Source organism: Stegostoma tigrinum, chromosome 1 (genome assembly GCF_030684315.1).
Source record: "Stegostoma tigrinum isolate sSteTig4 chromosome 1, sSteTig4.hap1, whole genome shotgun sequence".
Lineage (NCBI taxonomy): Eukaryota > Metazoa > Chordata > Chondrichthyes > Orectolobiformes > Stegostomatidae > Stegostoma > Stegostoma tigrinum.
Window position 1 is genome coordinate 20,866,690 of NC_081354.1, and position 72,089 is coordinate 20,938,778.

The following is a 72,089-nucleotide window of genomic DNA, read 5'->3' on the forward strand; positions in this document are numbered from 1 at the left end:
CTTGGTCAGCCAAGATAGTGAGTGGGAAAGAGATGTTTGATAGCTTGTGGGGAGGAAGGATTTGGAAGAAATTAGTGACCATGACACTGCTACCATTCAGGGACTTCTAATTCCTGTTGAAGTCATGCTCAGATTTGTTTTTGGACATGTCTTCCCTCCTAAACTGGCCATGAGGAAGCCAATTTACATACCCTTACTGTGGGTCACGCAGACTGAGGCTGCAGAATTCCAAACCAGTAAATTTCAATGTTTCACAAGATATCTCATTCAATCACCGAAAAGAAAAGCTTCTAGATTGACAGTTCAGTGGGATGTATTATTGTCTCCGCCTACTCGAAAGAAAAAGATCTTTTCTTCAGTTGATTCATCTAAATAGCATTTCCATTTTAGACATCTGTGAAAGAAGAACATACAAATCATCTAAAACATTTATTCCTGTTTGCAAACTGCAACTCAAAATCAAAATGGAAGCTAGAATTAAGGAGGTAGTTCTGTTAACGTGAAGTCTAACCATTATAAAAGTCATGGAAATCGTGAAATTGAATCATGGTGCAAACTATTTTACAGAAATAATAATCATTGTCTAAGGGTCCAGTGTGGCAGGAGTCAAATGAAACCTCATTTTGAGGTGCAAATGAGTATTTACCATGTTGGAGCAGGCAATCAATGAGTACCCGGGACACAAGCCTGTAGCTGGACTTAGCATCTGACTTACAAAAGAGGCAAGTCTAACACCTATTTCAAGGCACTTTGCTGAGGTGGTGACTAATTTAAAAAGGAAAGCATTCCTCATGTTGTGGCCTGTAGCTCCAGATGCAGCCAGACAAACTGTAACCAAACTCAGAGCTGCTAAAGGGACTGACTGGAGCCAACATCAAAAAAAGTGAGTTTCAAGTTTTATATTTGCTTCATTTTAGAATGGGGAGGAGCAAGTGTACTTCTCCAAGTTCTATACTGTAACTGTGGATCCCTGCTGGCCTCCAGTCATGCTTTATCCCAATGCTTCTCTGTTGCCCAAAGCCTTTGATTGATGTTCAGGCTAATCCATCTTATAGAGATCCAAAAATGAATAAGCTAACCTTAGAATAGTGGCTGATGCCCACAGCTCATTGATATTATCCCACTAAGACTGACAAGCTAGTATACCATGGCCATGGCCATGCAGACTGAAAAGTAATGTGCGATGAGCACAGTACCAGATTTACACCCCAATTTTAGCACAATCCAATTTCTAGGCCTGTAGCTTTCACGTTAGATGGAATTTTGTTGGCCATGATAGCCACAGAGGACAAGGAATGTTTAAATTAAGTGCCATTGCAGTGACACCCACCCACGCTTCCCTGCTGGTATGTTGCCAATGATGGGTGAGTGTTAAGTGACCCTGGCCTGAGATTTTTAAGTCTTCAGGTCATATGTTATGACACAGAGATAATATCATGATTATTTCTCCTGTAGGTGTAGGGACATACTGACCGTCAGTGGCACAGTGGCTCTGTGCTGCTGCATTGCAGCGCCAGGGGTCTGAGTTCAATTCCACCCTTGGGCGACTGTATGAAGTTTGCACATTTTCTCACTTGTGTCATGTGGATTTCCTCCCGCAATCCAAAGATGTGTGGGTTAGTTGGATTGGCCTTGCTAAGTTGCCCCTAGATTTCAGCAATGTGTAGGTAGGTATATTAGCCATGAGGAATACAGGGTGACAGAGTTAGGATAAAGGGTGGGATGCTCTTTGGAGGGTTGGTGTAGGCTTGATGGGCCGTATAGCCTCTATGAGATATGACACAAAATCCTCTTACTCTAAAGATGGAAAAAGTTCCAAACAGGGATAGGTACATATGTATGTGAACATAGAACATAGAACATAGAACAATACAGCACAGTACAGGCCCTTTGGTCCATGATGTTGTGCCGAACATTTATCCTCAACCTAAGGTCTATCTAACCTCTACCCCTACCTTATACTATCATCCATATGCCTATCTAATAGCCGCTTAAATGCCCCTAACGAGGCCGACTCTACTACCCTCTCCGGCAAGGCATTCCATGCCCCGATCACTCTCTGAGTAAAGAACCTACCTCTGACGCCTCTCCTATATCTACTTCCACTCACTTTAAAACTGTGCCCCCTTGTAATAGCTACCTCCACCCTCGGAAAAAGTCCCTGGGTGTCCACTCTATCTGCACCTCTGATCATTTTGATAGAACATGTTTGATTTATTTATTTATTGTCACATGTGTCTTGTTCCAAAATACAGTGAAAAGTGTATAGCGTTGCCAAGCTCCATCTTAAAACATGGAAAAATAAACCAAAACATAGACTGTAAAGGCAGAAAAATGAAGAAAAAAAGAAAGTGTCCAACTTTACAGCCCTTGTTCAGTGCTCCAGTGTGGGCCATGGGTCTGGTGGCCAGGCACGAGTCCATTGTGGCACGCTGCTGCTAATGTAATGAAGGTTGCCACTCTTCAGCACCATCTCACCTTCACTAATGTAAGCGGTGCCATCTTGGTTACACACTTGATTATAAAACTGGGAATTTAGTTTTGAAAAAAAAAGCTGAAATAAAGGAAACAAAGGAATGAGGAAGGTCCAGATATTAAAGCCTTTTACTTAAGACTTATCTCCAGACAGGCACCAGGCCAAGCCACAGCTTGAGTCTCTGGAGAAGCTGACTGCATGCTGTCGTTGATGCTACTGCCTCCGATCTCCTCCTGCCACTGCCGCCGCCTCTGATCCTGGAGCTGGCGGTGCCGAAACTGGGCCCTGGAGCATACTCTTCAGATCCACCACCAGATCCCAGACTTGCTCGGGCAGGGCTCAGAGGCAGCTTCTGAATGAGGGATCCAGGAACATACCAGGGCAAGGTCCATCACCAATATCCTGTCGTAGCAAACTTGAAACAAAAAGGGAAGAAATAAAAGCAAAAACAAAAGTGAAAAAGAAAGAAAACTATCTGGGAGCAAACATACTAAGGAGCTTGAATGCAGTGCTGTTACTCTGCTGCCACCTTGGAAAAATTATGATGATATGTTGTCAATTTGATCATTATAAAACTATTAACACAAATTTTACAAGACTAACATTTCAAACTGCAATATAATACTTTGGAGGTCTGACAACTCACCCTGATGTAGTGGCTATATTCCCATCTGGAGATTTATGCATTGTCTTTTGTTGTGCACAGTTGACAGCTTGGTTGTTTTGTATATTGTTCCTGTCAATCAACATCACTCTCTAATCATCATCACCGGATTTTCTTTCTCATTTCCTCTGTGTTTGAACGGTGGGACATTCTGTTCTTTTACAATACAGCACCATGAAGGATCAGCAAGGGATTAAAAAGCCTTTAGCGTGCAACAAAATGTGACATGTGCTTTCTGGAACCTTCTCCGAATCTTATCCCAAAACAGCAGCTAACAGGAAATTCCATCTTTCTGCATTGTCCAGAACTTTTGAAGCTTTCTCTTTGCAGCTGTAATCTTCAGGGCACCATCAGTAATGACTTTATGTGATCTGGACTGGTTTGCATATTTTAGACACAATTGGTGGTTTCCAAGAATTTGTATTTAAAATTCATACTTTGCCCAATATATGGTTTTGGTTGTTCTCTTCCAACTTTGAAGAAAAATCTCAAGTGTCTCAGGATGGCTCAACAATTGACTGCTGAGTAAGGTCTTTTGCATTTAATTTCTGAAGATTGTAATCCCTTCTTCTTCAGTGTTTCATGAAACCTTGGCAATGAGAGTCTTTCTTTCGCATTCTGCAATTAATGATAATTGATTTGATAGCACATACCTTATATTCTGCTGGACTGTTTGAGCACGAATAATAGAGTGATAATATGATATGGGTCACTTTTTAATGAGTACACATTTTCAAATGGCTTTGTCAGTGAATTGTAATCTTTCGTCAGACAGGATCTGTCCCAGGATAATGGCTAAATTGAAATTTGCCTTTTATTTAGTTCACTCTAAGCATCATTGGTATGCTTGTGTCTGTGAACTTGCTTAACATTTTCCTTCAGTGCATCACAGATTCCCCACAGTGTGGAAGCAGCCCCTTTGGTCCATTAAAGTCCACACTGACTGCCTGAAGAGCATCCCATCCGGACACGCCCCATACCATGGCTATCCCATTGAGCTCTGCACCCCTGGACACTACGGGCAATTTAGCATTGCCAATCCATCTAAACCTGCACATCTTTGTGACCGTCGGAGGAAACTGGAGCACACAACAGAAACTCACATACTCACAGGGAGAGCATGCAAACTGCACACAGACATTGGCCCGAGGCTGGAAGCAAACCCAGGTCCCTGGCACTGTGAGGCAGCAGTGCTAACCACTGAGTCACTGTGCCACCCTTTGTTGTCACTGTTGTAGTGTTGTATGGTCATGTTGCTCACCAGTATTTTGCTCTGGGCTCTGGCTTGGCCTTTGGAACCAAATTTCCTGCACACATTTGCCTAATGTCCTTTAATGTCAGATGCTTTACAGGTATTGAGAAAAGCTAGAAAGCTTTTGAGCCTGTGTGACAAATTTCACCTGCGTCTTAGGTGCCAATCCTGGATGCTCTGATGTTTTCACCATAAACCTCTTTCCTCCATTTAAGACAATCCTTATAATTGGCATCCTTAACCAAATTGTGGTTACCAGACTTAACATCTTTTGTGTCAAGTTTTGATATGGTAATGCTCCTGTAAATCACTTGAGATGTTTTATTATGTGAATGGCACAATATAAATATATATTACTGCAGTCCATTTATGATCTGGAGTGGCAATATAATGTTAAATTCTTGGGAAAAAATAATCTATCTAATTTAATTAAAATTAGAAATGCTCTGCTTTTGGCTACTGATTGCTGTAGGTGACAGGTCTGACACATCGCTGACAGGTGAAGTATCTGCCAGAGCAGCCAATCCTACTATGTATTTGCATTATTTCCCTGCAGACTCTGGCCTTGGAGGAATCTGTATATCCTGTGGCGCACAAATACTGTTCTTAGCTTTAAGATGCTGAACATGGAGGAAGCTAGAGTACAGCATGTTGTAATTCATGTCGGATCCCTATCTAATTGCTTTGACAGACTCAAATTTCTTTACTAGACCAATTCCAGGGAGATGTTTGTAGAGACAACTGTGTGATTGCCCTGGAATATCTGTCCCTCGCTCACTACTTGCTGTCAAGATCATTTTTTAGTTAAGCAGTCAGAGGACAATTACTCAGGGGTATACAGGAGCAGTTGCTGCTTCTAATAGCCCACATGACTGTCAAGTTGATGGATCCTTTGGAGAGATTTATGTTGCGCTTCTATTGGAAAAAGAATCCTGCTAAAATTTGACCTTCACTTCATTAAGGGCACCAAACATTCATATTGTCAAGAACGACCTCCAAAGTAAGGAATCTGATTTAGCCTTCATAGTACTAATAACAATATTTATTTATGGATAAAAAAAATTTGCAATTTATTGTCAGAAAGTGCCAGGTGAAGAGAGGAAATGAACAAGGAAGATATTTCATTTGAAAAGCCAAGGTTTTCTTTCAGCAATACTTGCTAGATTAACCGATAAATTGAGGAAATTATTCGATTCATAAATCATCTAAAGTGTTAGAGCTTATACTTCTGCGGCTGCACATTATTGGTTTATGTCCCAGGGATTTCATCATAAAATCTAGGCTGATATTTCAATGCAGTGTTGACGGCATACCACTCCAGTTGGAGTGTCATGGCTGAAACTGAATTGAGGACAGTTCTTCACTATTCAGGTAAATATAAAACACCCCTGTGACAAACTTGAAGAACACTGGAGTTGTCCCCAGCATCCTGATCAATATCTATCCATCACCGAAACAACCTACTTGGTCATTATCACATGTGTGTTTGAGTGTAAACTGCTCTGTTTCCTACATTATAATAGTCACGTTCGAATAGTTCCTCATTGGCCATTAAGACAAATTGAGAACATGAAAGGTGCTTGATAAATTCAACTTTCTTTATTTTCCTTTCTCCTGGAGCATAAAAAGTGGGATTAAGGTTTGAATTTTTGAAAGAACAAAGCCTCTATTTTATGGCAAAAGTGATGGCAGCTACCAAAAATCAGAAGCCCTGCTCTTGAGGGTAGCTACCATTTTTACAGAAATAAAAATTGGGGTGGGTTGGGTTGTCCACATGGATGTTGCACAGTGGCAACTTTCCATGTAAATCAATAACTTCCTCCACTCATGATTTTTGTGATCCAGTTTTATGAAACATGTCCTGTGGTAGGAACAAGAATGAACTTTGTGGATTTGGTTGAATAGCCAGGGTAGCAATTTGGAGAGGTAAAGTAAACCTTTGAAAATTGTCAAATTTTGCAGAGGTAATATGCCATTACAGAGAAATCTGGAGCCCTTTGGGATTCATAAGAGTAAGTGTAAGTGTGCGTTAAAAAAGCACATAAACTCATTGGTACCTTGTAGCTCATTTGAACTGTTACAAAAGACTGTCCAAAGTATCAAATTGAAATAGACTACTGTCAAAACGAGCTGCCAAGCTGTCGAGGCATTTTAAACTCCTGGCCTTTTAATATTTGAAAACACATTCTGGAATATTAAAAATAAAAATCATTGCTTGCTATTTCAGTCTGTCTGTTGCAATATGCCTCAGAAATACTGTTAAGGATTAATGCTGAGTAATGACTCATTTTACATTATCATAATAGGAAGCCTGCCATTTCAGTTTGAGTAAGAGCTCCAAGTGCTTATATAATCGTTGAAGTGGAACTGTGAATTCAAATACATACTTTAGTTTGCATGGGATTTTGCAGGTGCAGAAATATAAATGTATTGAACTTATTAACGTAAATGAACTTGTTTTTTTTAACCCTCACAGCTAAATTTACTCTAACAGTGTACTCAGTAGTGTGTCATATCTAAATTGTTGCTTAACAAACTGCAGTTTAATAAATTATCTGAAATTCCTTGCAAATAGTCAACTCCCCATGTTGAGGTAACTGTGATCATGAACTGCCAAAATCTTACATAGCATGGTGGCTCAGTGATTAACACTGCTGCCTCACTGTTTGATTTCAGCCTTGGTGATTGTCTGTGCAAAATTTGCATATTTCCCCCAAGTATGTATGTGTTTCCTCTGGGTGCTCCAATTCTCTCCCACAGCCTGTGGATTTGTAGGCTAGGTGGGTTAGCTGTGGGGATAGGGTGGTTCTGGGTGGGGTGCTCTTCAGAGAGTTAATGTGGACTCAATCCACTGAATGGCTGCTTCTGCGCTGTAGGGATTATTATATTGCTAGGGAAGTCCAACAGTCCATCCTGTATTGGTAATTGTTGGCCTTGGTAATCGTTGTAATGAGCCACTACCTCATTGCTCAAAGCGCTAGCACCATGACTCAGCCACTTCACTGAATCATGAGCCTAGACCAACTTAACTGTCCAACAAATCTGGGTGGATGTGTATGAGCAGAGGCAAGACTGAAAAACTCAGTTTCGTGAAAATATAAAGTTTATTTTTTTGCTGGGATAGGCAATGCCAAAGTTTATTACCTATCCCAAATTACCCTTGAGCACAAGATAAAAGAACATAAAGACATTATCAGAGAAACAAAAATAAGCTATATCCTACCCTGACCTCTATTTTGAATAAGATCGTGGTTGATCTTTGATGTTGATTCCACTTTCAGCCTTAATGCTCACTTAGAGACAAAAATCTATAGAGCTCAGCTTTGAATATTGCCAATGACTGAAAATTAACTAGTTTCAAGATTTCCGAAGAGTCACAAGCCTTCTCATGAAAGTTCCCATTATCTCACTCCCCTTGTTCTGAGATAATGCTCCTTAGTTCTAAGCAATTCCACAGAAGAAACAGCCTATTAGCACCTAATCTGCCAAACTCTCTCAAAATTTTATACTTCAATGAGCTCACCCTTGACAATGCAGTGGGCAGCCAATTCTTTTCAAGTCTATTGGTACATCCACAGTTAGGTAGTGAGTTGCAGGCTTTTGACCCTAAGCAGTGAATGAGCCACAATATATTTCAAAGTCAGGATGGTGAGTGACTTGGAAGGGAATTAACAGCTGGTAGTATTCGTGCGATCCAACTACCCTTGGTCTTTTAATAGGTAGGGGGCGTACGTTTAGAAGGTACTGTTGAAGTGAGCTGTAGTAAGTAATGCGGTGTATCTCGTAGAATGCACTCACTGCTGCAACTGTACACTGGTTGTAGAGAGAGTGAATGCTTAGTCTGGTGAATGGGGTCAAGCAGGCTACTTTGATCCAGATTATGTTGAGCTTCTCGAGAGGCTATGGGGATTCAGGAGATATGTTATTGTTCACAGAGTACCAAGATCATACTAATTCCTAAGATGATGCTTGGCCTGCTGTTCATCCAGCTTCACACTTTGTTATCGCAGATTCTCCAGCATCTGCAGTTCCTATTATCTCTAATTGTAGGTCGTGATGGAATAAAGCTCAACTGTTGTTAATGCTCCTGGGACTCATGGTTATACATCCTTGAGCTGCTACAGTGGAAATTTGGAAAATTGTACAGACCTAAAACCCAAACATAAGCTCATATAAAATTGTCAAACTGAACAGAGTTGCAAATAGGTGGAGCACAGCACTGTGCAAGTCTTTTGATATTTGCTGGTGTTTAATAATAAACAATTTGACAGAGCAAATTGTCCACTCCAGAAGACATGTACAATGTGGATAATGAGATATGAGATATGTAACACTACGGTTCTGACAGATCACTAAAAGATTTTTAATGGAGTGGGCCAGAAATCACCTCCCCAGGAGACCCGAATAAACTGAAGGTTGCGCTGAGAATATTTGCCACCATAGAGTTCAATATGCCATCTCCCCATCAGATGATTGGTCACTAAAAAGAGTATTTGCTATTTATCTGGAATAGATCAATGGTATTCATTATCCACGGGAGTGCAGGAATTTTTGAGGCATGAACATTTTTGGATGTGAACTTGGTCAGTGAGCCTGATACGTCTGGTATGTCTAAACAATGAATGCAATATTGCCATTTATACCCAGTCAAAAGACAGCCTGGAACAATCAATAGCCATATGCTCTTTGTGGTACAATTGAAGTATATCAGCCCATAATAATGTAGGCAGCCAAGCATGCCTGCATTTCAGAATGACAATATCCACAATTCTGAGTGGTGGAATAACTCAATGGATTCAGCCATGTTCTACGTGCAGTCCAGCTAACCATCCCCGCTGGACTTTCATAGCTCCTGGAACATGGGATCTGCTGTTCACCCTGCTCGTAGTTTATCACATATTTTCATTGCTGGAAGTTGATGAAGTTGTATAACCTTGGGTATTATGTCAAGGAGGTCAAACAACCAGTTACCAAGAACATGTTCAGCCTTTGCTGCATTATGACCTGGCTTCAGCCTGCCTCAGCAGGTTATCATTTCGCGCATATTAAATCATAATCTTGTCCTTGTATTCTCACTATCAAGCGCTAAAGACATAGCGTTGTGCTAATCAAAACCTCCTGTGCACTGCTTCCAGAGACTTGTGCAGTTTTTACCACCACAAAATGTTTATTGAAGAAATAAGTATGGAGGCATGTAATACCATTGTCATGACCCACTAGAGATAGTACACTGTAAGTTCAAGGCCAGTAGTTTCCTAAGTCATCACAGATATGAGAATTTAGTCAAAGTATCCAAAGTATCCAACATTCATCACTGACAAATGATGGTTAAAATAGTTGGCACGTCATGTTGCGCATTGAACAAGAAAATATCTAGGAATTGCTAAGAAATTGTCTTAAATCAAAGACAAAAAGGAATTATGAATTGCTAATTTATAATTATGTAACTTAAATTGTATCGCTTCTTAAACTCCCCACTTCACAAACTGACAAACCTGCGAAGACAGAAAAGACATTGATGTTAGGGGTGAGAAAAGAATAAAGGCAGAGTAACACAGTTGGATGACATTAGTCAGGCCCACAGAATTTGATAATATTGTTTTCTTTTGCTTCCTTTCAATTGTTTGATATTGACACTAGGTTATTTGCACGTCAATATTCAGTCTTTCATTCACACATAGGGTATTCATCCAATATCTCTGAAGATATTTTATTCCTCTTTCACCAGTAGGGAGAAAGGTGAGAGGAAGCCGGCCCTGGAAGCTTTCTGGTATCTCCACACAGGAGAGAGAAATAGAGATGTTTCATGTTTATTTTTTGATGTATTGTTCTCCATTGACCTGAAATAAGCCAGTCACCCAGTCGGAAGTCAATTAAAATGTTCTCAAGCCATTGTCCTTAAATTCAGAGCACACTGGCCCTGTTCTGTTGTTTTCACTCTCTTTGTTCCAGGAAAAGGTAACATGACTTGTGATGGTCCTGAACACTGATTGGCCTCAGTTAGTTTCTGATTGGCTTAAGTTGTGCATGATCAGCCTCTGATCGGTCTCTTCAGGGTAACGATCAACTACTTTTGATGACTTCCTACTTGTTTATCAAGACAGTTATTCTTTACTGGGAGTTGGCCTCTCTTTTTGGCTTTCTTCTGTTATGTCTAAAATTTGTAACCGTCTAGGCTACAGTGGGGTGCCTTAGGGTAGATTTGGTACCCACTTGTTTGACATAAGAGAGGGTATGATGTCAGTGTTTCACATTGAATTAATCAATATGTTCATCAGCCCAATGAGGTATCATATTGTGTGTATTGTCGAAGGTTTATTAAGGCTTTCAGTTATCATGGTATTTGTTTGATGGAAATGAGACGACATTTCTTCAGCCAGAGAGTGGTGTGCTTGTGGAATTCATTGCCACGGAGTGCAGTGGAGGCCGGGACGTTAGATGCATTTAAGGCAGAGATCGACAACTTCTTGATCTCACAAGGAATCAAGGGCTACGGGAGAGTGCAGGGAAGTGGAGTTGAAATGCCCATCAGCCATGATTTGAATGGCAGAGTGGACTTGATGGGCCAAATGGCCTTACTTCCACTCCTATGCCTTATGGTCTTATGGTATTTGGAACAGAGTTAACTGATATAGCAAAAGTAACTGAATTGTATTCGACCTTAAAACTAAGGCAGGAATTACAAAGCAGGCATTACTTAATACCTTTGCAAAGTAAGGGTGCACGGTTAATGCCTAAAGAGGTAGTGTAAAACATTATAAAATGTAACATGATACATATTAATAAATCAGGAAAAAAATTACATTGCTACAAAATAAACTCTCACATAACTTAATTATAAACAAAGGACATATTGTACAATTTAACTTATGCACTTCAAAGGAACTTGGTTGCTTCTCATTCACACTCTACAAATTAAAAGGCCAAACTGATTTAAGACATAATCTTAAACCAATCTGTCAGAGCTGTTATTTTTCACAATGGGCATTGACAATTTTTCTCTGAGTCAATGGTGCAAAGCACTTAATGATACGATCGAAATGGTTTAGGGAGTACAAGTGTGCTGGAGCTTCACTCATTTGAGCTTGCAGCATTTGCTCTGTAATTAAACCATAAGGTATTATTTTATCTTGCCTTACATGAAGGCACAGTCACAACAGTCAGTCATCTGATACTAGGGTTCTTCATTGATTAGCATCAAATAAAATAACAGTAATATTAGATTTATTGATTACTTGATCATAAATAAATAAGAACAAACTATTAACATGAACCCCTTCCCTCCAAAAAGGAACATAAACTTGTATAACACAGTTGTTATACCTCAACTGGGTGCTACAATACTGAAAGGATGTGAACACATTGGAAGGAGATTTAGAAGAATGCTTCCAGGGGTGAGAAAAGACAATACTGGAGAGGAGGCGAAGAGGGAAACTAACAAAAAAATTCAAAATCAGGAGAGTACTAGTTACAAGGGCAAGGACAAATTGTTTCCACTCATAAAAAGAGGAGAATGAGAGGGCACAGATTTAAAATGGCTTTGTAAGGGAAGCAAGGATGATGAAATGTCTGAAATATATGGCCTCCTGGAATTGTGGTGGAGGTAGGTTTAATCGATGTGATGCTCACCAACTTAATCTCACCTGGCATGTCCTGTTGTACCAGGAATCAATTTGGTGAGAGGAAATTACCTTAGATAACAAGATAAGGTTTATTGCATGAACATAACTAAATGCAGGTTCCCTTAACACTGAAGCCTATTAATCGTTACCAATAAAAACAGCTAGGTAAGAATGTCTCCATGAGGAAACTGGGACAAACTCCAAATGCTGTTTAAGGTAATAAAATGTGAGGCTGGATGAACACAGCAGGCCCAGCAGCATCTCAGGAGCACAAAAGCTGACGTTTCGGGCCTAGACCCTTCATCAGAGAGGGGGATGGGGAGAGGGAACTGGAATAAATAGGGAGAGAGGGGGAGGCGGACCGAAGATGGAGAGTAAAGAAGATAGGTGGAGAGAGTGTAGGTGGGGAGGTAGGGAGGGGATAGGTCAGTCCAGGGAAGACGGACAAGTCAAGGAGGTGGGATGAGGTTAGTAGGTAGCTGGGGGTGCGGCTTGGGGTGGGAGGAAGGGATGGGTGAGAGAGGCAGAGACAGGTTGGACTGGTTTTGGGATGCAGTGGGTGGGGGGGAAGAGCTGGGCTGATTGTGTGGTGCAGTGGGGGGAGGGGACGAACTGGGCTGGTTTAGGGATGCAGTAGGGGAAGGGGAGATTTTGAAACTGGTGAAGTCCACATTGATACCATATGGCTGCAGGGTTCCCAGGCGGAATACGAGTTGCTGTTCCTGCAACCTTCGGGTGGCATCATTGTGGCACTGCAGGAGGCCCATGATGGACATGTCATCTAGAGAATGGGAGGGGGAGTGGCAATGGTTTGCGACTGGGAGGTGCAGTTGTTTGTTGCGAACCTAGCGGAGGTGTTCTGCAAAGCGGTCCCCAAGCCTCCGCTTGGTTTCCCCAATGTAGAGGAAGCCACACCGGGTACAGTGGATGCAGTATACCACATTGGCAGATGTGCAGGTGAACCTCTGCTTAATGTGGAATTTCATCTTGGGGCCTGGGATGGGGGCGAGAGAGGAGGTGTGGGGACAGGTGTAGCATTTCCTGCGGTTGCAGGGGAAGGTGCCGGGTGTGGTGGGGTTGGAGGGCAGTGTGGAGCGAACAAGGGAGTCACGGAGAGAGTGGTCTCTCCGGAAAGCTGACAGGGGAGGGGATGGAAAAATGTCTTGGGTGGTGGGGTCGGATTGTAAATGGCGGAAGTGTCGGAGGATAATGCGTTGTATCCGGAGGTTGGTAGGGTGGTGTATGAGAACGAGGGGGATCCTCTTGGGGCGGTTGTGGCGGGGGCGGGGTGTGAGGGATGTGTTGCGGGAAATACGGGAGACGCGGTCAAGGGCGTTCTCGATCACTGTGGGGGGAAAGTTGCGGTTCTTAAAGAACTTGGACATCTGGGATGTGCGGGAGTGGAATGTCTTATCGTGGGAGCAGATGCGGCGGAGGCGGAGGAATTGGGAATAGGGGATGGAATTTTTGCGGGAGGGTGGGTGGGAGGAGGTGTATTCTAGGTAGCTGTGGGAGTCGGTGGGCTTGAAATGGACATCAGTTACAAGCTGGTTGCCTGAGATGGAGACTGAGAGGTCCAGGAAGGTGAGGGATGTGCTGGAGATGGCCCAGGTGAACTGAAGGTTGGGGTGGAAGGTGTTGGTGAAGTGGATGAACTGTTCGAGCTCCTCTGGGGAGCAAGAGGCGGCGCCGATACAGTCATCAATGTACCGGAGGAAGAGGTGGGGTTTGGGGCCCGTGTAGGTGCGGAAGAGGGACTGTTCCACGTAACCTACAAAGAGGCAGGCATAGCTGGGGCCCATGCGGGTGCCCATGGCCACCCCCTTAGTCTGTAGGAAGTGGGAGGAGTCAAAAGAGAAGTTGTTGAGTGTGAGGATGAGTTCAGCTAGGCGGATGAGAGTGTCGGAGGAGGGGGACTGTTCGGGCCTGCGGGATAGGAAGAAGCGGAGGGCCTTGAGGCCATCTCCATGCGGAATGCAGGTGTACAACTCATATTCCGCCTGGGAACCCTGCAGCCATATGGTATCAATGTGGACTTCACCAGCTTCAAAATCTCCCCTTCCCCTACTGCATCCCTAAACCAGCCCAGTTCGTCCCCTCCCCCCACTGCACCACACAACCAGCCCAGCTCTTCCCCCCCACCCACTGCATCCCAAAACCAGTCCAACCTGTCTCTGCCTCTCTCACCCATCCCTTCCTCCCACCCCAAGCCGCACTCCCAGCTACCTACTAACCTCATCCCACCTCCTTGACCTGTCCGTCTTCCCTGGACTGACCTATCCCGTCCCTACCTCCCCACCTACACTCTCTCCACCTATCTTCTTTACTCTCCATCTTCGGTCCGCCTCCCCCTCTCTCCCTATTTATTCCAGTTCCCTCTCCCCATCCCCCTCTCTGATGAAGGGTCTAGGCCCGAAACGTCAGCTTTTGTGCTCCTGAGATGCTGCTTGGCCTGCTGCGTTCATCCAGCCTCACATTTTATTATCTTGGAATTCTCCAGCATCTGCAGTTCCCATTATCTCTCCAAATGCTGTTTGCCTGAATCGCTTAATATTTTGCCCAGTGACTGTGGTATGTACTAGGATGGGTGGAGCTTCATCTTAACATAAACCCTTTCTTTCCATTACCTTACATAATAAACTCAAGTATTCAAACCCGATCAAGGAAAGCTGTAAAGTGCAGCCCTTGGAAAAAAAAGGGAAGTATCAGTTGACTTTTTAAATTTTGACTTTAATATCACGTGTATCAAAATACAGTGAAAAGCTTTGTTTACAAGCAGTAAAGGCAGATCCCAGCAAGCAAAGGTTGTACAGATCAAAAGGACTTAGAGATGTACAGATTACATTGTATACGTACAGGTTATATTATTTGAGGCTCGAGTCTGTTCAACAGTCTGATAATGGCTGGAAAGAAGCTTTTCCTAAACCTGCTTAATCATGTGTTCAGGCTTCTGTGTTTTCTGCCTGATGGAAGAAATGGTACCAGATCATTACCAGCGTGCGATGGGTCTTTGATGTTGGCCGCCTTTCTGTGGCAGCGAGCCATGTAAATAGTGTCCATGGATGGAAGGTTGGGTTCTGCGATGTCCTAGGCTGTGCACACTAGCTTCTATAGTTTCTTACAGTCCTGGGCAGCACAGTTGCCATATAGGGTTTAGGCCTGAAACATCAGTTTTCCTGCTCCTAAGATGCTGCTTGGCCTGCTGTGTTCATCCAGCTACACACATTGTAATCTCGGATTCTCCAGCATCTGCAGTTCCTATTATCTCTGCCATATCAGGTTGTTATGCATCCAGACAGTATGCTTTCAATGGTGCATCTGTAGAAGTTGGTGAGGGACCTTATGAACATGCCAAATTTCCTGAAGCCCCTGAGGAAGATGAGATGTGGTTGTGCCTTCTTGACTGTTGCATTACTTGGGAAGCCCAGGACAGGTCGTTGGTTTTCGTCACTCTGAGGAACTTGGCCAATAAAAAAGGGAAGGGACGAGTGAAGCAGAATGGTTACATTTTGTTGGGAGATCCTAATATGTTAAGAAAGTAGTATATTTTCAACAAATCTAATCAAATGTTGTGAATCGATTTAAAACCAGTCAGTGAAGTGCGAAACTGATAATCTCAGCACTACATCTGAAGGTCAATAAACAGCAAGCCTTGCGGACGCAGATTCTGCACTTAGCTGGTCTGTCTCCTTGTACATTCCGATATAATTGATTCTGACCTAATGGTTCCTCCACTTCCTCTGCCAAGTTTTATAGTAGTCATGGAAAATAATATTTTGAATCAGTTGGAAAGCAACTTTAAATGCAGAGGTAAAAAGAAACAACTGCACTATTGATCTTGCAAAGAAGTATCAGGAGCTGGAAGCTAAATTTACAACAGAAAAGGGCATCATGGGCAGTAATTGTTACCCAAATGATACGCTAACTGATACGGGAGAAGACAATTATCAGAATTACTGCATGGCTAAAAGAATGGTGCTGGCAGTGGGACGACTCCAGTCTTTGGAACACTGAAATCTGTATGTGGACAGCAAGGAGCTATTAAGGTGGCACCTGAAATAAGGTCTGGGACTGAGGTTCTAGAGAAAATTATGCAGATGATTATAGAAAATACTTATATTGAGTTAAAGAGTGGGGAGGAGGGCTGTGTTCTAGTAATAGTAACTCAAATGTAGGTAAAGGAAGGATGACAATACTGACTAGTAGCAGCTGTTGTTTTATATCTGTTATCTTTGAGCTTACATTCTTTTATTTCTGATATTTTAATTCTGTGCTATAAAGTTTGCTGGACTCTATACCACAGCAATGTTTTATTGTCTGTCAGCCCTTTGAACTCTGCATAGCTGTAATATTATAACAAATTTATCAATAAAGCATTACTTTCTATTAACATCATTACTATGTATTGATTAACTGCTTCCAACTTTTGCTTTTGTTTCTTTGTACTGTATCTCTGAAATGCTCAATGTGGTTTTCTGTTTTTTTTTTCCCAAGGGTTTCCTGCGATTTTGACGATCAAAATGATGGTTTTCCACCGTTTATAGGATGTTACTGCCTTCTGCAGTCAAGCTGGAGTCTTTCCATGTAATCCTGAGCAAAATGAAAGTTTTCCTGCCTTTCATCATCTAAACCAGCAAGTGATTTCATCTATTAAAAAGAAACAACTAAAGTTCCCTGGTTACGGTCCATATTAATCTTTCTGTTAAAATCTTGGTTAATTACTGACTCCCAGGCCTTTAAAATCTTTAGTTTCACCTGACTGTTTTTCTGGTAGGCTCTTTGACTAAAATTTTCCAAGTTTGCTCTTTTCTAGATTACATTGTGATGATATTATGGCTTTAAGAAATATATTTTTCCTCGGTCTTTTTTTTTGAACTAAGGCTTTAAGACAGATACAAAGAACTGTTTATTGAAAGTCCTTAAAGTAAACAGCTTGTAAGGTCTCGGGTTTTTTTTCAAAGATGGAACAATAGAAGTAGCCTGGCCGGGTGGGGTCGAGCTCCCACAGAACCAAGAGTTTTAGCCTTGGTTTTTCAGTAGCATTACAGGAGTCTTGAAGCTGGGTGTGAAACCTGCAATACAAACCTCCCTGCAACACATTTTCTCTTAGAGTTTTTTTTTTCTTGAGCTTTTCCTCCTGGTCGAGAGAACCGATGTGAGAAAATCTATTTTTCTGAACTTGCTTTTTGCCAAAGGGGTGTTGATGGGATGTTACTATATTGGAATAGTTACTATTCAGTAGTGAAATAATCCATTATTCTGTTAAATTTTGTAATAGATTTAAGTTATTCCAATTTCTTCTTTCTTTTGTTCTATTTTAACAATGGTGTATGAATAAAGTATTTTGCTTCAAATCTAGTAATTTGACCAGCTAAATTGCATTTGGAGTGCAACACCTAACACCTTTAAAATATGAAAAAGTTAGGGGTCTACATTATCTTCTGAATATATTTTGAAGGCATTTGATCTAGTTGATAACAATGTACATTTTGAGGCTTTCCTGCTCTAAATTTCTCTTTTGGCCCTTTCTTTGTCATTTGTAGCTGCACCTTTTAGAGTCTAATCTTATGAGAAGTGAGATCTTTTAAAAATTAATTCCTTGTCTTCTCTTTCTGACCTTTGCACTGCATTTTAAAATGTATCCCATTTTCCATTAGGGATATGCAAATTTAACCCTGAAGCCTTCAAAGCCTTCCTCATTTTGTCTTTTTCTAAGCATAATTGGCTGTTCTTTGTTTTCCTCAGCCACATTTTCTGTTCCCTCTTACCAGCTTCTTGATGTGAGTTTAGCAGCAGAGTGCTGAGCTTGGCCTGTTGCTCCTTTCACTGTCTCTGATACAGTCTCTCTGCCAGTAACTGCATTTCTGCTGCTAACTGACTGTGCACTCTTAAAGCAATAATGATCTTAAAATAATAAACTCACTTGGCTTCAAATTTTTATTTTCCTGTGGCTCATCTTAAACTTGTGGTGGGGATGAAAGGGTCTCTGCGGGGAATTCAAATCCTTGCTACTTCTTCGGATGTGGCACCACCCTGACTGCCACTACTGGCAACATGTGGTTGTTGTTTGCTCCCTCTGTCTATATATAGTTCAGAGTTAGGGTTTTTTTGCAGTAACCTGTAACCACAAATCTTTCTTTGTGTGTACTTTACTACTGGCCAGTAGGTAGGCTCCAGACAGCGGTTAAATGAACTGTGATTCATCACAGGAGAAACACTGTTGTCAGTTAATAAGATCGTTTATTGCATGATAGCAATGTGCACCATTACAAATTAGACAGGCCACATAGGATTCTGAGGAGCTATATGGAATACATCTATTCTGTATGATGTGTGGTATAGAACACTGTATCGTAACCAATGACTGTGTGTGTGTGAGACGTTATCAGAGTGGGCAGAGCTCTATATAACAAGAACATTGGCTCCTTCAGAAGCATTATCTTATGCAAAAGGCACAATTTCTACCCTCTGAATTTTAAGAAATCCTCCTATACGTTTCATTTAAAAGGTTCCTGATAAAAGCTAGATATAGGAAGATAGTTATCTATTAGCTGAAAGGAATGAAAGATGGCTGCTCAATAGGAAAACCAAGAAGACAATGGAAGACTTTTAGACAGACAGAAAGGTCCTGCAGAATTCATAATAGGAATGTTACCATTTCCTATAAGTATATGTGAGTAATTTGAACACATTATTAGGTGTCACATGTTTCTAAAATAATGTCAAGAGCTGTAAAATACTTAATGGATCACAATAAGAACTTGGATAGCCATTGAATGAAACAATTTATGGATTTCCAGTTCTAAGGAAGAGTGCTGGACCTGAAATGTTAACTCTGCTTTCTTTCTACAGACGCTGCCAGAAGTGCTGAGTTTTCCCAGCAATTTCTGCATTTGTTATGGATTTAACATCAACTTTAATTTATTACAAGGATGGAATTAACTGCAACTAATAAAATGAAAGCATAATCAAGTTCAGGCCTGTAAGAAGGGGCTAAAACGTGTGGATCCCCCTAACTTGACAGCACATGGCTGACCTGACATGAGGTCTTGAACTCCTAAACATTACTTGTATGATCTGCCAGTAGCCACCTGAGTGTCACAGTTATTTGCTTCTGAAATTTTAAAACAAAACAGCCTTTGATTGTTGACTACTGTTGAGACAAACATGATTGCTGAGGATCCTGCGGTCAGTATGGCTGGATCCTGCTCCAACTGTTATTCTAATCTGGCAAGGGTCCCTGAAACAGGCCTTTACCACCCATTTACACATTCTAGGGATTTAATACAAATGTCCAGTGGATGCTTGAAAAATGCCTAAATATCAGACCTGAGGTCTATCAGGTATCCTTTGGGTGCAAAGCACTGATCTTCATAATTGGTCTCCACTGTACCCATTTTGTTTCTGTAAAACAAATAAGTTTTACTTTCACCACAGAACTTTTAAACCTCCTGATATATAGAATTCAAATACTCATAATTTGCCAAGCTATAAACTAAATTAATATTAAGCTTTCATTAATTAAGTTACAATTGGTTATCATTGCATATCACTTCACAATTACTCTATAGGGTATATTGCATTCAAATGTTAATTTCAAATGTAAGTATTTATTAAAATTTCTATTGGATGAAATGAGTTGTGAGAGTGAAAGAATTGATTTTATTTTCAATATGAAGCAAAATGGATTTAAAAAAAGGTCAGAAGAATTAGTTCTTCAATTATGTTTTATGGTGTTCCTAAGCATACCATAGTATATTTGGCCTTGGCAAAGCTTAGAGAAAGTCGATAGAATATTGCTGTCTTTAATTATTTCTTATTATTTTTGTGATCCATTTTAATCTCACTAAACTCTTCTAAACTTCTCATGTGGGAAATGAGACTCGATTTTACTTTTAGTTCCATATCTCCCTGTGTTCATTGTTATGCAGCTTATTTATCTTTAACTTTACATCCAGTGTATGCGGTTACATAAACTGGAAAAGGTAACACTTTCCCTTATTGTACCCTAGACGCAATTTCATTTGAGTTAATGTGCTAAAGAAGCAAAAGAATATTGTCACTTGGAAAATTGATGGGAAGAATAACAAGTGTTAATGTTGGAATGTACTCCTACTCCAATTTTAGAAAAGGATATATAAGTGATTAAAGTCATCTTGATGAAATTTTAATATTCAACTAGCAAAAATCCAATATCTTCAACATAGGATTAAAGTCATTCATTCAAAAGCAAACCATCAAAAAATGCTTGGCTGGTGAGCTGATGGTTTAGGGTCACATATACATCAAAACAATAGTTATTTTTAAGATGAAGAAATTCAGCCTCTAACATTTGGAATGCAACAGCGTGAGGGACGGAGAGCAAATAAGGATGAAAAATGAAGACAGCCCATATAGCCAAGTTTGTAATCGGCCACATTAAATTTTCTGATTGGATAGGGTTTATGGTATCCCATTTGCAACTAAATCTTTAAGATGGAGTTTCGCCACATGGTGATGCAACTAATAATGGATGTTTTACAAAAGCATGATGAAGGTTTTTCAAATGGTACATCATTTCACAGTTAAGTGATTCTACAGGATATGTGTTTTCCTTTTCTATGTCATGGTGCGTAATTTTAAACTGGTGAGTTTGTTAACTGCATTTGATTTTGCACACTCAGTCACTGAAGCAAAAACAAAGATTTCTGATTCGAATATCATTAAGCTTCCAATAATCTGGGGAAATTTTAGAAGGTGGAGCTGGAGCTGTGGTGCATCAATAATGCTAGATGAGAGATGTTGAAACTAAGAGCGTTCTATAGCTATGCATGACAAATTACAATTTCTCTAGGAAATGTGTCAAAGCCCAGGATTTTAAGTTGTGAGGTGAATAGAAATAAAGTGCCTCAGAGTTAACTATAATTAGATTCTTTGAGGATAGTAGGTAAATTAAACATGGTCACCTCGAGCCAGCTAACAGGTTGTTTCTAATCAGACTTAATTTCAAGAAATAACCAAGTGGAAACACCATAAACAATGGAAGTCAAGAAGCAATTTGTATGTGATTCAGTGTTTAGCAAGTCCTAAAGGGTCATTCCAGCTTTTTATTTGGAGAAATATTGCTGCTCAGAACAAACGATGTTATCATTTTCCTCAGCAGAAATAGAACATAGTGCTAGTATAATAACGTAAGTGCTAACAGAATTAAATATGACTCTTGTACTGATTCCCAGTCCAACAGTGTCTTAATTTTAAATTCCTTGTTGTTGTTTTTAAATCCGGATGACAAAAAACTTGGAGATGTTACGAACCATGAAATGGATAATAACAGACTGTGGAGGGATATAGACAGAATATGGCATCCCTGATCACTTTTTTGTATCATTCTCCACACATGATGTACTTGCATCTTCCGAAACTAATTGTGCGTATGTCTGTCCCTGCATAAACAAATCAATTCTCCAATTTAGTTAGAGCTGTAATTTCAAAAGACCAAATATCTAGCCTTCAGTCCTGTGTTCATCACAATGTTTTTGTTGTTATGAATATGTTCAAACACATCCTCACCTGCATCTTTGATGCCACAGACCCTGCTAAGACCATGACTATCTCTTGCTGTGGGAGTAAATACTCAACACCAGTTCTGGATCATCCCGGAATACAAAGATATCTTTTGGTTTCTTTCCTTAAATGAAAATCATCTTGATAAGTTAGACGCCATTTGATGAGATGTCTCTGCTCTTTGACACTCTTCCCTGAGCACACCAGACAAATCTTCTTCTGAATCTCCCCTTGCCTTATTCTTGCATCTTTTTCGAGGTTTCTTTCCTTCAAAGCTACAAACCTCAAACAATACTGTCTTTGAACAACAAACCTTTGATACCAATATCCGCAGAACTATCTCTCCAGCTTTAACCTCCTTCTCCATTCCTTAACTATGTTGTTACCATCCAAGTCTGGCCAACGTTCTCAGAATTCCATGTATGTGCACCTCCAATTGAGTTTCTACAGTACTAAAACAACTTTTGGTCAAGTCATCAAATAAAACAAACTCTGAGTATCAAATATTGAAACAAAAGAAATTGCAGGAGAAATTCAGCAAATTTGGCAGCATTTGTGAAGAGAAAGCAGGGTAAATATTTTGAGTCCAGTGATCCTTCTGAAGAAGGTAGGTTATTAATGTCATAACTGACATCCAATGTGACAGCGACAAAAATAAATGATCCCTCCTTATCATTCTTTCCCTGCCTGCTACCTTTAATATGCTTGATTTCAGCACCCTCCTCCAACATCTTTTCATTATTGTCCAGCTTGGTGGGACTGCAATCCATTGGCACCATTCTTATCAATCCAATCATAGTCAGAGTAGGGTCTCTTTTACTTTGGACTGTTATCTTTTCTGACCTCCAAGCATCTAGCTTGACCTTCTTCCATTTCTCATCCCAACAGTATGCTTTGAAAACATCATCTGAAAGCACAGCATTAAGTTCGACATTATGCTTACTGCTGTTCTCCCAGCTGATGGCAATACTAGATCAATTAGATCTCATGGTGGGGCCTGGCTGGATATACTGGAAGTCTAATATTTCATTTTCAGGAACAAAAACAAAGTTGCTGGGAAAAGCTCAGTAGGTCTGGAAGCATCTGTGGAGAAAAAAAAAACAGAGTTAACTTTTCAGGTCCTGAAACCCTTCCTAGTTCTGAGGAAGGGTCACCGGACCTGAAACATAAACTTTGTTTTTCCCTCTACAGATACTGCCAGATCTACTGAGCTTTTCCAGCAACTTTGTTTTTGTTCCTGATTCTCAGCATTTGTAGTTCTTTTGGTTTTTATTATATTTCATTTTGTTTATCATTGCAGTCAATCACTGAATACCTTCAGAAGAGGTGACCAATGTATGTTTCATGAAGGAACATGGTTGTTTATTACACATGAAATAAAACCATACAAGAACAATTTGAAATGGAAGAATGATGGAGCGTGTTCAGAAGGATAGCTGGTGACTAGTGAACATATGCAGGGGTTTATCTTGGGAAGACAACTATTCATGTTATATATTAACGATCTGGTGAAGGACTTAGGGCATTGTTGCTATGTTTGTAGATGACACAAAGGTTGACGGAGGGACAGGCAGTGTTGATGAATTGTGGAGACTGCAGAAGTGCTTGGATAGGCAGGGAGAATGGAGAAAGAAATGGCAGATGGAAAACAATGTAACAACAAGTGAAGTTATGCACTTTGGTAGGAAGAATAGAGGTGTAGTCTATTCTAAATGAGGAAACACTTCAGAAGTCTAGAGCACAAAGGTACGTGGGAGTCCCAGTTCAAGATTCTCTTAAGGTTAACTTGGCAGGTTCCATTGGCAGTTAGGAAGTCAAATGCAACATTAACATTCATTTCGAGACTGCTGGAATACATGAGCAGAAATGTACTTCTGAGGCCGTACAAGGCTCATCAGACTACAGAATATGGTGAGCAATTTTGGACCTCAGGTCTAATGAAGGATGTGCTGGCTTTAGAGGGGTTCCAGAAAAGTTTTGCAAGAATGATCCAATGATGAAGGGCTTGTCATATAAGGAATGGTTGAGGATTCTAGGTCTGTACTCATTGGAATTTACAAGGATGGGGGTATATCTGATTGAAACTTACAGAATACTGAGAGGCCTGGATAGAATGGACACGGAGAAGATGTTTTCACCAAAGGGAGAGACTAGAACCAAAGGAAACAGCCTCAGAGTGAAGGATTGAACTGAGATGAGGAAAGATTTCTTCAGCCAGAAGGTGATGAATCTGTGGAACTCTTTGCCATGGACATTTGTGGAGGCCAGGTCATTGAGTGTATTTTAGCCATAAATAGATAGGATCTTGATTAGTTAGGGAATCAAGGATTACAGGGAGAAAGCAGGAGAATGTGGTTGAGAAATATATCGGCCATGATGGAATGATGGAATGGTCTTGATGAGCTGAATGATCTAATTCTGCTCCGATGTCTTATGGTCTTATGAGTATCCAAAAAATAGACTGTGTAGCAAATATGCTGAGGGTTAGTGGATCACGATTTAAGGCTCATCTAAAGTAATAATGTACATTGAACTCTCTTTTTCAGGAAGGATGGCACAAGACATTAGAAAGAACGCAGAGTGCAGAATGTTACTTGGAATTAAAGATCTCAGTTACTTGGAATAACTTGGAGAAGTTGTGGTTGCTTGCTTTTGAACAGGGAGGTGTTCACAACCATGAAGGCTTTTAATGAATTGAAGATGTTAGGGAGAAACTCTTTCCCATGGCAGAAGAATCGGACACCATTAGGTTTAAGGAAATTGTGGATAGGACCAGAGATGAGGACAGCATTTAAACACTGTGGTCTGGATTTTAGCCTCTCACACCAGCAGTTTTATAGCACACCAGGTGCATTTTACAACAATCAATAATTGTTATTGTTATCAAAATTAATTCCAGAGTTGTTAATGGAATTAAAATCTCACCAGTTGCTACAATGGGATTTAAACATTTGAGCATGAACCTGGCTTCTGGTTTACTAGTCCGGTGATATTGCCACTATATCACTGTCTCTTAAAATATTTTACAGTGCAAGTTGTTCTTGTCAGATAACTGTGCTATTTAATACACAACACTTTTTTTCGTTAATAATTCAACTGGAAAACAAGTACTTTTACTGGAAATTCAGCCTGTCAAATAAAAGAGACTAGCTTAAATAACACCATTGAAATTTACATCCTTGAAATGCAAGGTTGTGTGGGTGAAGATGTCAATAAATGGGCTTAGCTTTTCAGTCATTTCAACACAAAATAAAATTTGTGAATATTCAGTTCACATTCAGTTCTAAGCACCTTCACCACAATTAATGTTTAACCAAAAGCAAGACTTTTTCTCAACTCCTGTTCCATGTCATATGCTAATTTGATAGCCTAAAGGTTAAGACATGAAAGGTCAGATTTTATGAAAAATATATTATTTGTAAAGCTGAAGTAAAAGTAGGAACTTTTTTTTTGTAACAAGCAACAATGTAGATTGCCCAAATTTTCAACAATGAATGAATGTATAATGCCAACAATTTCATTTTAAATGTGAGCTGCCAACATATTGTGACTTCATGGAATGAGTCATCATCATTTTACATTCTGCACTCACTAATCACAACCAAAAAGAACCCATGAGCAAAGAGATGTTGAATGTTAGGAGATAATGCCAATCGATGACTCAGCTACATTTAGCCTTATTTTAAGCATTCCTTGTCATCAGAAAAGGAATCAAAAAGGAGAGTGAAAGTTGAAAAAAAGTTGTATCAAACTGAGTTTTACTACTACTGTGTAAATATTTAACGTAGACAGCTACACAATTTGATCTAACTTTTCATGATCTTCTCTCGAGGAACTGGCTTCCAAATTCCGACAATTTTCAACGTTTTGTGGAATGATTTGAAGGAGAGTTATAATGCTGCGGTACTGACTTTTAGTTCAAAGCAATCTCCATCTTGAGTTAACAAGGCATAATAGGTACAGGGCTGTTGTAATGCAGTGGTAGTGTTTCTATCTGGGGTGTCATAACAGGCCTGAAAAGGTCAATTGAAAATAATTGAAACAATGTTCATCTATATGGTTCCAAAGTTCTTTAGTTTTAGCTGTTCCAAGCACCTTAAAGTCAGATTTTAGATATCAAAGTCTCCATAGTAGTGGTGTCATGCATGAGAAACCGTCTTTCAGTTTGTATGAGTTGTTTGAGGTCTTTCTTGCAAACGACACTAGCATTGTCATGTTTTCTGTGAAACTAGACCTCTGTGACCTCACTCATACTGAGGATGATAGTAAATGTTTGAATGATAAACTGTTCTGAATTAGCCAGGCCGTTTTCCAGTGTTGTCCACTGTCGTACTTTAAATCAATTGACTCAGCATTCTGTACCTTTGTACTGGAGCTCATTTGGCCATCACCAATGCTATACCTGCTTTACTTCTGGCCACTTCCCATATCCTTTGATTCTCTGAATGAGCAAAGTTCTGTCTATCTCAACCTTAAATATATTCAGTGATAGAGCATCCATAATTTTAGAGAATACCAAGAGTTCACAACTTTAGGGTGAAAAAAACCCTCCCCGTCTCAGTTCTAAATGATAGGCCCCTTTTCTTGAGACCACACGTGCCCAAGTTTTCCAGATCCCCAACTACATGCAACAACAAGGCATTTGATAATGTTCCCCACGGCAGGCTCATTCATAAAGTCAGGAAGTATGGGATACAGGGTGTCTGGTGTTGGCTGTCTGGATTCAGAATTGGTTGGCTGACAGGAGGCAGAGAGTGGTTGTAGATGGTAAATAATCTGCCTGAAGGTCAGTGCTGAGTGGTGTCCCACAGGGCTCTGTTCTTGGGCCTCTGCTCTTTGTAGTTTTTATAAATGACTTGGGTGAGGAGGATGAGGGGTGGGTTAGTATGTTTGCTGATGACACAAAGGTTGGAGGTGCCGTTGATAGTATCGAGGGCTTTTGCAGGCCTCAGCGAGACATTGACAGAATGCAGAGCTGGGCTGAGAAATGGCAGATGGAGTTCAACCTGGATAAATGCGAAGTAATGCATTTTGGAAGGTCGAACTTAAATGCTGAATATAGGATTAAAGGCAGGATTCTCGGCAGTGTGGAGGAACAGTGCGATCTTGGTGTTCAAGTGCATAGCTCCCTCAAAGTTGCCACCCAGGTCGATAAGGTTGTTAAGAAAGCATATGGTGTTTTGGCTTTCATTAACAGTGGGATCGAGTTTAAGAGCCGCGAGGTTATGCTGCAGCTCTACAAAACCCTGGTGAGACCACACTTGGAATATTGTGTCCAGTTCTGGTCGCTCTACTATAGGAAAGATGTGGAGGCTTTGGAGAGGGTGCAAAGGAGGTTTACCAGGATGCTGCCTGGACTGGAGGGCTTGTCTTACGAGGAGAGGTTGACTGAGCTTGGACTTTTCTCTCTGGAGAGAAGGAGGAAGAGAGGTGACCTGATCGAGGTGTACAAGGTAATGAGAGGCATTGATAGAGTCGATAGCCAGAGACTTTTCCCCAGGGTAGGATTGACTGCCACGAGAGGTCATAGTTTTAAGGCATTAGGAGGAAGGTATAGAGGAGACGTTAGAGGGACGTTCTTCACCCAGAGAGTTGTGAACGCATGGAATAGTTTACTAGTGGTAATCGTGGAAGCGGAGTCATTAGTGACATTTAAGCGACTGCTGGACATGCACATGGACAGCAGTGAATTGAGGGGAATGTAGGTTACGTTACTTTATTTTTGGATAAGGATTATTCCACGGCACAACATCGTGGGCTGAAGGGCCTGTACTGTGCTGTACTTTTCTATGTTCTGTGTTCTATGTTCTAACTTCTTAGAGTCTTTAACCTGTCACAATTTCTTCACAGCCATGTGTCTTACAAAGAGATCACTTCTTCTCCTAAACTTGAAGAGAGTAGAGGCCCAATTTACTCATTCTCTCATCAAAGAATAAACCTCTCAGCATGCATGTTGCAACCTGTCAGATTGTAAATCAGATTACAAATGCTTCGTTAATTCACACAATTTAGGATGTAGAAATAAACAACAAAATCAAAACAAACAAGAGATAGGCTTAATGAGAACATAGTACACAAATATTTAAATACTGATGATTAAGGACTTGGAAGTAGTTCCAAAGATGGATTGTTACTTTGAGAAGTACTTGGTTTACCCCAATGGTTTGGTAGCACGTCGTTTAGATTCATACAAAACAAAAAAAACATAAGGTTCGATCTTTGGTCAGCTTGACTTAGTGTGATTTCAACAAGGGTGCTAATGCAGAAACCACAATTGACATCTGACGCCAAAGGTTAGAAAATGGCTAATAATTCAGACACAGCTCCTGCTCCTGATTGCTATTTGGCCGCTTTTGTTGGAAAATGCAGATAATGATAAGATACTGCTTGCCACTAATGCACTTTTGAAATATAATGCAGCCCCATCATGACTCATTGTCTACAAAAAAGTAGTTAAATCAACCAGGAAGAAATCAAATACTTGGGTTTGATGAAAATTACAAGTGAGATTTAAATGGTCAGAATAGCTCTCAACAGAATAAGGACTGTCCAACTGCTCTCAGTTGCAGTTTATTCTACATTGTCCGAGGTTGCGATGGTTATTTTGACGCTGACTCAGTGTCACCCGAAGGTCACTTGTTATGAAGTCGGTGAATAGCAAAGAAAGGCTCAACTGAATGTTTCATGACAGGATGCTGGAAAAAGTAACTGCCAATAAGAAATGCTGCATATATTACAGTTTCCTGAATAACTACTTTAAATTGCTGCAGTCTTCCATTTGAGAGAAGTAACTACACTGAAACAGTTGGGGTATCACTTTCAGAACACTGTCTTTGTGTCTTGAAAGTGCATTACTATTGATTTACAACTTCTTTACAGCAACTGAAATAGATACAGCAATCTGCTCCAAACCAAAGCTGGGGAACACTCCTTGAACAACCAGTTGGAATAATATTACACGAGCATAAGGTATCATATATTGGTTGATATTTTGGGGGGAGAACAAAGTGGACTACTAATCTCGATACCTGAGCCAGCTGATGAATTGGCACATGAAGCTGTTTTTAAAAGGAGCTATCACTTCTCGCAGGGTCTGGTTCCTTTATCAAATGACCAAGTACTTCGCTTACCAAGTGTGGACCTTGTGTAGCTTAACATGGCGTGAACCAGATTATAGGCTTATTACGGGTGTACTATTCCATGCTGCCGTTTGATTGCTGGGCATTTTTGGGTACTTTGTAACACTCCAAACATTTCACCATATCTACACGGGGAGAGACTTTACCGTCGGAGAAAAAAAAATCCCATGCTGTCCATTGTATTTGTTCTAAGGATGCTGCTGTTCACACCAGTACTTCTGATATGATCTCCATTTTCCTTAACAGAGGATTCTCCCATAACCCCCACCCCTAACAAGGTTCACTGAGCCTTCAAGCACATCAGTTGCAATTTTCACATTTCTGCTGTCACTCTTTCCCCTGAGCCAGTCACACTAAACTTTCACCCCACCAACCTTTGCATTCACAGATCAACATCTACCATTCCTACCTCCACTGGATTGGTGGCACCCACCAAAGCCATTGCCCCTCTCCCTTTTTACAATCTGATGGGTCTGTGCTGTTCAAAACACTCTGGCACACTCCACCATGGGTTCCACTATCCCCGTCCCTTTCCTGTGGCAATATTCCCATGTAAGGGCAAGAAATGCAATACCTTCCCTTTAACCTCCTATGTCCTCACTTCCAAAGGCCCAAAACACTCCTTCCAGTTGAAACAATGACTTATATTCATTTCTTTCAACCAACTACCCTGTTTTCACTGCTCAAAATGCAATTTTCTTGACATTGAGAAGAGCAAATGTCAAGTAGTGACAGCTGGGCAGAACATCCCCATTCAATCCACAAGAATGAACCAGAGCTTCCTATCATTTTAATTCACACCTTTGTCTCATGCTGACTTCTCCTTAGATTCGATCTCCTATATTGTTCCAATAAAGATCAATATAAGCTTGAGGAAATACCACATTCTATTTTGACATGAGACTCCACAGAATTTTGAACTTCATTTTGCATTCAATATTTCCACATTGCGCTACCTCAGTTTTGTTTCATTTTTCTTTATAAGTTTCGGTTTCACACTTACAGCTTTCTCTGCTATTTTTGTTCCACATGGACTGCAGTGGTTTACATCAGTGACTCAGCACTAACTTTTCAAGGGCAGTTAGGAATTGTCGTGTTATGTCCCACAGTTGCTGTGCAGTATTTCTTCAAAAGAAATGCTCAAGACGTTTTTGCCATATCATAGCAAGTGATCTGAAAGTATAAGGGTTTCAGACTCCATCTTAACTGAAGTCCATCTGAAGCATGACATAGTCATAGGGCCATACAGAACAGAAACAAGCTCTTCAGTCCAACAAGTCCATGCTGGCCATAATCCCTAACTAAACTAGTCCCACCTACCTGCACCTAGCCCATTTGTTCCAAACATTTCTAATCCATGTACTTATCTAAATGTCTGTTAAACATTGTAATGGTATCAGCATCCACCTCTCCCACTGGAAGTCCATTCCACATATGAGCAACTCTCTGTGTAAAAGAATTAAATCTTTCTCCTCTCACCCTAAAAATATGTCCCCAGTCCTGAATTCCCCCGCCCTAGGGAAAAAAAACCAACACCTGCCATTCACTTTATCTGTACCCATCATTATTTTTTGAACCTCTATAAGGTCACCTCTCAGCCTCCTACGCTCCAGTGAAAGAAATCCCAGCATATCCAGCCTCTCCCTGTAACTCAAATCCTCCATTCCCAGCAATATCCTGGTAAATCTCTTCAGAAGCCCCTGCAGCTTAACCATATCCTTCCTGTTACAGGGATACCAAAACTGGGCACAGACATGCTATTGGGAACTATTGCTGTTTGTAACTGAATAGCTTAATATTATTAGCAGCACATGCATAATGCTTGCTTTCTCAGCCATCTTCACTGACACCTCTTTTGTTTGAGATGCTGGCCTCTTTCATAACCCTTCAGATCATGCAGCAGGAACTCCAGTTAAGCGTCAGAATGTCGAGAGGGACATTCTTATACTCATAGAAGCCTCAGAGATCAATGCACCATTCAGCCTTTCTGGCCATTCTTGCTCTCCTTAGGTAAAACAAAAATCCTCACTTTGATCCATGTGGTGGTCATAGCTCAACCTTTAGTTTGGAAACCTGGAAACTAGACATGAATGCTGCGGCTGAGTTAAACAGTCCATTTCAATTACTGACATGATTCCCCATTTTCCCGCACCTCAAACTTAATGTGCCTCTGTTTCATTACATCTCTGCTGCTGCTTTTGGTCCTTTTCACATTCAAATCCAGGCAGAATTACCTGGCCAGTGAATGGGAAAAAGATTTCAGAAGACAGAAGGTCACTGCTGGAAATCTGGCAGAAGTCATTCAGCTCGATGCATATGGCTGCCAGTTCAACTGTACAACTGTTCAACTTTGCCAACAGATTGACAGAGGAAAACTAGTGACACGCCTTCTGAAAAGTTCCTCAGTTGAAAAACGCATAATTCAGCTTCTATTAGACAATAGCAAAATACAATAAATGCTGGAAATTTAAAATAAAACAGGAAATTGCTGGAAATATGCAACAGCATCTGCTGAGGAGAAAGAGAAAAAACAACAGAACATAGATGTAGTGGATTTTAAGCAAGAACAGAGGTGGAGAAGGGAAGGAGTGAAGGATAGAACAGAATGTGATAACCGATGATAAGGTGCAAGTTCGAAAAAAATTTGTATTAGGTGCAAGGCAAAAGGAACTGATAATGGGACAAGTAACGAAACATTAGACTTGTCTATAAATGGCTGTAACAAAACCATCATCAGTACTTGCTGTGTGACAAAATGGGAGCTGTAATTTTGATCTGATATTGTTGAACTCGATTTGGAGTCTGGATAGTTGTGAAACGTTTAAGATGAGGTATCACCTGTACACAAGTTCTGAATTTATTAGTAAAACAAGTGACAATTAGAATACAACATTTCTGAGGAAGATTATATATAGTTTGCAAAGCTGTAGCTTGCAGTGTTAATTGAAACGTTCATTCGCTAAAAAGACATTTCAGTGCCCAAACTATTTTTCTGTTGCCCTCAAACAGAAACAGATGGAATGATGAAAAATGCACACATATTAACACTTGTTCACAGTGAGACAGGCATTAGTAGATATATAAATAGATATGCGTCATTCTGTGCTGAATAGTAGCGCTTACATCTGTTAAATTACGCTATTCTTCGAACATATACAAACAAATAAATCAATTATTAGTGAGTGGCCTTTTGTCCTACAAGAAAGAACATTCTACTCTGCCTTCAGGAATATAGCAAAAAGGAGGGATTTTTTTTCTGCCTGCTCTTAAACATATGAACAAAATTTTATAAAATGGGCTTTAGAAGGCAAGGATTTTCACTTGTTTTAAAAATGTATGCACTTTTGTGAATGTGCCATAAGGAGTAGCAGTAGACCATGGCCGTGTTGTTTTATAACCAAGATTGTAACTTATCTGAAAGCTGTTTAATTAGACAGGGATGAACTCATCTCATGTTCATTTATGTCCACTGTATGTCAATTGAAGGATAATGAGCACTACAGTTTAAGGAGAGCAACAATGCACTTTAACTGGTGCGAAAAATCAGAAGAATCTTATGCTTAGTTATAAATAGTAGAAATTCTGGCCTCAACTTTAATCTTTGGGTCAGGCTGCAGAGTTAGGAGGAATTGGTGCTCTGCGGGCCCAGCCTTTAAAAATGACAGCGCACTCTTTGAATTGAATACCGAATCAAAGAAACTGATACAGGACAAATGACTCCAAGGTGATACAAACCAAGCAAGTTTGGACAAGAAGGTCAACTTTAAGGATGCTTTTGAAAGAGGAGAAGAGAGGTTAGAAGTGCATTCCAGAGTTTGGGCTGAGTGAAAGCACAACTACGGTACCTCACCTGTACTCTCCTCCCTACCTATCTTGTTTTCTCTCCATCTTCGGTCCGCCTCCCCCTCTCTCCCTATTTATTCCAGTTCCCTCTCCCCATCCCCCTCTCTGATGAAGGGTCTAGGCCCGAAACGTCAGCTTTTGTGTTCCTGAGATGCTGCTTGGCCTGCTGTGTTCATCCAGCTCCACACTTTGTTATCTTGGATTCTCCACCATCTGCAGTTCCCATTATCACTACCACAGTGAATCAAGTTGGTACAATGTGTCTGAGGTTGGAGGTAGAGGAACAGAATAGCAGATTACCAGTTAGGGGTTAGTTAGAGCTGGTAAACTGTACAAAAATAGGAAAGGGAAAGTCCAAAGAGGGGAATAAACATAGAGCCAAAAAAATTACAATTTGAAGTGTTAAAAATCTATGAATCAGTCTAGGCCAATGGGTACAGGAACTTGGTACATTATAGGATATTAGTAACAGAGTTTTGCATTAGTTTAATCTTACAAATACAGTAGGAGACAACAGAGATAGTTCATTCTAAATATGATGGAAGCACTGATGATGGATTTAAATACAGATGAATGGTGCAAATGCAAATAGAAGTTAAAGTAGTCAAAATACAAAATATATTCAATCCCTGACTGATTTCAGGCTGGACAGAATTGGCCTGAGACAATAGCCAGTGAGGAGGATGGTGTGAATGGTGAGGAGTCAAAACTTGTGACAGAGGTTTCAATATCCCTTACTGGGGTACACTGAAATCCAAGATTTATTAAGACTTCCAGTGAAACAAGATTAAAGGTCAGGGATAATTGGACCAAGGTATATAGGCATAAGTTCCAATTTGAAATCATACATTCAGTTTCTAACTCTTAAATAATCCCTAGATTTTATATTATTCATAGTCCATTCCTTAGGGTATTACACATTGTGGGAACAAAGACCAAATGTAGTCTACAGGTGAAAGGATGTTATATTACAGGGAGATAAATGGACCAGAGTATGTAGGGTTGATGCAGTGCCCAATTTATGGATAATGTATAAATTCTTTTTTATGCAATCGTTGAACAGGACCATCCGACTGCAATTGGAGCATGACATTAGGCTAATACTTGTAGAGGAAGTTTAATTAGATGAGTCAAAAAGAATTAGGGTATTTCTAATAACATAGAGATTATAATTTTGCAAATAAAACCTGTGAATAGTTCAAAATGCAGAGATGCAGTCACACTAGAGAGGGGCTCAGAGGCAGGATGGGGTAGGAGGATGAATATTAATCCCCAAGAATGTGAGAATTGGGAGCAGATAGCAGGGTAAAACGTTTTGTTTACTTTGAGCTAGAGTGCAATCTGGCTCCAATACATCCACACATGGGTTTAATATAGGTGTCTTAATCACCAATGAGAACCTGACTCATTGGAGCAGGAGATCCTCTTAACTAGATGTTGTGGGCACTTAATGGTGTAACTAAAAAGACAATAAAGAAGTATCTTGAATTTTTTTCAGACAGGAGGTTCGCAGGAGAAGTTTGCAAAGGAACGAGTTACACTAGCGTAAGGTGCACAACAGAGGGGCAGAAGTTGCAGAATTCCTTAGCCATGTTGTAAGTTTGATGAACAAAAACCCAACTTTCCAAATATTTCAGATGATCAGCACTTCTACAGGCTGTGGCTGTGTTTCAAGCATTGGGAAGCAGTGTCCTGGACGAAGGCCTGCTTCCTGCTAGATTTGGTGGTCATTTATTCACAGCAGATGTGAAGACAACTACAGTCCCCAGTGCTTCCACCTCCAAATTCTTCAAAGATGTTGTGGGTGGCATATTTAGGACCACCTACTCAGGTATTTATAATATCTTTAGCTTATGTTTTTGACTACTTCCACATTATGCCCTGCAGTACTCTATGACAGCAGAGTTAGAGGCAGGCTGTTAAGATCCCTTCCTCAGCATTGCTATCATCTTTGAATCTGGGAGCATGTCATTGTCTGGCCAAAGACTGCTCCACTGGGAACTGAACAGGAAAAGATGTATGCATCTGGAGAAAAGGCAGCATGTTGGGTACTAGCTGGGAATGAAAGGATGGATATGGATTGGGGTATAGAGCAACAAAATTCTTTCTCTCCATTATCAAACTTCTGGACTGTGCCACATTCTTCCTAGAACCTCTGGAAAGCAGTTGAATGCACATTTGCAATGCCGGATAGGGGAAGAATAAGATATCTGTCATCTTGCTGAAGTCAATAAGTCAGTTCATATCCAAACTATTCTTGGTTTGCATGCATTCATTTGGGACCATTGCCTGCAGTTCCATGAAGTTGAATTATTTTAGACATTCTCACCATTTTCTGAACTCCCTCTGCACAAGTGATCAATTTGGTCTTCTTTATCCTCACCGCGTCTTGTGAAGAGTTTAGTAGCAAATTTATCACAATCTCAATGAGTTATTGCTGCACTTTTATCATTCTCCTTTCCAATGAGTTTCAATAAGCCACGGATTCAGTACAGATGACAAGGAGAGTACAACAGAGAGGTGTGCAACTCCATCATGGACTCTCCGCTGCTGACGACAGCCCTAAAATCTACTTATGTGCAATAGTGTGTAAACCAAACAAGGAACTATTCTATAAACTCTAAGTACTTCCACTAAACAGTGAGTATCTACACAGGTGCATGGCTGTAAATCCTCTGATGGTGTACCTTCAGAAAGCAGAAGATCCTCTAAGGAATCATCCACATGGATTTTTTTCTAATTTATTCAGGCTTTGCTCCTCAGCCACCATTTACTGCATACCCTTAGTTGCTCTTGAGAAAGTGGTGATGAGGTGATTCTTGAAACTGCAGTGGCTCTGATAAAAGCAGCATACTTTTTCTGGGCCTCCTCCAGTGCCACAACAATGCTACCCGAAGGTTGCAGGACCAGCACCTCATATTACGCTTGGGAAACCTGCAGCCCAATGGTATCAATGTGGGCATGACAAACTTCAAAATCTCCCCACCCCCGACTGCATCCCCAACCCAGCCTAGTTTGTCCCCACCTCTCAAGCCTGTCTGTCCTTTAAACGACCTATTCACTCCTCCCACCTCAACCCCCACCCCCACCTCCTAACTACCAGCTTCATCCCTACCTCCTTGACCAGTCTATCTTCCCTGGACTGGCCAACCTTTACCCTGACTCCCCACCTATACTCATCTTTACTGGCTCCATCCCTGCCTCCTTGCCCTGTCTGTCTCCTCTCCACCCATCTGCTCCTTTATTCATCTTCCATCCACCTCCCCCTCTCTCTCTATTTATTTCAGAAGCCCTTTCCCCTCCCCCATTTCTGAAGAAAGGTCCAGATCCAAAATGTCAGCTTTCCTGCTCCTCTGATGCTGCCTGGCCTGCTGTGTTCATCGAGCTTCACACCTTGCTTTGTCAGATTCTCCAGCATTGGCAGTTCTGACTATCTCTGAAATGATTTTTCTATACATGGCTATGAAAAATTTCTGTCTCCCCCCTTTCCGGCTGTACCCAGCTATAGCTTCTCTGAGGCATCATTATAACCTGGGAGCTGTCCTTGCTTCATGTATGTGCTCCAATTTTTGAAAGGCAACATAACATTCCCCTCCAGTAAGGAGTTGGGAGTTGAGGAGGAGTTACTGGTAACTGTTCTGCCTTAAGTCCAGCAAGCCTTTCTCAACACAAGTGACTCGGAACTTCTGGTCAATTCTGCAGCATTTTGTTCCATTCCATTAGTGTTTTGTCCTTCTAATTCCAGCTGGAATCACATCTTGTAATTTATTTTCACAGCAGCTGGAGAGTAAGAGACCAGGAAATTTAAAAAAACAGTAGTACAATGGCTTCAAGATCATAGGTTTAGGTTCATTTTGTTGACTTCTGGTCTACCTATATGTAATTCTATCCACTCTTGGATAGACATTAACCTAATATTTGCTGGATATGCAGAAATGAAGTTAACTAAAATTGAATGAAATAAAAGAGAAAAATAGATAAAACTTGGAGATGGCCTAAAGAATAGTCAGGTCACTGGTTTTAAAGTTCTTCTGTGTTTTGCTAAAGGTGTGTGTGTGTGTTTAAACAAAACTTCAGTTTTTGTTTAAAACAGGCACAATGTGATAACATCAGAGATAATGGGAACTGCAGATGCTGGAGAATCCAAGATAATAAAATGTGAGGCTGGATGAACACAGCAGGCCAAGCAGCATCTCAGGAGCACAAAAGCTGACGTTTCGGGCCTAGACCCTTCATCAGAGATGCTGCTTGGCCTGCTGTTGTCATCCAGCCTCACATTTTATTACAATGTGATAACATGATCTGTTTATCTGCTAAATTTGTGATTGCTGTAGAATTTTGCTGTGCAAATATCATACGGCTGAGTAGATGACATAAACATAGTGAACAACACGAGCAAGCTAAAGGTGAGGTAAAAGTTAATTAATAGCAAGAAATAAGCCCCTTTCCAAGGAGACACAAGCATGTCCTAATAAGTTAAATGATCATTCCTAAGTGGAAAACATGACAGATCTATCATTCTTACTGGCGTCACAATGATTGTTTGCTGAATAGTGGACATCCGGAAGGTTTGAAAGCAAAGCTACTTTGTGTGGAAAGAATATAAAGAAGCTTTGACTTAGAGGACAGTTAGCTAGCTCAGGAGGTGGTGACCTAGTGGTAGGATCACTGGACTGTTAAACCAGTGATCCAGGTAACATTCTAGGGACCTGGGTTTGAATCCCATCATGGCAGATGGCGGAATATCAATTCAATAAAAATATGAAATTGAGAGTCTAATTATAACTATGAGTTGATTGTAGGTGAAAAAAGTAGAAGTGTTGTGAGTTATTGATACCCAGAGAGAGTGGGAATAAAAGCTGATACTTTCCATGCCCAACCCATTCCTTCCCTGCATCATGGCCTATTTAGTTCTTGGGTGGTAGGTGTGTGGAGCGGACTAGTGGGAGGTGGAGTGGCAAATCTTATATTGCTCCTTCAAGGAGGTGAACTTTTAAATGCTTATAAGCAGGGAATGGAGGGTTGAGGTATACAAACAGACAACAAAGACTGGGACTGTTTTCACTGGAGTGATGGAGGTTGAAAAGTGACCTTATGGGTTTTTTTTTTAAATTGTGAGAGGCATTGGCAGGGTGAATGATGAGGATAGGGCATATTTTTAAGGTGAGAAGAGAAAGATTTAAAAAGGAAATGAGGGGCAACTTTTTTCACAGTGGTTCAAGTGTGGAATGCACTGCCAGAGAAAGTGCTGGTTGCAGATACAGTTACAACATTCAAAAGACATTTGGATGCATACATACATAGGAAAGGTTTGGAGGGATAATGGTCAAGCACCTGTAGGTGGGACTAGTTTAGTTTGGGAACATAGTCAACATGGACTGCATGGACCAAAGGGTCTGCTCCCAAGTTGTATGACTCAGTGGCCCTAAGTACTACAAAAATAGACTCTCTAAACCTTCTTACTTTAATAGTCCAAAGCACATTGTTTTAGGCTTCAAAGGACTGTATTCATCATTACCTTCAGGATGTTCATATAAGGTATCAAGATAATGTTGACAGTGGCTTGAAAGACTGTCCCAGAGTGTCCAACATTGATTAATCAGCATTACCAATTTGTATTCAAACACTATCAAATGTGGACATGGAAATCTACAATGAAAAAATGCCTGACAAAAATACAGTGACATTTGCAATGATATTACATCGAGCAGTTCATTATGAAAAATTGTTACTTCTTGTCTCTGTTTTAATTTAAATATTTTATCATGTGGTTTAAATCATCTTCTATAACATAAATCGTTGACATGCTAATTTCATTTGACTGTTTGGACAGCTTTGTCACTTGTAATTCCATGTTGCCAAATTACTTTTATTAAAATTATGTACAGAAAGAAAAAAACTTGCATATTTGATCATGACCTCAAATTGTTCAAAAGTGCATTGTAGCCAAGGAAGCACTACTGAAGTGTATTCACCATTGTAATGTATGACTTACATTCTGATGACAATATTTTACAGCGGTTCTGTTGTGTTGGTCAATTATTCATGTATGACTTAATCTACCATTGGATTAATAATGTATGCAATGACTGCCTGATGCACATACTTGTTTTGTTACACTGGTTGGCTCCAAATTCTTATAAATGTGAAAATTCTAACTAATTTTTATCAAATTCAGTGAGGCCCATTTTAATCGAACGAAGTCCAAGCATCCCAAGATTGATTTATATTGTATGCCAGTCCACTTGCATCCTCTGTCAGAAGACAGATGAAGGGAGTCTAATTCTGAATAGAGTCTTTGGTGTTTTGTACAAAGATGCAGAAAATTAATGGGTGAGATCTAAATTACTTTTCTACACTTCTTTGCAACAAACTCAAGAATATCATTATCAGAGGTTACTGACAGTTTGTCTAAATATCATTTTTAAGATGATGGTCGACTGGAGGAAGGTGGGGGAGGGGGTGTATTGCTGAGCCTGAGCCTCGTCTGCTCCCATCGGCTTTCTTTCTTCTTTTTGCTTTTGCACTTTTCCTTTTCGTCTTTTGTTTTCTTTGTTTTCGTTTCTTTCAACCCTAGAAAGGGCCAGGTGATGGAATAGGCTTCCAGCAGCAGCAACAGAAGCAGCAATGCCAGGACGGGATCGACAAGGTACCACACTAGCCAAGGACCTCCCAGTGAGTAGAAACAGGTCCCTGGCTGACTCCTCTGGCCTGGATTTGCCAAGGTTCTAGGCCCACATCCATGCCCAGGTGCCTGGAGGAGGAGAAAGGCAGCCTCTGCACAGCACAGTTTTCTCCCTGTGTGACAGCCTTGTATTTGTGTGGAGGTCTCGTCCACATGTGGAGATTTTCTTTGTCTTCGGCGTCCAGGTATTCCAGCAGCCTGGCAAGCAGTTTCATCCACGAGTTGTGGTCTTGGTATGGCAATCTTCTTCAAAGGAGGCTTCTGGCCTAGAATCCACCAGATCGGTGTGGTGGTCTCATTCCGGCTGCATCATTCCTTGATCAGCTTTCCCCGAACCCAGGAGCCATTAACTGAACTGTGAAGAACTTTGTGTTAATTCTGTTTTTTTTTATTATTTTGTATGACTTCTGTCATTGATGTAGGCACCATGTTGAGCTGACTCATAAAATATTACACTGTACTTTTCATGTAAGAGCGCACGCGACAATATGTTTATATTCTATTTCTACTCCTAAAGTAAGTTAGAAGAAAAGAGGAGAAAAATCAACATAGTCATTGGCAAGAAAATCAGGAGAGATGTATTCTGGGTACTGGAATTGACATTGTCTACTTTACACTAGCACCTGAATTCAAAACCACGACCATATGAATTTTATCACAGGTAGCAGCTGGAACAGGATGAAATATGCAACAAAATTTAAGAAAATGTGTTATGATTTTTCTTCTTCCTTCCGTTTCTCCATTCTGTACTTACCTGTTCCTGAAGCTGACCTTTCACTCAGACATTGTATCGCAGGTGCTTGGCACCTACATTATCACACACAGGTTATACATAACATATGAGCGTCAAGATTTGACAGGGCATCACAGTGAAATTTGAAAAAGGTAAACATGTTTGCAACAAAAGTTGTGGAAATTCTGGCTGATGTCTCTTCCCCTCCCCTAATCTTTGGAGGTTATTCTTGATGCCTCAATTTCTGGTCCATCTGAGATCAATTAATTCAACACATAGAGGGATCAAACCTGGAAACTTCGTTATCTGTGGAATTTAAAATGTCACAAGCTAAATTAACTCAGTCATTATCTTTGTGATCCATTGAAGATATTGACAGTGAAATAAGATAAACTGGTCCTAAAGGGACTCCACTATCGAAAAGAACCAATTGACTATAAACATTCAAACACTAGTTTTAATGTAATGGGTAGCTCCATGTCCCACTGGAATATTTTAGAGAAAGAGCATAAAGTTTCCAGTTAGTCACTCAATGATTTCTGGGGTCTTTTTTGCTGAATAGGCTATAATTCTGGAGAAGACTTCTATGGCAGACTCCACAGTCACATATTTTAGTTTTCAAGAGGTGAAGTGGAGATACCACATAATTTCAACACTGTTCTTAAACATGCCTGGTAAGTTTGTAGGATAAAGTTAACAAGAATGTTGTGTTTGACTTTCCAAAATGGCCTGAATGCTGATGATCTTTCATATAAAACCAAATTACATTCCTGAATAACGTCAGTAGTCTTTTTAGGTACATTTCAGAAAAAACATACCGTCATAACCTATGATCACTGCTAGTAGTAATTCATGATATGAATAAAGCTGCTCACATTTTAAAGCATTTTATATTCACATTGTTCTTCAGTTTTTTATGCATCTGTAATCTTTATGATGACATTATGTAGGCTGTTAAGTCAGTTCAACCAACAGTTTTAGGCTAAGATGCACAACACATAAATAAACTATAGAGTTACAAAACAAATTTTTACTTCTATCTTTCATACTACCAAGATGCGGAGTCAGGGCTCAATGTTTCTATGCAAATATTTTTATTTTATAAATAATTATGCTGTTGGAAAGCTGCCATGATTTTCTGTTGTAACACGAGATATTGAATGAATGAGGCCACTTTTACGATCGTTCAGATTGTCAGCGTTACTTGAACATAGAGTGTACAGTATAGGAATGGACCCGTCAGTCCAATTCATCTGTGCCAACCAGATATCCCAAATTAGTCTGATCCCATTTACCAGCACATGGCTCACCTCCCTCTAAACTCTTTCCATTCATGTATCCATCTGTAGTGATTGGAACCAGATTGACATTATTGGCTATGAGGTCCTCGATTAGGGTTGTTAACGTGGGCCAATCAGGAAAGTCCTGGCTGATGAGTATTAACAGGAGATTAATATCCTGGGGACTGACTCTGAGCTAACTGGCCACAATCAGTGTACTGTGCACATGTAAATAAAGGGTGGCTTGGTGATAGGTTACTGGCCTCTGTGCAGAGATTTCACTATCCTGATGCTTTTTAAATGTTGTATTTGTGCCAGCCTCCATCATTTCCTCTGGACTGAGTCATAGAGTTGTAAAATACTGACGGTGTGCTAGCAGGTCACTCGGCCCATCGGGTCCACACTGTCCCTCTAAAGAGTATCGCACCCAGGCGCCTACCGCTCCCCACCCTTTAATCTTCTTTGATGGTTATTTGAGCATCAGGAAATATTTGTCTGTTTACTAAAATACTGTTAAGTTAGGTTTTGGGTGCTTTCTTCCTCTTCTAATCATAGATTGAGAAAGGTAACACCAAAATGTCTCTTCAAGTCCAGAATTCTATCAAATCTATTAGGCCTTTGAGTTAGTGGAATGACAAGCAGTTGTAAGTTATACCATCTTAATTAATGTAACCCACTAAGCTTTATTCTATTAGATCTTGAGCTTGCATGGGCTGATATCCACATATTAATGCGACAGTCAAAAAGGCACAACCGTGCCTCTTCTTCCTCAGGAGGCCAAAGAAATTCAACTTGTCCAAAAGGACCCTCGCCAACCTTTATGGATGTACCAAAGAAAACATTCAATCTGGATACATCATGGTTTGATGCAATAACAACTCTGCCCAGGACTGTAGGAAATTGCAGAAAGTTATGAACGTAGCCCAGACCATCACACAAGCCAAACTCCCATCCATTGGCTCCACCGACACTTCTCATTGCCGTGGAAAGGCAGCCAACAGTATCAAAGACCCGTCCCATACCGGATATAATCTCTTCAAACCTCCACCATCAGGCAGAAGATACAAACACTTAAACAAAGATACTAACAGGTTCAAGAACAACTTCTTCCCTGCTGAATGGGGCCCTCAAATTTCAAATATAATATGGATCTTGCGCTTTGTACACTTTCTGTGGAGCGGTAATTTTGTATGCCTCGGCTCTGTTTAATCACCATATGACCTGAATGTCTTAGTATGTCACGATTTGCCTATACTGCATGCTAAACGAAACTTTTCACTGTACTCAGGTATATGTGACAATACTGAATCAAATCAAATCAAACCATGTCAATGAATTTGACAGCTTTGAAATGTTTTGGTTGTGGCTTAAGGCATCTTTGTGCAATTAGTCCAATCAAGAAAAATGGCCGAATTAATTTGGCATGAATGCTTTTGATGCACGTTTCAAGCTGGCAGATGATTTCATCCACAATCCCACCAATGGTTTACATTGTCTACCTAACGATCCCCATTTTTGGAAGCTTCAAAGGTCGATTTATTTGCTGTGATAAATGGTATCTGGGACATTAAAACAAGAAGAAAAAAATCAGGTTGCCGTGTAAATCTCCCAGTAATGGATCAAAAATGGCTACATTCCTTTACATAGTTGTCCAAAATCTGTATCATTGAGGAGATGTTCTGTTGGATGAGAAAAGCAGTCCATCAATTTCTTCAGTAGATTATTTTAATTGTCTTTTTTAAGAGGTGTTTTCTGTCAGAGAAGCATGTTAAGGGTTATGAAAAAGGTAGTCAGAGTTAAAATACAAGGTAAAGGTAAAGTCAAAATTGCCCCAGAGGGCCTAATACTGTTCTTATTTGAGAGAGAGAGAGAGAGAGAGAGAAAGAGAGATGGCTGGTGGTGGTTTAACTTGAGGGTCACCATGCATAAAGTAAGAGGTGAGGCTGAGAAGATAGACCTTCACAGAGACCTCAGCTGAAATGGGAATTAAACCAGCACTGCAGACATCACTCTATATCACAAACCTGCTGTTCAGTCAACCAAGCTAACTGGCCCACAGTTAAGATACAGTAGCCATACAAACCTGTCAGAGTCTAATTGAATAGTACATCAGGCTTGAAGTGGCCACTTTCTGTCCCTATATCCTTGCCCTTAAATCAGGTCTGAATTCTAATTTTGTCAACAAAGTAATGAGGGATTTTAGTAGGAGATAAAATAGACAAGGAAGTGTAAAGGTAGGTTCAACATTATTTGGGTTTCTGGGGGGAGGGTTGCAGTAAGAGGTAAATGAACTAGATCCTCCAGTTCACAGATTAGCTCTTTCTCCCAAATTACCTCCAGCTAGCAAGGAAAACTTTTGCAGAATTAACACAAAACCACCCAATGAATAGGACATTATACAATATCCTGGACAGCCTAGGTTTATTTAATCAAATCTCTTCACCTTCAAAGTCTATGCTTAGATTTAAAGTCCAGCTTTATTAAATCTGCATTTTTTTTGTCTACATTTACAGAACACTTTATTGTTGAATTTTTACTCTGTGGAGTCTTATTTTTAATCCTTCAATTTAACAAATCCGCACATTAATTCACTAAGCCCCAATTTCAGTGCTAGAAATTTATTAAATTCTGACTCAAATTTATTACATAGAGACTTTGACTGCTCGGATTTGCAAACACAAGTCTTCCAATTAATGGAGATAATGACTTTGTGGACAGTCAATTAAAGAACAGAGGGGATAAACTGCAAGAAATTGAGAGACAAAAGCTGAACTTGCTACTTGAGAAATGTCAGACTTTTACGTCAATTAGCCAATTTATATTTTTTCCAATGTGTTAAATTGCTCAAGTGGTGTTTGTCATGTTTGCTAAAATAAAATAAATATTGGTATTTCGTTTGTTTTTCCCTAGTGCATAAAGATCTTCCATGATTAAGAAGCGCTGCTTGCTTTATGCCAGCACAAAAAAAAATTCAGTTGGAGAAATTGGTTTCAAACCAAGAGCTGGTATGAAATGAGAAGCATTTCTGCAAAGCATACTCAAAGTCAAGGTCCAAGGACTCCCCAAGTTTAGCCTTGCGCCTTATTTCTAGAATACATCAGCCTTTGCAAAATCATCTCAGATGCCAGACCTTGAGATAGGATGGCAAACCGAGGGAAAGAGTACCCATAGTCAGGCAGCACCCATAATATTGTATCAGAGATCCCAAAACCAGCCCAGTTCATCCCCTTCCCCCACTGCATCACACAACCAGCCCAGCTCTTCTCCTGCCCCCACTGCATCCCAAAACCAGCCCAGCCTGTCTCTGCCTCCCTACCCTGTTCTTCCTCTCACCCATCCCTTCCTCCCACCCCAAGCCGCACCTCCATTTCCCACCTACTAACCTCATCCCACCTCCTTGACCTGTCCATCTTCCCTGGACTAACCTATCCCCTCCCTACCCCCCCACCTATACTCTCCTCTCCACCTATCTTCTTTTCTCTCCATCTTCGATCCACCTCCCCCTCTCTCCCTATTTATTCCAGAACCCTTTCCCCATCCCCTCTCTGATGAAGGGTCTAGGCCCGAAACGTCAGCTTTTGTGCTCCTGAGATGTGGCTTGGCCAGCTGTGTTCATCCAACTTCACACTTTATTATCTAGGGGGAATTCCAGAGCTCCCTTCAAGGACTGCTGGTTTAACTGTTGATGAGCACTGACTACACCACGCGTGATGTGGTCAAAATTGCAACTGAATTTTGGAAACAGGTCTTCACACAAATGCTGTATTTCCAAATTGCTAAAGCAAAAGGTCTAATGTCAATCATAAATGCATGCCAAGGACACATACAGGAATTTTAGCCTGTTGCAACAGATGCTCAGACAGCAGATGGCAATAGTGGAGGACAGAACAGAGCATGGGGAGATGGGCAGTTGCCTGCTGCAGGAAGCACCAATCTTTGACAAGCTTGATGGGGGTAGAGCCAGATACCAAGAGGTGAAGTAACGAAAACAACATAGAGCAGACGGCCAGGAGCTGTGAATAGAGTAACAGGAATCTCTGATGGTGGCAAGAGAGCCATGAAAGAGAATTGTGCAGCTGTGCGATGGCTATGTTACCTGGTCAGATTGACCGGAGCACCCTGAGTCTTAGATAGCTTGTGAAGGGAGAGAAGAGCAGGGTAACAGCAAGGTACTGGAGCAGCAATCTGAATCTGATGAGTTGTAGTGTCAGGAGCTCAGGCCATGACTAGCCCTGACTGAAGCCATTTGACAGTGACTAAAGAGCTTAGAATTAGAATTAGGCTTATTGTCGCATGTACTTAAGTTATAAAAGAACAAGAATACAGTGAAAAGTTTACAAGACACCAACAAACTGGCCCATGTTAGGTTCAAAGTACTGGGTACAAATCTTAGATGCAGGAAATAGGTAATTTAAAGAAAAAAAAAATCCCAAGCTGGGAACTGGTAGCGGAATGGATGAATAGTTACAGTAGACCTAGCTAGATCATCAGGGCTAAATGCCTGAAGTTGAGAGGTCATGAGGAGAGAAACAGCCCCTGTACATCTGGTGTCAAGATAACCTGCGTTAGATGCACAGGTCCACTGATAGAACTCTGTTAGCTACCGGATTAGTGACTGAGAGTTAAACTCGATAACAATTTCCCGCTGGATCTAGAACATCAAGCAAATAGTTATTCTTTTCTATTAATGTTTGTAAAGATTTTTTTGCCAGCGCAAAAAGAATCACTTTTGGTAGAATCTCATTGCGGTGCATGTGTTTACATCTCCAATTGCACAACATTGCAGGAGCTCATTTTAAAAGGTGACGAAGTGTAGAAACATGAGCATGACCAGGACATTTCATATCTCAGCACCTGTTTTACATGGATGTGACACCTATGTCCTCCAGTTTGTAAAGTCCTGAGAATTGATTCTCAAAATAATTTTGCACTGAATGAGCTAATACGCTGATATTTCACAATTTGACACCTGTGGATTCAATGATTCAAAGGTGATTTATGGACATGAAGGGAAGCTCTTAATAAATATTATACAAATTTTTCTTGAGCTTGCTATACAATGATAAAGCATATTTTTCAGTAACATGTTTCCATAGTACTGTTGAGAGAAAACATTTTAAAAAATTGACTGGCACATCCATCAAATAACATGTCAGTCAGTACAATGAACTTATCCTTGTAAAAATGCTATTGTGTAGAACTGTTTTAACAGTGGGTAGAGTTTGGGACGTTAGAAAATGCTGAGGAAAAGATTTTCCTTCTGATGCTACTGTGAAACAAGATGTTAAACCTGTTGCTCAAGAACAGTTTTATTACTTTTGTATCATATAGTGTCAAAATAATTTTCTAGCACCAAACCGAAAGATTATTTGAAGGAAATGGATGGGATAAATGTGTCTGACCGCCAAGCTTGGCCACTCATGCAAGCATCAAAATTAGAGAGTTTGCCTGCCACTCCATCCAACTCCTGCAGCTATGTTCTCTCCTAGGATGGACAAAATACACATTGAAAAACATGAGCCTAAAAGGGGCCAAAATACAATCTGGACAATTCCGTTCTGACTCCAGCATTCGATTTACATTTGTCCTGGAAACTGCATAGACTGAGTTATAGAATGATCAAAGTATAATGACTCAAAAATGATGCAGAAAATAAGAAGGCCATTCACCCCATTAAACCTGTACTAGCTTTTTTATTGGAACTCTTCAATTAACCCCAATCCTTTGGGTTTGCCTGTGGCTTGTGTTTTTTTTTCCCAGTTTGACTATTTACCTAGTTCTAATTGATGTTTTATTAGTGAATCTGATTCCACCTGTTGGGCAGTGCATTTCAGAACACAGGAACTTGTTACTTTTTTAAAAAATGTATTATCATCGTTTTTTGTCAATCGTCTCAAACCTGAGCAATCTGGTTGCTGACCTCTTTGTCGCTGGAAATGAATTCTTCCATTTGTTGTTTTGAAACCCTTCATGATTCTGGATGCATCCCATCAAATCTCTGTGGTCTAGACATTACAATGTCTATTTTTCCCGTCTCTGCACATACCTGAAACGTTCCCATCCTCTCCCTCCCTCCCCCCAGTAACAGACTCCTCCTTCATCTAAGCTGATGCCCAGAATTAAATATTGCAGCTGAGGCCTAACTAATAATCTACTTCTCTTCTAAATGGGACAAAGTCTGCCTCCACCAAAAATATGTTCATTTATGTCTTCATCAGCCAGTTGGGGTTACCATGAAGGACTCTCCTTCTCAACCTCTTTCCTTTGCCTAAGGCATGGAAAGCCTTATGTTAAAGCACCACCAACTGCATCTCTCTAATGAGATAGCAGTTGGTCCTTCGGTCTTCTGGGATCATGATAACTTCATCGTCCGCTAGAAATACATTCCAAAGGCCGAGAAGAGGCGCGTCATCTCACTAATAAATTTATTCCCATTTGGAATAAAGACAAAGCACAGCACAGGTCCAGAAGAGTATGGATTGAGTTGGGTGGCTTATGGTCCTCGTCTATTTCATTCCCTCCAACATATTTGTCGGAGGAGTATAACTTACCTCTGACAGTTGGCAGAATATTAAACATTAGGACACAACAAATTAATCCAGCTCCAAACTCACTTAATGCCAGACTTTTTTTATTATTTTAATCAACAGGCGCAGTAACATTAAATAATTCTCACTTTGCTAATTCCAAGCAACTGAGCCCAAATAGCAACACACTTTAACAACATCTCAACTGACATCAGTTGGGATCCATTCAAAGTGAGAACTAAACTGTTGGGCAGCTTGTTTCAATTATGAGCTTCCTTTACTGAGTCATCAAGGAGCTTGTGCATGTATTTGTAAAGTTCTTAAAGTAAGATGGAATGAAAATGCATCAACAGGTTGCCACATAAAAACTAATTTTAAAGTCAGCAATGTTGAACTTGTTTAACCTTCGAGGCATTTATTGACACCTCAAATCCACCCTTAAAAGTTATTGTTTGTACTTAAGGACATTGTAACACAGTCTCTTTTCAACTTAAGAGCCTGAAATTAGGCTTGATTTGAAAGAAGGTTGGAAGTCATTTTCAGTAGGTGTGCACCTTTAAATTGTTATCCCAACTTTTCCTGTTTTTTTTTACTTACTGGCATTCGATTGACTAGATCCCAACTGCTAGTCCTGCTACAGATAGAGAGACAGACGAGCCTTTCTGTCATCTTTTCATAGTTGAAATAATGTATGCTATTCTGACTTCTTACTCATGCATTTACACTGGGTATCAAGAACTCAAATCCACCAAACTTACTGTCATAAATAAGTATATTCAGTGTTTCCACAGCAATAATAATCCTTTGTGCATTATACTTTCGTATCCACGTGGGTTGGTTGCTTGGATTGCCTTGAGAGTCAAATTGGGATAGATATTCAGTCCTCCCATGCTCCCTTCTCCAGGGAGCTGATTAGAGTATTTCTTCCCTGAGTACACTAGCTATCTCCCAGTTTGTCCACACAGTATGCATGATCAATCCTTGATAGGCCAACCCTATTATCCAATTCTCAATGATTCTTGTGATCATTAGGTGGTGTCACAATGTGTCATATTTCCCCTGATTAGTTGACTCTTCACCCTTACAACACCTTGTTTTGGAGGACCTTATCTCTTAGTTTCAACTGCATTATTTTTCCTTTATCTTCTGATATTTTGCAAAGTAACCAGATATTATCTCAGACACCAAGTCCCCCACCGCACGACCCCCAAACCTCATGCCCTGTCAACAGATGTGGGGTGTCACAGCTTTTGTAGAGAGCAGTTTTTGCATGGTGCAGGCTATGTACAGTACACATTTTGTGTAATGTAATTTTTTATGTAATGTGGTTGTTGCAGTGGTGCCGTTGATGTGCAATGCAGTCTTTTTGTGATGCAGTTGATGCGTAATGTGGTTTTTGTGTGATTCAGTTGTTGTAGTGGAGCAGCTGATGTGTGATGCGCTTGTTGCAGTGGTGCAGTTGATGTATAATGCGGTTTTTGTGTGATGCGCTTGTTGCAGTGGTGCAGTTGATGTATAATGCGGGTTTTGTGTGATGCGCTTGCTGCAGTGGTGTAGTTGATGTATAATGCGGTTTTTGTGTGATGCGCTTGTTGCAGTGGTGCAGTTGATGTATAATGCGGGTTTTGTGTGATGCGCTTGCTGCAGTGGTGCAGTTGATGTATCATGCGGTTTTTGTGTGATGCGCTTGTTGCAGTGGTGTAGTTGATGTATAATGCGGTTTTTGTGTGATGCGCTTGCTGCAGTGGTGCAGTTGATGTATAATGTGGTTTTTGTGTGATGCGCTTGTTGCAGTGGTGCAGTTGATGTATAATGTGGTTTTTGTGTGATGCGCTTGCTGCAGTGGTGCAGTTGATGTATAATGCGGTTTTTGTGTGATGCGCTTGCTGCAGTGGTGCAGTTGATGTATAATGCGGTTTTTGTGTGATGCGCTTGTTGCAGTGGTGTAGTTGATGTATAATGCGGTTTTTGTGTGATGCGCTTGCTGCAGTGGTGCAGTTGATGTATAATGCGGTTTTTGTGTGATGTGCTTGTTGCAGTGGTGCAGTTGATGTATAATGCGGTTTTTGTGTGATGCGCTTGCTGCAGTGGTGCAGTTGATGTATAATGCGGTTTTTGTGTGATGCGCTTGCTGCAGTGGTGCAGTTGATGTATAATGCGGTTTTTGTGTGATGCGCTTGCTGCAGTGGTGCAGTTGATGTATAATGCGGGTTTTGTGTGATGCACTTGTTGCAGTGGTGCAGTTGATGTATAATGCGGTTTTTGTGTGATGCGCTTGCTGCAGTGGTGCAGTTGATGTATAATGCGGTTTTTGTGTGATGCGCTTGTTGCAGTGGTGCAGTTGATGTATAATGCGGTTTTTGTGTGATGCGCTTGTTGCAGTGGTGCAGTTGATGTATAATGCGGGTTTTGTGTGATGCGCTTGCTGCAGTGGTGTAGTTGATGTATAATGCGGTTTTTGTGTGATGCGCTTGTTGCAGTGGTGCAGTTGATGTATAATGCGGGTTTTGTGTGATGCGCTTGCTGCAGTGGTGCAGTTGATGTATCATGCGGTTTTTGTGTGATGCGCTTGTTGCAGTGGTGTAGTTGATGTATAATGCGGTTTTTGTGTGATGCGCTTGCTGCAGTGGTGCAGTTGATGTATAATGTGGTTTTTGTGTGATGCGCTTGTTGCAGTGGTGCAGTTGATGTATAATGTGGTTTTTGTGTGATGCGCTTGCTGCAGTGGTGCAGTTGATGTATAATGCGGTTTTTGTGTGATGCGCTTGCTGCAGTGGTGCAGTTGATGTATAATGCGGTTTTTGTGTGATGCGCTTGTTGCAGTGGTGTAGTTGATGTATAATGCGGTTTTTGTGTGATGCGCTTGCTGCAGTGGTGCAGTTGATGTATAATGCGGTTTTTGTGTGATGTGCTTGTTGCAGTGGTGCAGTTGATGTATAATGCGGTTTTGTGTGATGCGCTTGCTGCAGTGGTGCAGTTGATGTATAATGCGGTTTTTGTGTGATGCGCTTGCTGCAGTGGTGCAGTTGATGTATAATGCGGTTTTTGTGTGATGCGCTTGCTGCAGTGGTGCAGTTGATGTATAATGCGGGTTTTGTGTGATGCACTTGTTGCAGTGGTGCAGTTGATGTATAATGCGGTTTTTGTGTGATGCGCTTGCTGCAGTGGTGCAGTTGATGTATAATGCGGTTTTTGTGTGATGCGCTTGTTGCAGTGGTGCAGTTGATGTATAATGCGGTTTTTGTGTGATGCGCTTGCTGCAGTGGTGCAGTTGATGTATAATGCGGTTTTTGTGTGATGCGCTTGCTGCAGTGGTGCAGTTGATGTATAATGCGGTTTTTGTGTGATGCGCTTGCTGCAGTGGTGCAGTTGATGTATAATGCGGGTTTTGTGTGATGCACTTGTTGCAGTGGTGCAGTTGATGTATAATGCGGTTTTTGTGTGATGCGCTTGTTGCAGTGGTGCAGTTGATGTATAATGCGGTTTTTGTGTGATGCGCTTGTTGCAGTGGTGCAGTTGATGTATAATGCGGTTTTTGTGTGATGCGCTTGTTGCAGTGGTGCAGTTGATGTATAATGCGGTTTTTGTGTGATGCGCTTGTTGCAGTGGTGCAGTTGATGTATAATGCGGTTTTTGTGTGATGCGCTTGCTGCAGTGATGCAGTTGATGTATAATGTGGTTTTTGTGTGATGCGCTTGTTGCAGTGGTGCAGTTGATGTATAATGCGGTTTTTGTGTGATGCGCTTGTTGCAGTGGTGCAGTTGATGTATAATGCGGGTTTTGTGTGATGCGCTTGCTGCAGTGGTGCAGTTGATGTATAATGCGGTTTTTGTGTGATGCGCTTGCTGCAGTGATGCAGTTGATGTATAATGTGGTTTTTGTGTGATGCGCTTGTTGCAGTGGTGCAGTTGATGTATAATGCGGTTTTTGTGTGATGCGCTTGTTGCAGTGGTGCAGTTGATGTATAATGCGGGTTTTGTGTGATGCGCTTGCTGCAGTGGTGTAGTTGATGTATAATGCGGTTTTTGTGTGATGTGCTTGTTGCAGTGGTGCAGTTGATGTATAATGCGGTTTTTGTGTGATGCGCTTGCTGCAGTGGTGCAGTTGATGTATAATGTGGTTTTTGTGTGATGCGCTTGTTGCAGTGGTGCAGTTGATGTATAATGCGGTTTTTGTGTGATGCGCTTGTTGCAGTGGTGCAGTTGATGTATAATGCGGGTTTTGTGTGATGCGCTTGCTGCAGTGGTGTAGTTGATGTATAATGCGGTTTTTGTGTGATGCGCTTGTTGCAGTGGTGCAGTTGATGTATAATGCGGGTTTTGTGTGATGCGCTTGCTGCAGTGGTGCAGTTGATGTATCATGCGGTTTTTGTGTGATGCGCTTGTTGCAGTGGTGTAGTTGATGTATAATGCGATTTTTGTGTGATGCGCTTGCTGCAGTGGTGCAGTTGATGTATAATGTGGTTTTTGTGTGATGCGCTTGTTGCAGTGGTGCAGTTGATGTATAATGTGGTTTTTGTGTGATGCGCTTGCTGCAGTGGTGCAGTTGATGTATAATGCGGTTTTTGTGTGATGCACTTGCTGCAGTGGTGCAGTTGATGTATAATGCGGTTTTTGTGTGATGCGCTTGTTGCAGTGGTGTAGTTGATGTATAATGCGGTTTTTGTGTGATGCGCTTGCTGCAGTGGTGCAGTTGATGTATAATGCGGTTTTTGTGTGATGTGCTTGTTGCAGTGGTGCAGTTGATGTATAATGCGGTTTTTGTGTGATGCGCTTGCTGCAGTGGTGCAGTTGATGTATAATGCGGTTTTTGTGTGATGCGCTTGCTGCAGTGGTGCAGTTGATGTATAATGCGGTTTTTGTGTGATGCGCTTCCTGCAGTGGTGCAGTTGATGTATAATGCGGGTTTTGTGTGATCCACTTGTTGCAGTGGTGCAGTTGATGTATAATGCGGTTTTTGTGTGATGCGCTTGCTGCAGTGGTGCTGTTGATGTATAATGCGGTTTTTGTGTGATGCGCTTGTTGCAGTGGTGCAGTTGATGTATAATGCGGTTTTTGTGTGATGCGCTTGCTGCAGTGGTGCAGTTGATGTATAATGCGGTTTTTGTGTGATGCGCTTGCTGCAGTGGTGCAGTTGATGTATAATGCGGTTTTTGTGTGATGCGCTTGCTGCAGTGGTGCAGTTGATGTATAATGCGGGTTTTGTGTGATGCACTTGTTGCAGTGGTGCAGTTGATGTATAATGCGGTTTTTGTGTGATGCGCTTGTTGCAGTGGTGCAGTTGATGTATAATGCGGTTTTTGTGTGATGCGCTTGTTGCAGTGGTGCAGTTGATGTATAATGCGGTTTTTGTGTGATGCGCTTGTTGCAGTGGTGCAGTTGATGTATAATGCGGTTTTTGTGTGATGCGCTTGTTGCAGTGGTGCAGTTGATGTATAATGCGGTTTTTGTGTGATGCGCTTGCTGCAGTGGTGCAGTTGATGTATAATGCAGTTTTTGTGTGATGCGCTTGCTGCAGTGGTGCAGTTGATGTATAATGCGGTTTTTGTGTGATGCGCTTGTTGCAGTGGTGCAGTTGATGTATCAGTGCAGCACCTGTGTATTATAGTTCCTTTGTGTTACAGTTCATATAACAGCCCTCCCTTGTCCGCGGATTAAATTGTTCGTAATATTTTTACCAGTTCCAGAAGTTTGATCTAACAGACCCTTGAAGGTCTAACATTTTGTCTTCCCATTTAGGTCTCTACAAAATTATACATGGTGTTTGTTTGGCACATTATGGTTTCGTATTAGATTCTTAGGCCATAAGACCATAAGACATAGGAGTGGAAGTAAGGCCATTCGGCCCATCGAGTCCACTCCGCCATTTAAATCATGGCTGATGGGTATTTCAACTCCACTTCCCTGCACTCTCCCCGTAGCCCTTGATTCCTTCTGATATCAAGAATTTATCGATCTCTGCCTTGAAGGCATCTAAAGTCCCGACCTCCACTGGACTCCGTGGCAATGAATTCCACAAGCCCACCACTCTCTGGCTGAAGAAATGTCTCCTCATTTCCATTTTAAATTTACCCCCTCTAATTCTGAGGGTGTGCCCACGGGTCCTAGTCTCCCCACCTAACGGAAACAGCTTCCCAGCGTCCACCCTTTCTAAGCCATTTCTTGCTTGCCCTTTATTAGTTCGATCAGCTCAGGAATAGTTTCCCCCATGCGCATCTGTCTATACGCTATGGTTACAGTTGGGAGGCAACAGCATCGACATTTGGACAGGAAGAGGAACAAACATGATCGTAGAAGACTGCAGTGTGTTGACATTGCCCCCCTCCCCATCTACATTCTGACCTCCCTTGGTTACATTCTTGACATTGGTCAACACTGAGACCTTTCAGCAAAGATTTGAAGCCGCATTCAGTTATAAACATTGCTGTATCTTTGCCAATGAAGCTCACCACTGCACAGTTCAAGTTCTTTACAGAGAGCTATGTGACATTAACTGTGCGCTCAGAAACTATTTGTATTGGTTGGTCCACTAGCATCTTCTGCACCAGACCATTCCCCTTTGTTTTGTGAAATTTCATGGAGTTGCTGGCCTCCCAAAGTGCATACTGTCATTACTTCCTCTCATTACACACTGAAACAGGTCCTCATGAATGTACACAGGAAAGGAATCCATTCTATGTACAACAAAATCGGAAATTGTTAGCAAAGCTCAGCAGTTCTGGAGATGTGTCACTGAACCCGAAACATTAACCCTGCTTTCTATCCACATTTTTGTGGGCAGAACCTCCAGAACTGCTGAGCTTTTCCAGTAATTTCTGAGTTTGTTTTGGAATTCCAGCATCCACAGTTTTTTGGTTTTTCTGTTCCATGTGCAGATGGCTTGTAATGCCAATCAGATGTTCCTTCATGTTAGTTCCCAGTATAACTGAAACTGTCATAATAATCTGATATATCCTCATCCTTTCAGGAAGCAAACACTATCAATGCATGGCCACAGGGTTAATAGTTGTAGGCTCCCCACCTGACCCCCGGTCAAATAGTTGTTACCTCAACATGAATATCAGCAGGGAAGTGACAGAATGAATGTCATGCAGCTATCTTCCTTTTCCATTAAACTGTCTCACTCTCCACCACTCAGCAGCATTCTCTGAAATGTCTCTCTGTAACGCAAGAGCTGTAGAAATGATGGTGAGAGTGTGAAACATCAGATTATCAAGAGCAATCATAGCAGCTAGTAATGAAATAGATTTTCCTGTACAACAGCTGTGCTTATTTCATGTTAAAATTTATCAAGTGCTGACATCAAATCCTTACAACGATCCCACACTTACTGTAGTGCTTACAGGGGCCATTCACCATTGCAGCTGCACAAGATTTGTAGCAACGTAAGCATTTTAGCTAAATATGTGAATTTCCTTCTTTAATTCAAAGACTGACTCATGGTGGATCAGTATGTTGCCAATATCAGCTTCGATTGCTGACCTAGGATGAATTTGTAGACACTGGGAAAATCACAAGTTGACATTGCAGAGCTCACTTTTATTTGTGGTCCAAATTCTGGATGCTGTCACTGTAATGAGAGTTTACAAATAGTGATTTGTGATTAGTTACCAACTCTGTCATGTTAGATGAATGAAGCTGTCTGGGAGAGGCCAATATTATGGGATAACAGGGAAGGGGAATTTCTGCAGGTCAGTGGATCTGCTTATTGTTTACAGTCACTTGGGACAAGCTGAAAAAATCCTTAAGTTCTGACTTAATTTGGAGAGGAATTCACATTTTCACCAAATTCAAAGAACAATTATTTTCTCTGGTGATCCTTATTACCTTTAAATTTATTTTTTAAAAAGACAATTTTGGAGTGCTCTTTGGTCCATCTTAATTCATCTATTTAGCAGGATCCCAAAATCCCAAATTTTCTCACAAGATTTTTTTTTGAAAAATGCCTGGATTTTCACCTACACAACTTTTAGAACGGATTCCACACCTTGAGATTTTTTTTAATTTGGAAGTTACTTTAACAGCAATTCTTGATAATTTGCTGTAGATATTTTTAATCAACCTGTTCTGATGTATTATAACACATGTTTGTGGTAGGTCAGCCTTGAACTCAGACCTTTTGATCCATCTGTCTCTCTTTTTCCTATTTGTTTTAAAGTAATGTTCCAATTTAACCCTTTGTACTGTTTACTTTTGCTGCCTTACATAGCAATTTATACACTTCTATAAAAGTGCTTCTCAAACATGACCTACCCTGACTATGGGGTGGAAATTCATCAGTGTTTATCCCAGATTTTTGCCACTAAGTGAATGGTCAACACAATGGCCTGAATTTTTTGATCTATATTGGAATCCTTATTGTGCAGGCAAGTGGGTGAGAGGTTAAGTTGGTGGTGTTTGATTAATCCTTACTTCTGAGCACCATGTTGTCTGGTACTGACCACACCATTGCTCTCCACGAGACTGGTTTGTCACCACCAACATCTTGTAGGGCAGGGATTCGCAAGACCCATTTGGCTTGATGTGCCAGAGGAAATCCACTTGCTCGTCTAACGAGAAGAAACTGTCATTTTAAACAAGATAATGTTAACAACTAAAGACAGGTTACACCGATGGACATAATCTCTGCACTAATGAGGAAGACCCTTGCTGGGGCTACTGATTGACTGTCAGCAGTTTAAGGTCTCCTACCAAGATAGGCCTGTCTTGTCTTGTCTTAAAGGAACCGAGGCAGCCCCTAGTATTGGATCATTTGCAGCAGATTATTGGTAGTTTTCTCATTGACATTTCCAAAGTGTTGGGAAGGAGGCAAATGGCACCTCGTAAAATTCCGCTCATGGTGGCAGCAGCTTGAGCTCCCAGAGAATCTGTCAAATTCGGCACAGGCTTCTGTCAGTATGGGGCCTCATTGACTGTTTATAGTGTTGCTTTCTCTTCCATTTATTAAACTCCAGGCCTCAATGATTTACAATGTCTCACAAGTTAGAGCTGGTCTCCTCCACGTTCTGGCCTTTGTTCATAAGTCTGCTGAATGTTGCCTGCCCTCTTCCATCCACTTAAGCTTTAGGATATTTGTGTAATTTCAGTTCTGTGACTCAAAACAGGACATTCAGCTCCATATTCGCATTTATGCCCACCTCAAAGTCTCATCATTTCTAATTCTGGTTTACCATTGTAGCCATCTGATCCCTTTGCAACAAATGCTTGTCTCATTTCCCTTAAATGCATCGCCACTTCCTGCAGTAGTGACTTCCACATTCCTACCATTCTAAGGGAAGCAGTTTTTGTTGAATTTCTTCTTGGATATTTTTACTGATCATCTTATGTTGATGGCCTCTAGTAATCCTTTTCTTTACGACGGAACATTTCCTCGGTATTCACTCTTTTAAAAACAAACTTTCCTAATTTTGAAGATCTTTATTAGGTGGGCCTTTGCTCTCAAGAGAAAGGAGACCCAATTTGTCAATACTTTACCGATATGTACACAAGTGTATTTTTGACATCATTTTTCTAAATTTTACCTATGCTTTCTCCAGTTCCTCTGTAACATGACGATAATGTATGACCAGAACTGCATGGGGTCTTATTAAGCACAGGCTGTTCAAGGTGCAATACTGGTTCACATACCTTCCCTACTTCTTAATCCTATTCTATTTATAAATAAAACCTCATAACCGATTTGCTTTTTGATGACTTGCTAACGTATGACAGAACTTCTGGTGATTGATGAATTTCTACACCTTAATCTTTTTGTTCTTCAACCACACCTGGTCTTACCCCTTCCAAATAATAAGTGACTTCCATATTCTTCCTATCAAAATGTACAGTTTCATATTGTCTGTTATGAACTTCACTTTCCAATTTTTTGTCCATTCTGAAAGTTGATTCACATCCTCCTGCAATTTGTTGCAGCCTTCCTCAGCATTGACGATCACCTCCACAAAACTGTGCCATCCACAAATTTGCAAATTGCGATTTTGATTCCAGAGTCCAAATTATTAATATAATTATGTAAAAACCAGGCTGGAAAACACAACGGCACTTCATCGGAGGCTGCACTGATGTTACCCAGCAGGGTAATGAAATATTTGTGGAACAACAAAACAGCTCAGTGAGCCTACCAACCTCAACATTATTAATGTAAACTAATAACAACCAATAATAGTAGCATTGATCTTTGCAGAATATCATTTATTTTCTATTTTGTAGCAACTAGGTAACCCATTCTGTCACTTATTCCCAGATTGTAGACTCCCTGACCTTGGGCTACCTTTTCAAAGACTTTGAAAATTTAGATAATTTGCGTCTTCTGCATAACCATAACCATTCTAGATTTTCTTTACTTGAACGGGAAATAGTTAGCATTTAATAAGAATATTCACAAGCATAGTTAAATGAAACTGGGAAAGCATATACCCTTTACAATGCATGAAGTTTGAGGCGATATGTAAGTGAAAGGCATATGATAGTTACAACAACCCTGGCGTATGCATCATCAATGTTGCCATTTTTCACTTGTTCACCCATATGGTGGCACATGTATGGAACAAACTGCCAGAGTAAGTGGTGGAGGCTGGTACAATTACAATATTTAAAATGCTTCTGGGATGAGTACATGAATAAGACAGATTTAGAGGATATGGGCCAAATGCTGGAAAATGGGACTAGATTGTGATAGCTGGTCTGCATGGATGAGTTGGCCCAAAGGGTCTGATACATGTTGTACATCTCTATGACTCTACAACTATTGCAAGCCATCCTCACTATCTTCACAATGTCATCCTCAATTTAGAACAAGGTATTACTGAATATTTGCTTCCTTGTCTTTTTTTTGGTTATCCTTGCAAGTTTCTTTTGCAAGAGGAAGTCAAAAGGGTGTTAGTGCTTGCTTTGAGGATGTAATTGTCAAGGTAGAACAGTGAAGCTAGCGTTTGAAGAACTGAGGTGTAAGGAAAGTAATACCAAGGAGAGTAGCAGTTGCAGAAAATAGCATTTAGGTGCTAAAAGACGTGGCGGGGGTGTGGGGGGGTGGTAAGATTGGATAATGCAGGGAATCATAGAGAAAATTATTGAGAGTGCTGGGGTTACGGACACGTCAAAATGAAATGAGAGTGATGCAAGATTTGAGCTTGAAGCCTTATCTTGGCAATCCCTTTTTAGTTTGTTAAACTTCTTATAGAGTCACAATCATATTTGAAGGGCAATACACCCAGAATTGATCCACATGAGTCTGTACATCTTTGGACAGTGGGAGGAAACTGGATCACCCGAAGGAAGCCCACACAGACACAGGGAGAATGTGCAAACTCTACACAGACGGTTGGCCGAGGGCGGAATCGAACCCGAGTCCCTCTGAGGCAGCAGTGCTAACCACTGAGCCACCATGCCACCCAAACTGATTCTTTTCTGTAAATAAAAAAATGTTGGAAATCACAGTAGGTCAAGCAACATCCACGTAGAGAGAGCGAGCTAACATTTGGAGTCAAGATGCCTCTTTGGCAGAGCTGACTTGAAGTGTGGAGGAGATAGCATTTATGCATATTCCAGCATCTATAATAATTTGTTCCTGACTCTTTTCTGTACTGCTTCTAATGTTTGAATGTGTCCCGTGCATTATGATAACAAAATTCAAAACAATACTCAAGTTATGGTTTGGCCAGAGTTCAGTTATGATTCCTTCCAACTTGCTTTCTGAAGTTCCAGCTGTTGTTAGGAGATACAATGGTTTATGAATAGATGTTTTGCCTATTTCTCAGAAGAAATAAGGTGTTAGAAATGTTAATATCAAATGGTTGTAGATTTATTAATGGATATTATATGCAACAGTACTTATTACACAATAGTGCACTTAAAATAGCACTTGAAAACATACCTGTTGGTGACAGGGCCTATTAAAAATTAGAAATCAGAGTATTGTATTCAGGTTGATTCATTACAATTCATTTTTTGCCTTTCCCTAACTCCTGCTCTGCACTATTTAGGATGTCTTTCCGTCATGTGATTATTAAGGACTGAAAACAACTTTAATTTGAGGAGAATGAGAAGTTTTTTAAATCTTAAATGAAATTCAGTCAACAATCTGAATTTCTCAATTATCAAAAAACAATGTCTTTATATATGTTACCTCATCACACTTCTTTTTATCACAGTTCTATTTAATTGCTGTTTGATCATGTGATTCTGTTGCATTATTTCTGCATCCCCTAAGCAGTAACCTGGTCTCGCTGTTTGACACAAACTTTAATTAAAAAGATAATGTTGTCACAGATGTTTTTCTTCTGCAGAACTAATTAATGTCCTTGCAATAGATCGGTGCTTACAGTTCTCCCAAGCTTTGGAGATTAGTTTGTATTGCCATGACTTCAATTAAATTATTCCATTCAGCCACATTCTCTACCGGCTTATTGCCTCACATAGCAGAACAGAACTGTGGGGCTAGTACATAGTTCAAATATGCAGTGTCACCCTCCTAGAATTGCTGCATGGAGTCAATTTCAATGTGCTGTGGTTCCACCCATGATCCAATCACCTCAACATATAATTTCTACTGTTTTCTCACTGTCAGTCACTTTGTTTTCTACTCTCTAGATTTAGGGGCATTTGGTTGTTGTAGGTTTTATTATGAGAATCCTTTATGCAATGGTAAAGTGATGTCAAACATTAGTTTAGCTGATATTAGCCAATGCCCTTGCATTTGCAGGAAACATTACAAAGGTTTATATCTTCTTTTTATCGCACATCACAATTCAACAACTATAACAAGCCTTTTCTTCCCTTCCTAATCATAAAAAAAAACAGACATTTACTTTTGAGAGGATACTGCTGTGCGCATTCCTTGGACTAATAGTGATGCTTTTTATTGTTCGTTTATTGGAAGTGGACATCACTGGCTAGACCATCATTTTTTATCCATTCCTAGTTGTCCCAGGGATTCCACTGCTTCCTTGGACCACTGCAATACTTGGGGCATGGGGATACCCACAGTGATGTTTGCAAGGAAATTCCAGATTTTTACCCCTTAACAATGAAAGAACTGTGATATGGTTCCATGTCAGGATTGTGTGTGGCTTGGAGGTGTACCTTTGGGTTGTAGTGTTCCCACATATTTGCTTCCCTTGTTTTTCTAGATGGCACAGATCGCATGTTTGGAAGGTGCAGTCAGAGGAGCATTGTTGAGTTACTGCAGCACGCCTTATAGTTAGTATACACTACTGCCTCTATTCATCGGTGAATATCGAAGGCAGTGGATGGATTGCCAATTAAGCAGGCCACTTTATCCTAGACGGTGTCAAGTTTCTTGAGTGTTGTTGGAACTGTGCTCATCCAGGCAAGTGGTGGCAATTTCATTGCACTCCTGGCTTGTAGGTGGTGGTCAGACTTTAGGGATAAAATTCACGTCCACCATCGATGATGCCAGCAAGCTTCATGTTCTTGTAGTTTCAAGAATGGTTTGCCCTTGTCCCAAAGACTTAAGCCTGAATGGTTGTTCCTTCACAGATTCATAGATTTTCAGTGTCAGTACTACATTCTTGAGCTGCGTTATCGAGCTGGACAGCTACTGTTCTGAGTCTGTGCATCTCTATCTTACCTTAACTAACAGTAACTCCCTTTCAATCTCCAGTAAGTCCTATGAGCTCCTCATTTGTACTTGCAAAAGGGGAAGGTGAACAGCGAACAGTTGTGGTACATGTTAGCGTCAACAACATGGGTTAAAAAATGAAATAAGGTCCTTCAACAGGAATTTAGAGAGTTAGATCAGAGAATCCCAACAATGTAGAAACTGGCCCTTCAGCCCAACAAGTCCACACTGATCCTACCAAGAACCATCTCCCTATAACCTATCTAATCTGCATATCCCTGAACACTATGGGCAATTTGGCATGGCCAATCCACCCAGCCTTCACCCCTTGGACTGTGGGAGGAAACCAGAGCACCTGGAGGAAACCCAGGCCGAATGGGCAAACTCCACACAGTCACTTGAAGGTGGAATTGAACTCATGTCCCTGGCACTATGAGGTAGCAGTGCTAACCACTGAGCCACCATGCCACCCATTGTGTAGTAGAGTAAAGAGGAAGAATACTAAGGTTGTAATCTCCTGATAACTTGCAGTGCCACATACTATTTACTATAGAAACAGGAAGCTCGGTCAGATGAACATGTGGCTAAAGGGATGGTGTAGGAAGGAGGGCCTTAGATTTTTGGATCATTGGAACCTGTACTAGCTGCACAGGTTGAATCTGAACCTGAATGGGTCCAATATCCTTGCTGGTAGGTTTGCTCATACTGTTGAGGAGGTTATAAACTGTTTTAGCAGATGAGTGGGGCACAGAGTCGATGTAAGGTTGTTACCAAGGTCGAATCAAATATAAAAGGAATGCTAGGTCAGTCCAGTGAGCAGAGAAGACCTGGGCAGGAAAAGGCACATAGGAGGTCTAGAATGCGAAATTGTACCTACTTTAATGCAAGGAACTTGACTGGAAAAGCAGATGAATTTAAAGCATTGATCAGCACATGGAAATGTGATATCATTACAATCACTGAGAGATGAAGGAAGGAAGGGCAAGACTGGCAGCTCAACATTCTAGGGTGTAGGGGCTTCCATATAGCAATTCTAAGATAGTGATACTGCATATTTGAACAAAGTACTAGGCCCACACTTCTATTCTGCTTATGTGAGGGAATTTGCTGATAGAGAATGTGAGAATGTTGGTAAGGAAGAGAAGTGGGACATTGCATTAGTGATAAAATAAACCATCACTGCACTAGCAAGGGAAGATGTCCCAGAGGAGTCTTCGCATGAGGCCATCTAGGTAGAGCTTAGAAATAGAAATGGGGCGGTTACTTTGCTGGAATTACACGACAGGTCTCCTAACACTCAGAAGGTGGTAGAGGAGGTGAATCACAGGAAGGTGGGGAACAAAATAGTCACAGTTGAAGGGAATTTCAACTTTGCAAACATTAACTGGGATCGCCTTAGTATGAAAGGATTAGATGGGTTGAAAATTTAAATTGAACTCAGGAAAGTGCTTTGTGTCAATATGTGGATAGTCCTCCTAGAGATGGGTCAGTGCTTGACTCAATCCTAGGGAATGAAGCTGGTCAAGTGGTTGAGGTTTTGGTGGGCATGCACTTTGGGGATAGTGTCTATAAATATGTATGTTTCAGCCATTATGGAGAGGGATAATGATAGTGCAGAAGTTAAGAGGCTGAAATGGGGGAAGGCTAATTTCACTATCATTAGAAAGAATCTGACAAACATTATCACAGAACAGCTACTTGCAGGTAAGTTTATATTGGGAAAGTGGGAATTGTTTAAAAATATCAGAGATAATGGGAACTGCAGATGCTGGAGAATCCAAGACAATAAAGTGTGGAGCTTTAAAGTGTGGGGGGAGGGGATGACCTGGGCTGGTTGTGTGATGCAGCCGGGGGAGGGGACGAACTGGGCTGGTTTTGGGATGAGGTGGGGGAAGGGGAGATTTTGAAGCTGGTGAAGTCCGCATTGATACCATTGGGCTGCAGGGCTCCCAAGCGGAATATGAGTTGCTGCTCCTGCAACCTTCGGGTGGCATCATTGTGGCACTGCAGGAGGCCCATGATGGACATGTCATCTAAAGAATGGGAGGGGGAGTTAAAATGGTTCGCGACTGGGAGGTGCAGTTGTTTATTGCGAACCGAGCGGAGGTGTTCTGCAAAGCGGTCCCCAAGCCTCCACTTGGTTTCCCCAATGTAGAGGAAGCCACACCGGGTACAATGGATACAGTATACCACATTGGCAGATGTGCAGGTGAACCTCTGCTTAATATGGAAAGTCATCTTGGGGCCTGGGATGGGGTGAGGGAGGTGTGGGGGCAAGTGTAGCACTTCCTGTGGTTGCAGGGGAAGGTGCCGGGTGTGGTGGGGTTGGAGGGGAGTGTGGAGCGGACAAGGGAGTCAGGAACAGCAACTCATATTCCACTTGGGAACCCTGCAGCCCAATGGTATCAATGTGGACTTCACCAGCTTCAAAATCTCCCCTCCCCCCACTGTATCCCAAAAGCAGCCCAGCCTGGCTCCGCTTCCCTAATCTGTTCTTCCTCTCACCCATCCCTTCCTCCCACCCCAAGCTGCACCTCCATTTACTACCTACTAACCTCATCCCACCTCCTTGACCTGTCCGTCTTCGCTGGACTGACCTATCCCCTCCCTACCTCCCCACCTATACTCTCCTTTCCACCCATCTTCTTTTCTCTCCATCTTCGGTCCGCCTTCCCCCTCTCCCTATTTATTCCAGAACCCTGTGCCCATCCCCCTCTCTGATGAAGGGTCTAGGCCTGAAATGTCAGCTTTTGTGCTCCTGAGATGCTGCTTGGCCTGCTGTGTTCACCCAGTTCCACACTTTATTGTTTAAAAGTAGTTGAGTGAGAATTCAAGGCCAGCATGTTCCTATAAAGGGCGAAGGGCCAGTGCAGCAAGTAAAGGGAATCCTGAGTGTCAAGACACATTGAGAGTTTGAATAAAGACAAAGAAGGAAGCCTATGTCATGTATAGGACATATAAAAACAGGGGGACTTTCAAAACTGCAGGAAGTTCAGGAAGTTGCTTAAAAAATAATTTAGGAGGGCAAAGACAGTGCACAAAATATCTTCGGCAGGCAGATCAAAGAAAACCCCAAGACTTTTTATGAGTATCTTAAGAGTAAGCGGATTATCAGGGAGAGAGTGAGACCTTTTGGAGACCAAAGGGGCCAGAGTGCATGGGTGAGATTTAAATGAATATTTCTTATTGTATTCACACAGGAGAAAGACATTGTAGTCAGGGATTTCAGTTGAGATGATGAGATCGCAGGACATATTAAGATTAATAAGGAGGAAGTATTAAATATTTCAACTGGCACAAAGGTACACAAATCCCCAGGGTCGGATGAGATGTATCCCAGGTCACTACAAAAGGCAAGGGAGGAGATTGCTGGGTCCTAGCAGAGATATTTAATACATGAAAGGCTACGAATGAACTAAAAATTTATGGCTGCTTACAACAATGGTTCTGTGCCTTATTGCTTTATTTTCAGGCATGTGCACTATAAAGCTGGTTATTTTTTAAATTTATTTTTCTATTCATTGACATATTCATTTATTTATTTTTCCCATTTCTAGGCATTTGTTTGGATTTAATCACTCTATTTAAATATAAATTTGCAATTATTCTCTGCTACTACACATGTTCCTGAGTTTCAGCAAGCAGAGCCTGAAAAAAAGACCCAATTTCCTTTTACTTTTTCCCCAGTAGGTCACTAAACACCACAAAGAAGTTCACAGAGATATCTCAGCTATCATTATAGAATCCGTACAGTGTGCAAGATTGCCATACAGCTCATTGAGTCCATACCAAACCGTCGAAAAGCATCCCATCCAGAAACCCTGCATTTCCCATGACTAAACCACTTAGCCTGCACATTCCTGAACACTGTGGGCAATTTAGTATGGCCAATCCACCTACCCTGTATATCTTTGGACTGTAGGAGGAAACGCACACAAACACATGGAGAATGCACAAACTCCACACAGGCAGTCGCCCAAGGCTGGAATTGAACCCAGGTCCCTGGCACTGTGAGTCAGCAGTGCTAACCACTGAGCTACTGTGCGACCCAAATGTTAGCTCCATCTTCATTGAATCCTATCCCTCTACATGTTAACTTGAATTGTCCATACACAGTTAATTTTCTTTAGACAGAAAGGCAGGCTTGGCCTTCAACACTTGAAAGGTCTCCCAAAATGGTGAGCAAAATTAGGGCACTTGGTATTGGAGGCAAAATACTGAGTTGGATTGAAAATTGGCTGGCTGACTGGAAGCAAAGAGCAGTGATAAACAGGTCCCTTTTGGAATGACTGGCGGTGACCAGTGGGATACTACAAGGTTCAGTCCTGGGACCGCAATTGTTTATAATATACTTTAATGATAGAGATGAAGGCATGAAAAGTAATATTAGCAAATTTGCTGATGACACAAAGCTAGGTGGCAAGGTGAAATGTGAGGAAGATATTATGAGACTACAGGGTGACTTGGGCAGGCTAGGTGAGTGGACAGATGCATAACAGATGTAGTTTAGTGTAGATAAATGTGTGGTTATTCACTTTGGTGGCAAGAACAGGAAGGCAGATTACTATCTAAATGGGATCAAGTTAGGTAAAGGGGAAGTACAATTTGATCTATGTGTTCTTGTACATCAATCAATGAAAGCAAGCATGCAGGTACAGCAAGCAGTGAAGAAAGCTAATAGCATGCTGGCCTTCATAACAAGAGGAATTGAGTATAGGAGCAAAGAGGTCCTTCTGCAGCTGTACAGGGCCCTGGTGAGACTGCACCTGGAGTATCGTGTGCAATTTTGGTCTCCAAATTTGAGGAAGGACATTCTGGCTATTGAGGGAGTGCAGTATAGATTCATGAGGTCAATTCCTGGAATGGCGGGACTATCATATGTTGAAAGATTGGAGCGACTGGGCTTGTATACACTTGAGTTTAGAAGGATGAGAGGGGTTCTGATTGAGACGTATAAGATTATTAAGGGATTGGACACTCTGGAGACAGGAAGCATGTTTCCGCTGATGGGTGAGTCGAGAACCAGAGGACACAGTTTAAAAATAAGGGGTAGGCCATTTAGAACAGAGTTGAGGAAAAACTTCTTCACCCAGAGAGTGGTGGATATATGGAATGCTCTGCCCCAGAAGGCAGTGGAGGCCAATTCTCTGGATACCTTCAAGAAAGAGATGGATAGAGCTCTTAAAGGTAGTGGAATCAAGGGTTATGAGGATAAGGCAGGAACAGGATACTGATTGTGGATGATCAGCCATGATCACAGTGAATGGTGGTGCTGGCTCAAAGGGCCGAATGGCCTACTCCTGCACCTATTGTCTGTAAAATGGTCCATCTGGATTCCTGATGTAAGGGATAGCCATGTGATTTATTGACTTGGCTATGTTAAATACTTCAACATGTGCCAAAAGTCAAAAACAAAGAACCAAATCGAGTTTCTTAGCTGATTCACTTGCTTGTTGACTTTGCAGTGATGGGTTTAGAATCACAGAATCACTACAGTGTGGAAAGAAGCCTTTCAGCCCATTGAGTCTGCACCAACCGGACGAAGAGCGTTCCACCCATTCCCATTCCGCAACCTATGTCTGTAATCCCACATTTAACATGACTATTCCAACTAAACTAGATATCCCTGGACACTGCCAAACAATTTAACATGGCCAAACCACCTAACCTGCTCAATTTTGGATTGTGGGAGGAAATCCATGCAGACATTAGTAGAATGTCCAAACTCCACACACAATCATCCAAAGCTGGAGTCGAACCCAGGTCCCTGGTGCTGTGAGGCAGTAGTGCTAAGCAGCAAGTCACCGAGTTTGTGGATCAAAAGGGCTTGCATGAGGCAAATTAAATTTCTAAACTTAAAGTGTTGAGGTCACAATATCACAGTCAGATGAAGATTTTCAATTTTTATTCCCCCGGCACACTACAAAACTAAACCTTCACTACTGGTTCCACTTGTTAAGGCTTCTGATAAGCTATGTCAATGAAGAATTGAAATTACCAACATTTGGCAGGCTTTTCAGCTATAACAAGTGAGATCACCGTCATAAATCATCTGGGGCGAAAAGTGCAAAGCAGGCAAAAACAATCAAAGAAACCATTCAGGAAAATGGTTGGCAATTTTAACAAGAAGAATGAAAGTACTGTGGGGAAAGAAAATTTGTGCTCTGCAGTGTTCTGTTCTGCAGAGCTCCCCTCCCCCCTCTTTACTAGCATTCTGACAAAGTTACTGTACTACTGACTAGTCAGCCACAGCTTCTAAGCAAAGATCCACAATAGCTCTGATTAGAAACAGCAACGAGAGAAAAAAAATGATCGGGTAGTAAATAGATGCCAAAGAATGCTTTGAAGTTTGTTTCTGTTGTGTCACAGAAGACCTTAATTAATGCTCAAAATTAACTGTGGTGATAGCAGGTTTGTAATTGCCAGTGGCTTCTGAATAGGTTTCTGAATTGTAATTTAAACAATTCAAATGAATACCAGTTTAAATTGAGCAGATCTTTGTCCAAGCGACTTATTAGCAATTGACTTCTTGATTAAAACATGAAAGAATTTGCATATGCACAGTCTATCACAGCCTCAGGACTTTCACTACTGGTTCAAAATGGCAACCACTTAATTCATAATGGGGGGTGTTCTTACAGCACAGTAGTGGTCTGGTTTGCAATGCAGAGTGACGCCAACAGTGTGGGTTCAATTCCTGCACTGGCTGAGGTTGCCATGAAAAAACTCTCCTTCTCAACCTCTCCCCTCACATGATGCACAATGACCCTCAGGTTAAACTATCACCAGTCATCTCGCTCTAATGAGAGAGCAGCCCTTTGGTCCAGTAAGCCTATGATGACTTCATCATTGTCCCATCACCTCTGGCATAGGAGACCTGGGTTCAAGTCTTTCCTGTTCTATCTCTGAACAGGTTGATTAGAAAATATCAATAATTCACACGTGTTTATAAATGAAGACGTGACATTCCCAAGTTCTGCCATTGGCACAATATATCATCCAATTATATTTCAGATAGGAGCTTTTCCCATTCTTACCTGAGTTTTAATTCCATCATATAAATGTGTAACCTGTACTTCCTTATGTTGCAACATATGGAAGAATTAGTGCTGGCAATAGTTGTTGTTGTAGAAGATGACAGACCTTTACCATTTCTTTGTCATTGCAATCACAAGCGCAGAGATTAAGACGCTTCCACTGAGGTTGTCAATTTTGTTGTATTAATCTGATTGACACGACTGATACCTTATGGCATCTGACACCTATACCAGTCTATGCTTCAGAGTAAGTTATTTGAAGTTATTCATTACCACCAATTGTCCTTTGCCTATTTGTTGTCTATGGCCTGTCTAGTGATCAGTGGTGGAGTATAAATGATCAGAGTCTTTATAGAAGAGGCACAATTCTTTGCTAACAAGATGATTACTGTATAGGAGCAATAAATATAACTACACACTAGACACTCCCATAATTACTTGGAATTCTGCAAGCTATAGAGATAGCATATGCTTCCTATCAAGGCCAGTACAGATCCTGCTGGTGGGCTCTCTTTTCCACCATCCATCTGTTTCTTTAGTTCTCTGTTTTTTTCAATGGCTGTCTGACTGTCTATCTCTAGACACTCTGTTCAATAGCAAGGACTTCCTGTGCATCAAATCTGATCCCGGTCAACATCAGGTCTCCTTTGCTACATCTGTGATTGCAGATGTGGGTGACATACTGTTTTCATGCTGATAGCCATAGTGTGTCTCTTTACATTTGAAACGACTATCCATTTGACTCCTATGATCCAATCAATGGTGTTGCCATTGAATCAAGGGAGTAGACATAAGGGGGGATTCCGAGATAATGGGAACTGCAGATGCTGGAGAATCCGAGATATCTTTTCTGATGAAGGATCTAGGTCCAAAACATCAGCTTTTATGCTCCTAAGATGCTGCTTGGCCTGCTGTGTACATCCAGCTCCACACTTTGTTACAAGGGGCGGAGTCTAGCTTGTTGATATATTCCTATATTTCAGTCTGTCTCTGGTCCAACTCTGATCATTTCGATACTGTATTAAAACCGTACAGCTATGTGCCTTATTTATCGTTGTGTTATTTCATCTGAATTCCTACATTCCTAATGGCAACTGCCTGCTCTGTAACAGTGTAATTGAACTCATCCTCCTTCAGCAGGAATACCCAGGCTGACAGGAGCTTTTAGAAAGTCTAGAAGGAGATCAAAATTCAAGTACCTGAAGATAGGTTAAAAATATGGTATTGGTCCCAGGTTCACAGATTTCCAAACAGGGTCAACCTGCAACATTCATTTATACATAACATACACTCGCTAATAACCTAATCCATTGGAATTAAATGCACAGACCCAATCTTATCAGAAAAATAACAAGAAACACATGTTCACAAACCTACTGAATTCCATAAGGTCCGTAACTGTGGGTAGACTTCATTCTCTGACCTTCTGTGATTGCTATATTCTTCAGTAACTTAGCACCTTCATAATCAAACCACTTACTTGTGCAAATGCTTATCGTGTTAGGGGTGAAGCCTGACTGGTCAACCAGCTCATGGAATGTTTCAGTCATATGCAGCCTTGCCTGTTACAGTCAAACACTTACAGTGTAAAGCTGATTGTGATTTTTAACCTGCCCAGACTACACTGGCTGATGCCAGGAATTCTAACCAAAGCAGGCAAGGAGGGCTTAACTCAAAGTGGGGTGCTGAACAAAAAAAGGTTCAGAATAAGGTGGGTGAGTCCAAATGGAATGGCAGGGACTGCAAGAAGATGGAAAGAGCAATAGTGGCATTGGAGTCCACAGCCAGGAGATCATGCAAGTGTTTTTATGACAAACAGCATGAGTACACAGCAATATGTTTTCTCCTGGTGCTGGGGTAAACCATGTTATGGCGTGGCTGTGGGGATACCCTTCTATGGTAAATGTAGCAGTCCATATTGGTCCCAATGATCTGGGCTGGAATAGGGTTGAGATACTGCAATCAGATTTCAGTGAACTAGATAAAAGATTGAAATGCAGGACCTCTAAAGTGGTTGTCTCAGGAATAGAACACCACAGAAAAAAAAGAGTGGTACTGTCAATTTTAAAGTCCTCTGGTTATCCAGAAGCATTCAGGATAAGATAAAGCAAAAGAGAGAACTGATGACCACCTCTGTAAACATAATACACTAGGGAGCTTAGAGGAATTTCAAAGTACAGTAGCAAAGTGGAAATTGAATTGATTAATGTGAAGGGAGAGTCCGACAAAATATTGATTGTTATTAGGATGTTTGACGTACACGTTGGGAGCTTGATGATAACTAAGGAAAGGTTAGCAAAGGAGATCTACACAGTATTTTGTATGTGGATGCAGAAGATGTGGTTAGGGTTCTTAATGAGCACTTTGTTTTCACAAAGGAGTTGCAGACATTCTATTTAAAGAGGACAAGTGTGAGAAATTGTACGGAATAAGTATGATGAAAAAGGAAGTACTGGAGGGAATGACGACCTCAGGTGGATCAATCACCAAAACTAGATGATTTGCATCTTCAGGTGTTAAAGGAAACTTGGGAAGAAATAACAGATGCTCTGAGGATCATTTTCCAATTCACAACTGGTACAGGTAAGATAACAGATGATTGGAGGTCTGCAAGTGATGTACACTATTCAAAAAGGGTGGATGTGGTATGCCAAACAAAATAGGTCAATCATTCTGACCTCAGTGATGGGTAAATTACTGGAAATGATATTGAGAGATTGGATTAACTGTTAATTGGAGAGACATGGATTAATCATGGATAGTCAACATGATTTTGTTAAAGGACAATTGTCTCTTACTGAATTAATTCCAGGGTCGTTTGGTCAAAATCCTAGAACTCCCTCCTTAATAGCATTGTGGATGTTCGTACAAATAAGGGATTTGAGGAATATGGCAGTCAGATAGGGAAATGGAGTTGAGATCACAATTAGTTCAACCTTGAATTTAGTTAATAGCAGAACAGTCTTGAAGGGCTGAATGGGTACTCCTTCTCCTAAGTCCTATCTTTCTAATTTTCCCACCTTAAAATTATATCTCATTTTACAAATGTCATTAATTTCATTTATGCTATTGTAACTTATGGGAGAAGATGTTACTAAGATCCTTACTTGTACTCACTAAGAAAGCATATTCACTCAATATTAATTATACTCTGCTCATCTCCATTGACTGTCCTCTCACTTAAAATAAATTGAAATAATGTGTTACTTTTGAACTTTGCGCCTGCAGCTGTGTTTTTTCTATGAATGCTTGGTCGTTTTTAACACCATTTCAAATTCTTAGTGAACCTCTTCGAGTGTCTTTATGCAATCTGTTAAGGCTGATTTTCTTCTATTTCATTTGCATTTGTTTACTTTCTATAGGACCTTGGTTTGCATTAATTTTCTTTCACCACTTTACGCTTTTAGAGGTGATTCTATCGATGTTGAATGACTGAATTGCTGAATATATTTACTGACTACTTTTAAAAGGAACTGGTTTAACATGAGATAACAAGGTGCAGAGCTGGATGAACACAGCAGGCCAAGCAGCATCTTAGGGGTAGGAAAGCTGATGTTTTGGGCCTAGAACCTTCATCAGCATTTCTGATGAAGGGTCTAGCCCTGAAACGTCAGCTTTCCTGCCCCCAAGATGCTGCTTGGCCTGCTGTGTTCATCCAGCTCTACACCTTGTTATCTCAGATTCTCCAGCATCTGCAGTTCCTACTATCT